This window comes from Dromiciops gliroides, chromosome 6 (genome assembly GCF_019393635.1).
Source record: "Dromiciops gliroides isolate mDroGli1 chromosome 6, mDroGli1.pri, whole genome shotgun sequence".
In the NCBI taxonomy this organism is placed as follows: domain Eukaryota; kingdom Metazoa; phylum Chordata; class Mammalia; order Microbiotheria; family Microbiotheriidae; genus Dromiciops; species Dromiciops gliroides.
In genome coordinates, this window is record NC_057866.1 from 36,400,871 (window position 1) to 36,465,415 (window position 64,545).

General features: G+C 43.3%; 1 protein-coding gene across 3 annotated transcripts; it reads left to right on the forward strand.

Annotated features, from left to right (window-relative positions):
- The first annotated feature begins 30,342 nt into the window (after positions 1–30,342).
- ELF5 (E74 like ETS transcription factor 5) lies at positions 30,343–60,598 on the forward strand. 3 transcript variants are annotated; one of them, XM_043972481.1, is made up of 6 exons: positions 30,343–30,463; positions 43,717–43,950; positions 50,533–50,583; positions 57,954–58,022; positions 59,600–59,795; positions 60,319–60,598. In XM_043972481.1, the coding sequence occupies exons 1-6, from the start codon at positions 30,343–30,345 to the stop codon at positions 60,413–60,415; spliced, it is 768 nt and encodes a 255-aa protein (XP_043828416.1). In that variant the 3' UTR covers positions 60,416–60,598. The 3 variants fall into 3 exon arrangements, with proteins under 3 accessions (XP_043828416.1, XP_043828418.1, XP_043828417.1); XM_043972483.1 differs by lacking the exon at positions 43,717–43,950; XM_043972482.1 differs by lacking the exons at positions 43,717–43,950; positions 50,533–50,583.
- Positions 60,599–64,545: the final 3,947 nt, after the last annotated feature.

The following is a 64,545-nucleotide window of genomic DNA, read 5'->3' on the forward strand; positions in this document are numbered from 1 at the left end:
ATCCAGGGCCAGTGCTCTATCCGCTGCACCACCTAGCTGCCCCAGGATGGTTACTTTTAAAATTAGCAAACAGGGGCACCTAGGTGGTGCAGCGGATAGAGCACTGGCCCTGGATTCAGGAGGACCTGAGTTCAAATCTGACCTCAGACACTTGACACTTACTAGCTGTGTGACCCTGGGCAAGTCACTTAACTCCAATTGCTACACACACACACACACACACACACACACACACACACACACACACACACACACGCACGCACGCACACAAAATTAAAAAAAAAAAAAGAAAGAAAATGGTAAAAATTAGCAAACAGAAGATCCATTTCCTCCCCCTCAATGTAGAAGTAGACAATTTTTGCCTGAGTCAGTTGATCTGGTCCACTTTGGAAAGTTACTCTGGGGCTAAAGAAAGAGGATGATGAAGAAAGAGACATCATTTTGTAAAACAACAAGTCTACTTAATTGGAATAAATAGTATAATTTGGTGGGAAGGACCCCAGAAAGAAAAAAAAAAACCTGGAAACAAAGTGGTTACTCACTGACTAAACTATGTGATATAATAAATAAGGTTTTAGACTTGGAGTCAATAAGACCTGGGTTCAAATTCCACCTTTAGACACTTATCGGCAGTGAGACTTTGGGAAAGTCACTTAACCTGTAAAATGAGATGGTTGGACTTGATGATCCCTAAGGCCTTTCCAGCTCTAAATCTATAATGGTCTGAGCTGTTATTTTAGGATAATCATGGAATATTATTTCACTCTGAGAAACAATAGATATGAAGAACTCAGAGAACCCTGAGAAGACTTGTATGAACTGATGCAGAGGGAAATAAGCATAAACAGAAGAACAACCAACACAATGAGCACAGCAAAGTAAACTAAACCAGCCTTAAAAGGCTAACAAATTATGTTTAATTGTTATGACCAACCATGGTCCAGGAGAACAGATAATGAATTCCAAATCCCAATTTTACATTTGGCAGAGAGGGGGGAGGCTACTGATGCAGACCAGAACGGTGTATGTATGGTCAGCTGTAATAATTATTCCTTTGAAATACTTGGGAATAGATTTTGTTTCCTTGTAAAAATAAGGGCTCAATGGGCAGGATTGTATGGGGAAAGGGCTTTTAAAAGATAAAGGGAGGGGCAGCTAGGTAGTGCAGTAGATAATACACTGGCCCTGGATTTAGGAGGATCTGAGTCTAAATCTGACCTCAAACACTTGACACTAAGCTGTGTGACCCCGGGCAAGTCACTTACCCCTCATTGCCCCCACACACACACACACAAAAGATAAAGGGCACTATTTAAACTTTTTTGCTTGTTGCATAGCAAGTACTTAAAAAATGTTTGCTGATTGCTTCCTTGCTTGCTTAATTTATTTTAAGAGAAGAAAAGAGCATCAGCCTTGCAGTCAGGAAACCCGAGGGAAATGTAAAAACTATTTATCTCACAGGCCTGGCATCAGAACACTCTGTTCACCTTAAGGCACCCTAGAAATGTGAGCTAATGATATAACAGGCACTGTAATATCGTGCCTGAAGCACTAGAGGAAAAATGAAGAAGACCCGGGTTCAACTCTGGTACTTACAAGCTGTATGGCCAAGTCATGCAGCCTCTGAACCTCCTTTTTCTTTGTCTCTAAAATGGAAATGTGCACCACTGGCCTGGACACAGGAAGATTTGTTTTCCTGAGTTTAAATACTGCCTCAGACATTTAATTAGATGACCCCAGGCAAGTCACCTCACCCTGCTGACCTCAGTTTCCTCATCTGTAAAATAAGCTGGAAAAGGGAATGGCAAACCTCTCCAGTATCTCTGCCAAGAAAACCCCTGAATGGGGTCACAGAGTCGGACATGAATGAAAAATGATCAAACAACAACCACCTTATTTATCTCACTGGGTTGTGAAGATCAAACGAAATGATGTAGATAAAACACTTTACCAACTACATAAATATGAGCTATTATTATAAAATGCTTTGCAAACTTTAAAGAACTATCTACATGTCAGATATTATTGCTATTAACAGTCTATTAAGGGGCAGCTAGGTGGCACAGTGGATAGAGCACCAGCCCTGGAGTCAGGAGTAGTTGAGTTCAAATCCAGCCTCAGACACTTAACACTTAACTAGCTGTGTGACCCTGGGCAAGTCACTTAACCCCAATTGCCTCACCAAAAACAAAAAAACAGTCTATTAATATGTATGGTGATCTCCTGTGGGTTCTCAAAGGTGTTTGCCTTTTACTTGGAGTTCTATGCCTCATTATTTCTTTGGAATCAAAGAAATGGAGGTGATAATGGAATGGGATGGGATTCTGTGGAATAGAATAGAAAGCGATCAAGGAAATGAGGCTCTGTCAGCTCCATTCGCTTTCCAGATATATTAAAATATGATACTGAAAGTGGTAAGAGGAGACCAGAAGGTTCCTCTTCTAAAGCAAGATGGAGCCTACCAACACTCCACATAAAATGTCTGCTCCCATCCTTCAGTCCTAGAGAGGGTCAGGTTTTTTTATGCATTTTTTTTTGCGGGACAATGGGGGTTAAGTGACTCACCCAGGGTCACACAGTTAGTAAGTGTTAAGTGTCTGAGGCCAGATTTGAACTCAGGTCCTCCTGAATCCAAGACCGGTGCTCTATCCACTGCGCCACCTAGCTGCCCCCCCCCCCAGAGGGTCAGTTTTAGAAAAGAAGAAGAGCAATTCAATGCATCCTCCCTCTGGGTCTGAAAGGTGGAGGTCCGAATGAGTCTATATTGATGTGGACCAAGAAAATGAATAGTGATTTTTCATTTCTTTGAAGAGCGAGAGTTCATCGATGTGAGTACTTCCTCCACTGATGGAGATCATCATACATAATACAGGAGATGGCCTTTAAGAGTGAATGCTGGGGGGCGGCTAGATGGCGCAGTGGATAGAGCACCAGCCCTGGAGTCAGGAGTACCTGAGTTCAAATCCAATCTCAGATACTTAATACTTACTAGCTGTGTGACCTTGGGCAAGTCACTTAACCCCAATTGCTTCACTAAAAAAAAAAAAAAAGAGTGAATGTCAGGGAGGAGGCGGGAGCAGCTAGGTGGCGTAGTGGATAAAGCTCTGGCCTTGGATTCAGGAGGACCTGAGTTCAAATCCAGCCCCAGACACTTGACACTTAACTAGCTGTGTGACCCTGGGCAAGTCACTTAATCCTCATTGCCCTGCACAAAAAACAACAACAACAACAACAACAACAAAAAACAACAAAAAATAAGCAAACAAACAAACAAAAAAACAAAAGAGTGAATGTGGGGATCAGCTAGGTGGCACAGTGAATTCAGGAGGACCTGAGTTCAAATCCAGTCTCTGACACTTGACACTTACGAGCTGTGTGACCTTGGGCAAGTCGCTTAACCCTCATTGCCCCACAAAAACAACAACAACAAAAAAAAACACACACACACAAAAGAGTGAATGTGGCCAAAAAAATAAAGTATGCCCCTGCAGTCATTTGGATGATGTCCAGCAACAAATTCAGCTGCTCTGGTCTTTTTTGTCCCGGGACCACACACAAGCACATATGTTGAAGTCTGCAGCAGATTTCAATCCTACTCTGGCGCAGAAATATCCCCTGTCATTAACACTAGGAATCTGTAACTGGGGCATTTCCCATTCATGGAGCAATAAGCACCATCCAGGCTCTTAGCGCTATGCTTTGTACGGTACCAGACGTTATAGTTAATGAAATGGGGGATATTGTCCTCGGAGGAACTCAGTGACAAAAAACCTGACCATGTTTCAGATTCCAGTCAAAATCCTTGGGATTATAATTGTTGGTGGGCTTACATTCTATTGGGGGAATACATACATGCAAGCATGAATATATACAGGTCATTGGAAGACTTTTTTTGGGGGGCAGGGCAATAAGGGTTAAGTGACTTGCCCAGGGTCACACAGTGTCAAGTGTTTGAGGCTGGATTTGAACTCAGGTCCTCCTGAATCCAGGACCAGTGCTTTATCCACTGCACCACCCAGCTGCCACCCACTGGAAGACTCTTCATCAGAATCTTTATTGTACATGAGAGGGGACAGGAGTAAACCACTAATGCTATTTCCCGTCTCCACTGATTCTATATGGTCCCAATGAGTTGCTCCCCCTCTTCCCCTCCTTCCCTTTGATAATTGTGGTGGCCATTCTAAGACCCAAGGGGAAAGCGGCCAAGATGAATGAAGAGTGTGGTCATGACAATGGTTCCATGGAGAGTCCTTGGGCTGTTCTGATGGGGAGGCCACTCAGGGCTAGAAAGTGAATCAGGACTCCTGGACAGGGGGTAGAACATGGTGAAAAAAGGAAGTATATAGCAGTAACACCTGCCATGTACTCTCTGCTCCACCTTCTCCTCACCTCTGACCTGTGATTTCAGAAATGTGCATATACACCCTTTATGCCACAATACATAAAACATGGTGGTAATGTTTCTATAAGATGATGTAATTTTCTTAAATATCTTGACTATAGAAATTAGTTTCTTTGTAGGATACTCTACTATTACTACTATTACTACTACTACTACTACACACACACACACACACACACACACACACACACACACACACACACACACACGAAACCTAACTGCTTTTTGTGACTTCCTTTAGTTCTATTAATGGCACCAGCAGAGAGAAAAACAACAGATAGATGGAAATAGAGAATAGAGAAGAAGGGAGAGAGGGGGAGAGACAGACAGAGAGAGAGAGAGAGAGAGAGAGAGAGAGAGAGAGAGAGAATGATAAAGAAAGGGACAAGGGAGGTTAAGAGAAAAGAAAAGGCCATAAGAACATGCCTTAAAAGCAATCACACATTATTTGAATGCCTACAATGTGTCCAGAAGCCCTGGTTCAGTTTGTAAAACAGAATGGGATCCCTGTCATGATAATCCTACCTCAGTCCTTGGACTCTCTGAGTTTGTCAGTTAGTCGATAAACATTCCTTAAGCACCTACTAAGCAAGTGATGATAGTCTGTTCTTACCACACTCTTACTTCATCTTAACTCTCCAAGGGCTTCTTCCCTGGGAAGGAGAGAAGGAAAGGAGGGAAGGAGAAGAAAATGTAATTTTCTTAAATGTCTTCGTTTCTTCATAGCACATTTTACTCCACACACGCATCTGCTTCCTGGGACTTCCTTTAGTTCGATTAATGGTACCACCACCTTCCTGTCAATCAGGCACAAAACCTCAGCATGATCTTTGACCTCTTCCTTTCCCTCCCTCCCCACATCCACTTATGAAATCACTTCTACTATCTGCTTGCTTTATCTCTTTCTATTTCCATTGCTGCGGCTGTGGTTCAGGCTCCAATTCCCTTTTATCCAGACTATTAATCCATCAGTAAACATTAAGTGCCTACTGTGTAGCAGGCCATATGCTAAAGACCAGGGATACAAAAAGAGACAAAAGGCAGTCCCTGCCTTCACGGAGCTTACAGTCCAAGAGGGCAGACAAGAAGCAAACAAATATGTACAAATTTTCTATAGGATATATAAGGAAAAATGTGCAGAATAATAGTTCTGCTATAAAACTCCTTTTTTGAATATGTGAATTTGTTCCAACATGATTAATATATTAGTGAGAGATTAGAGCATGATTGCTTATGCTCTATTTCACCCACAAGAAACACGGAGAACTCAGAACACCTCACCCCTTCACAATAACTCGCAAGCTACACCCCTTCCTATACCTACCTCCACAGCAAACTACAGGCCTTTTTCAAAGTAAAGAACCATATTGATTGCATCTCTTCTGGTTCAGTAGAAGCTGTGAGTGAAGGAGGGCTGGTGCACACATGGCTGGTGCCCCCCAAGGCCACCCTATCACCCTGACCATCAATTTGGCCAGCCTGTCAGGCCCCATGGAAACCAGGGCATGAGCTGAGCAGCAGGAACACTGCAGCCATTTATTGCAGCATTCATGTATTTCTTAACCATTTAACATATATAAAACTCTGCTGCTATTTTATTAGGTTCCTATCTTTTTCTTAATGTGTCACCGATTAAGTTTGTGAGTGTTGTGATCCTAATTCCATTTTTCCCATAAGCCCTGTGTTTTTTATTGTTTGATTTTGTATAACATGGTGATTGTTAGGAATGCACATATCAGCGTGATAGCAGAACTGACAGTATATCACAGTGCCCTCCTCATAGGTTTTCCTACCTCCAATCTCTACATATCCTCCCTGACCTTACCCTCCAATCTTGTGCACATGGTAAGCTAACCACACTTTTCTTGTCCTTTGCTTTTCTTGCCTAAATGTTCTCTTAAATGCCACCTACTGACCCCACCTTCCTCCAGATTTCTAGACTTTGAGTAGATACCAGTGAAATAATGAAGCACACAGCTCTTCATCGGTTATATTTTGCCTTGCCTAGATGACTGGCCCACCTTCTCTCAAGACCATGCATATTTCTGATGGTGGCATCCTTTCAGTTAGTCAATAAAGATGTATAAGCACCTACTATGTGCCAGGCACTATACTAAGTGCTGGGGATACAAAGAAAGACAGTCCCTGACCTTAAGAAGCTCCCAATCTGATGGATGAGACAACTATGTACCAACAAGGTAAATACAGGATAAATAGTAAATAATCAATAGAAGAAAGGCATTAAGGGAGAATGGGAAAGGCTTTCTGTAGAAGGTGAAATTAAGCTGGGCTTTGGAAGAAGCCAGGAAAGCCACATAACCTGCAGAATTCGTTATTAGGAATGGCCCGCAGTTTATTCACACCACATGTATGTATTCACACCACCATGTGTTATTCGCACCTCCTGTCCTCTGGGTAATCCTCAACTTTAATCTTTCAAAGACTCCACTATGGCATGGATGGTGCACCAGGCCTGATCTAGGCCAGTCTGATGATTCTAATTCAGAATTGGGATAAAATAAGACACACTTGTAGACTGTGGAACTATTACAGAAGTTAGCAATATCATGAAAGGAAGCTCAGCAAAAATGCAGCATTGATTCAGCTGATGCTGCACACTCTGTGTTCCCCATGCTGACATGTCAATCAAGCTAAGAGACCTCTCCTGCTCTCTCCCCATTGTAGCCCCTTGGGCTGGCTTTTGTGTTAGGTCATGAGGAAGCTATATTCATGGTCCCAGACTTAGACCCCTCGCCAATTAAGTCTAAAGGACACTTTCGATACATTTTAAGGAAGAACTAGTCTAGCCTACTTTACAGATACTGTTTTCCACCAAACTGATTTGAAGCCATGGGGAAGCCCTGGAAGATTATTGTTATTGTTATTGTTTCAGGTTGCAGCTTGGGGTTATTAACTCACAGGGGCAATTTAACCTCTCTTCCTCTTGCTCAATTCTAGATCCAAATCATTGTCTATGAGCCATGTGCTGATGGTTGAAATCTATCTATGTAACTACATATCATAGTCTGGATAATAATCATTCTTCATCCAGTTGGTGTGTCCTATGTGGATAGTTAGTCTGAATTCTATAGAGTGATTATGGAGCTCATGTAGGGTATTCTCCATTATTCCAGGGCTTGAGGAAATCAGCAAAATGGCATCTGTAAAAAGGAGCATTTCTCTGAAGGATCTCACCTTCTACACAGCATCCTTTGATTTGGAAACTTTGCCGGGTTTCCTCCATGACAGTGGCAAATGTCCCCAGTGACCAATATGCAATTTACTGGATACCTCACTTGATGTTAATAAGGAGGGGGCCACTGAACAAAACTGTCTTTGTTGTTCTATTTTTCAAGGAATCTTGTGTGATTTCAATTTATGCATCGGAATCACTTTTGCTGGAAGAGGCTTTAAGAGGTTATTTTGCTCCTGCTAAACCAATTGTTATTTCATATTCAACAAACAATAGTGACAGGGATCTCTTAACTCTCTACACCTTTCTGTCAATTGTGTAAAATGTAAATACATGTATAAGTAAATGGAAGGTAATCTTAGTAGAGAGAGAACAATAACAAAAAGGGTGAGATTGGAAAAGGCTTCCCAGAACAGGTGTTGGGTAAGCTCACCCTTGAGGGAAGCTACAGATTCCAGGGGTAGAGGAAGGCAGAATATAATTCCAGGTTCAGGAACAGCCTGGGCAAAGGCATGGAGCTAGAGATGGGGATGCCAAGTTTAGAGGATAATTAGTAAGCTGATTTGACTAGAATGTGAACTGAGTGAAATTTCTGGAAAGGCATAATGGAGCCAAATTGTTAAGGGCTTTGAAGACCAAGCAGAGAGGTTTGTTTGTTATCCTAGAGGTAATAGGAAGCCATGGAGGATTTGTGAGCAGAACAGTGTCCTGGTCAGACCTGGGCTTTCAGAAGATTCTTTTGGTGGCTGTGCAAAGGAGGGATTGGTCCTTAGCAACATGTGATCATGTGATCTGATCTCTAATGCATCATTTATTTATTCATCTATCTATCTATCTATCTATCTATCTATCTATCTATCTATCTATCTATCTATCTATCTATCATCTATCTATCTATCTATCTATCTATCTATCTATCTATCTATCTATCTATCTATCTATCTATTTTTGCGGGGCAATGAGGGTCTTGGTCTGCCACAGTTTCCTCATCTGTAAAATGGGGGTAATAATGGTGCCTACCTCCCAGAGTTGTTGTGAGGATCATATAAGGTTATATTTGTAAAACACTTCACATACCTTAAAGTGCTATATGAATGCTCACCACTGTCATTACAATTGTCATTATTATCATTGTTATCTGTTAAACAAACAGGGTTGGGTTAGAAGAACTGAGGGTCCCCTTTCAGCTCCAGATCCTATGAACCACCAGAAGAGAGGGATGTTCTCTCTTTCACTGCAGGGATGTTCCCCCTCAGATGTTGGCATCCTGGAAACCAAAGCCCCCATCATCCCTCCTTAGTTACAGCTCTACAGGAAGTCAAGAAAACAGTGATGGGTGATACATCCCAGTCTACTAAAGCCAGATTCCCATTTAAAAAAGCCATAATTCACAATGTTTTAGTAGAAAATTTTCTTTAAAAGGAAGACAATAAAACAGGACCTTTGAAACAATACTAGTTGTGTGACCATGGATTCAGTCACTCTAACCAGCTGGTGCCCTGGCTACCTCTCTCCCCCATGTAGAATGTAAGCTCTATTGTATGCCTTTGTAACCCCAGCATCAAGTGCTACTCATCGTACACAATAGGGCCGCTTAATCAGTGCTTGTAATTGATGGTTAAACAACAAGCAGCTGATATGCATCATGGAAGGAGTTTCCACCCTGGGATTTCTCTATATAGGCCTGGACCAAAATAAAGGAGGATAAAGGTATGGGAAGGGTGAGTTGGGGGTGGGAGGTGGAGAGACACCATGGTCAAGATGCTACCACAAATTAGGGGATGGTGTGACCAGAGCTACAGTTTAAGCGTATTAATGGGGCCGTGTGTGGAAGATGGACCTAGGGCGTGACTGAGGGGCTAAAAGCGAGAAAACCACTTAGGAAGCCCTTACCATAGTTCAGGAGACAGATAATTGAGGGTCTGAGTGAAGAGGGGTGGAAATGGGATTGGGAGGAAAGGGACAGATTTAAAGGAGACACCAACAGTAACAACACAACCAGCACTTATATAGCTTGGGCAGATTTGCCAAGCACTTTATGTAAGCACTTTATGTATATTATTTTATTTGGTCCTGACATCCCCCCCCCCCCCCCCCCCCCCATAGGCAGGGGCTATTATTATCATTTCCATTTTACAGATGAGAAAACTGAGGCAATCAGAAGTTATAGGACTTGCCCAAACTAGTAAGTGTCCAAGGCTGGATTTGAACTCAGGTCTCCCTGATTCCAGGCCAGGTACTCTCTCCACCGTGCCAACCACCTAGCTGCCACTTGGTGACTAAATGGCCTGGAGCTGGGGGTGGAGTCAAAGATTACTCCAAGGTTTTGAGCCCAGCAGGCCTGGGTAATGGTGGTGCTGTTTAACAGAAATAGGAAAGTTATGAGAAATTGCAGATAAAGGAGGGGGAAATGATGGGTTCAATATGGAGCAACTCAACTTAGAAATATCACATTACTTGTTCCCTGACCTAACAGCAGGGGCAGCTAGGTGGCAACATAGTGCATAAAGTACTGGGCCTGGACTCAGGAAGACTCACTTTTCTGAGTTCAAATCCTGCCTCAGACACTTACTAGCTGTGTGACCCTGGGCAAGTCACTTCACCCTGTTTGCCTCAGTTTCCTCATCTGTAAAATGAGCTGGAGAAAGAAACGGCAAACCACTCCAGTATCTCTGCCAAGAAAATCTCAAATGGGATCATGAAGAGCTGGACATGACTGAAACAATTGAACAACAATAACGACCTAATAGCCCTGAATAATTAGACCTACCCTCTAGGTCTCTGCTGTTTCTCCATTCATTAAATGGAAAGAATTACCCATGTGAGGCACAAAGGTTTTATGTCCTTGGTGTTGAAGATAGAAAATAAAACAGTGCCTGCCCCCATGATGCTTATAGTCTTAAAGGGAAAAGAAGCATAGTCTTGGAGAGTATCCCAGGGCCCTAAGAGGTTAATTGACTTGTCAACAATAACACAGCTAGTGTGTTTTCAAAGGCCTCTGCGTTATTTTCCTCCTTCTAAGAAAATATTCTTCTGCCCACACAATTTTTATTACAACAATCATGGTAGCGCTTTGGGGGAATTCCAGAGTTCTTGGAGGTTCTTGGGTATCCTCAACATGTCAACAGGAAGCAGAGAAGCCCCCTCAGCCAACATGTTGAGTGGACCTACTGTGGCAAACTTACTGGAGTTCATGGGCAAGAGCAACCACACAGGCTAAGCATGGATGGTTGTTATCTGAACCACTGAAGGTAAAAGCCACATCATCTATATGGGACATCGAGGTGGTAGAGTAAAATAGCGTGCTAGACTTGGTGCCTAGAAGACCTGAGTTTAAATCCTCCTTCAGACTCTTACTAGCTGTGTGACCCTGGGCAGTCATTAACCTCTGTTGCCTCAGCTTCCTTATCACAAAATAAGGGAGCAGGTGGACTCAATAGCGTCTTAGTTTCCCTTTTAGCTCAAAAATGCATGAGCATGTGGTCCTCCTACAAAGCCACTTAAATGTGAAATCCTTGATCCAAAAGCCATAAAATAATGTTTGAAACCATAATTATTCTTTTAGCCTAATCAGAAAAGGGGAAAGACTGGGAGAAAACAGGTGGAATGGTTGCTTCCATCAGCACACTTTAATCCAAGGAATAAGCAATTTGCCAAAGTAAGACCAGAGACCAGACCACAAACACCTAGCAGAGGGACACCTGACCTTCCTTCCTTGGTGTCCATGCTGTTTCCCAGATCATCTCCAAAAGGAAGCAAAGATCCTTCCTGCCTCAATCTCCTTTGCTGGACCATCATCCATCTACCACTCTTTCCTAGCCTGGATGTCCCCCAGGGTCTTCTCTCTACATTGTCGTCCCTTTGGTCTTGAGGGTCAAGTATTTATCTATTCAGATGACCTTCAGATCTACCATCCAGCCTGAACTCCAGGCCTGTTCGTCAACCATTTACTGCTGACAGCTCTTTTGAACGTCCCATGGGCGTCTCAGTCTCACATATCCAACAATGGAACTCATTTGTTTTTCCAGAAAAAACTCACCCCCTTCTTGAAACTGATCTGTTTTGTTTGAGGATGCCACCATCCCACCAGCACACTACCTTGCAAGAATCCTTGAGTCTTCCCTCTCCTTCACTAACACACAGGTGGCTGCTAAGTCTTATCCATTTGACCTCCATACCATCTCTTGCCCCTGTCCCTTTAGCCCCACTCACGCTGCCAGGTCCTCATCTCTCTCACTGGACTATTGTGACTACCCCTTCTAATTAATTTCCTTACTTCCAGAGTGTCCCCCTCTCCAAGGACTTTCCTTCCCACCAGAATTCTCTTCCTACGGCACAGTTCTGATCATCTCCCTCACCTTCAGTGGCTCCCCAATCCCCTCTTGAATAAAATACACATTTCTCAGCCTGGGATTAAGGGGCAGCCTGGCCTCTATCTGCCTTCTCTTCAACCTTATTTCACACATTCACACACTTTACACTCCGGCCAGACTGGGTTATTGATTGTTCCTCCAAACTCAATAATCCATTTCCAGCTTCTGTAAATTTACTGGCCATTCCCTATATCGTGCGTGTCTTCCCTTCTCATCTCTGCCTTCAGAATCTCCCCTTCCATTTAGCCCCAAATCAGGGACCATCTTCTCTGAGAAGCCTCCCCTGATCCACATACCAACCCCCAAGTTAATTCTGCCTCCCTCCTCAAAGTACCTTTTCTTTTTCTTTCTTTTTTTTTTTTTTAGTGAGGCAATTGGGGTTAAGTGACTTGTCCAGGGTCACACAGCTAGTGTTAAGTGTCTGAGGCTGGATTTGAATTCAGGTACTCCTGAATCCAGGGCCGGTGCTCTGTCCACTGTGCCACCTAGCTGCCCCAAAGTACCTTTTCTTAGGAGATAAGGAAGAGGTTTGTATTGTTAGAAGCTCTAGAAGGAGCATTTGAAGCAGATGTGGTGGCTACCTGTGTGACCCTGGGTGAGTCACCTAACCTCTCTCAGACTCAATCAGTCAATAAACATTTATTAAGTTCATCTATTATGTACCAGGCACTATGCTAAGGACTGGAGATTTAAAAAAAAAAAGGATAAAAGACAATCTCTTGGGGGCAGATAGGTGGTGCAGGGATAAAGCACCAGCCATGGATTCAGGAGGACCTGAGTTCAAATCCAGCCTCATACACAATACTTACTAGCTGTGTGACCCTGGACAAGTCACTTAACCCTCATTGCCCCACAAAATATAAAACAAAATCATAATCGCTGCTCTCAAGGAGCTCCCCATCTAATGAGGGAGGAAAAAATGCAATGTACCAATAAGCCATAGGCAGGATAAATTGGAAATAAGCAACAAAGGGAAGACACTAGAATAAAGGGGGATTGGAAAAGGCTTCCTGGAGGAGGTGATATTTTTGCTGAGAACTGAAGGAAACCAGAGAAGCCAGAGTGAGGCAGAGAGAAGGAGAGAGAGCATCCCAGGCATAGGCGCGTCTCCCAAAGGCAGAGCCAGCATGGCTGGATCACAGACTATGTGGGAGGGGTGGAAGGTGGAAGAACGTTGGAACAGATGGGGAAGGGCAGGTGACAAAGGCTGTCAAACACCAGTAGATTTGATGCCAGCTCCTGGAGATGGTCGGGAACCATTGGAATTTAGTGAGTTAGGGAGTGATATGATTTTTTTGTCATTGTGTCCTTTCTGTCATGACCCACTCCTTATGACCTCGTTTGAGGTTTTCTTGGCAAAGATACCAGATGGGTTTGCCATTTCCTTCTCCAGCTCATTTTACAGGTAAGGAAGCTGAGGCAAACAGGGTGAAGCAACTTGCCCATGGTCACACTGCTAGGAAGTGTCTGAACAAACAGATTTGAACTCAGTTCTTCCTGACACCTGGCCCAGCATTCTGTTCACTGTACCACCTAGCTGCCCTGTGTTAGACCTATGTTTTAGCCTCAGTTTCCTCATCTGTAAAACAGGGCTAATAATAGCATCAATCTCTAAGGATTGTTCTGAGGATCAAATATAATAAGGAAGGAAATAAGCATTTATCAAGCACCTACTACATGTCCAGTACTATGCTGAGCACTTTACAAATGTCATCTCATTGCAGTCTCACAACAACCCTGGAAGATAGATGCTGTTATCATCCTCATTTGTAAAATGAGGTAAGAGTGATTTGCCTAGGGTCACACAGCTAGTAAGTGTCTGAGGCTGAATTTGAACCCAGTTCTTCCTGACTCCAAGCCCAGTACTCTATCCACTGAAGCCTCTAATGTAGCATGTTGTTGTTCAGTCATTCAGTCGTGTCTAATTCTTCATGAGTCCACTGTCCATAGGGTTTTCTTGGCAAAGATACTGGAGTGGTTTGCCATCTCCATCTGTAGTGGGTTAAGGCAAACAGAAGTTAAGTGACTCACCCAGGGTTATATAGCTTATAAGTGGCTAGGACCAAATTGGAACTCAGATCTTCCCGACTCTGTCCAGCACTTTGTGCGCAATGGCACCCCCTAGCTGCCTCCTAATAGTGTTTAGAGTGTAATAAATGTTAGTACTTTATAAACTGCATTGATATGACAGCCTCCTGAAGTCCAATGGAAACTCCTCTAAGTAGGGACTGTTGTTATTGTTGATGATGGTGGTGGTATGGTGATGATGATGGTGTGATGATTGGTCCGTGTATCCTCAGAGCTTTGCCTATAGTAGACACTTCATAAATGCCAGTAGCATACACTGGGATGGGATGGGCTCCTGCCATACTTCCAGAGGCACTGGAGGCCAGGGAGCCTGTAAGTTAGGGTCCAATGGTCCGTTGCCTCCTCCCCCACCTGGCTGGTGAGGCAGCCACACAAAAACAGGATAAAGGTAAACTTTCTGCAGGTGAGCCCCAGTGGCTCCCCCTCCAAGGAGCCGTGTCATACTGGTCAGACCGTATGTCACCGTCATCAAAGGGGCTGTGCACTGAAACCTGAAAAACCAAACAGACCTGTCTGTAGGTGTTACTTATATCACAGAGCTGCAGGTGCCTCCAGCCCCACTGGCCGTTGCTGCTAGAAGCTGCTTCCCTCGGAGCCCTCCCTTGGGACCTAACTCAGCCCGCTCAGCAGTAGGATTAGCCTCCCTCCTCACGTAAGCACCATTGTCTTTTCTGCTCTGGATTTTCAGAGGGGCTCCAGTGGGGCTGGGGGCTTCTTGAGGCCAGCTTTGTCTATCTGTCACTGCTCCTTCTTGTCTGCCCCCTAGAGAGGCTGTATCCAGTGGAAGGCCTTGAACTCTGATCCAATCAGTCCTCCAGGGAGGCCCACCACTCTAGATGGGTGGTGGGTCCTGAAGCACCCAGGATCACTTGATTGAAACAGGGGGAATGCTTAGGAATCCCTCCCAAAGCTGAATTCCATTCCTTTCCCAAGCTTTTCTTTCCTTTTTTGTTTTAAAGCATAGAGGATGATTTCCATAGACCTTGGTCATTGGGCCAAAGAGAACAAGGTCCCATTAAAAGAGTGGGATACTCACATGCCCACCCACAGTCCCTTTTATTTGTCCTAAAAGGGGCTAGCACAGCACAGGGGGAAATAACCTGGAGTTGAGATAAGAGGACGTGGATTTGATTCCAGCCCCTGCTATTTACCATCTGTGGGACTTTGGGCAAGCTGCTATCCCTCTCTGGGCCGGTTTCCTCATCTATAAAAAGAAAGGGTAGACAAATGACCTCTAAGGTTCCTCTGTCATCCTCCACAAATCCCATCTCCGCCCCCCCCTTCCCCCCCAAAAAGTTGTATTTTGGTTCCCATAAATCTTTTTTAAAGATCTGGTCCATTGAAAAAAAATATATATTTTAAGTTCTCCTTCCTCCTCAACCCACCTCAGATGAAAACATTCCCAGACAGACCCAGGCTTGGGTTTTTCCATGAACTCCAAGTATCCCAGACTCAATGAACTATGTGGGCTTTCAGAACGCCTGTTAGTTGGCCCTCTGCTGGTGCTTGGGGATAGTGCATGCTTCTCTCCAAGCCTCCCCAGGATCCAAACAACTAATCGCTGAATTTTCAAAGTTGAAAGGAGAGTGCTCTGGAGCAGAAGCCAGACCATTTGGGTTTGAATCCCAGCTCTGGTCCTTATGACCTGTGGGTCCTTGGACAAGGTTCTGAGTCTCGATCCCTTCATCTGGGTTCTGTGGATGGATTGGGGGAGGGAGGGTATGTTCCGTGAACTTGGACATGAAAACAATCACATCTTTGTGTCAGCCTAATTGGTTTTCTTTGTAATCCTATGTGTTTTATTTTATGCATTTAAAATCTTCATTCTGAGAAAGTGTCTATAAGTTTCACCTGATAGCCAAAGGACCACATGACACCTTAGGGGTTAAGATCCTTCTGGTAGGGAAGCTAGGTGGTGTAATAGATAGAGCACCAGCCCTGGATTCAGGAGGACCTGAGTTCAAATCTGGCCTCAGACACTTGACACTTACTAGCTGTGTGACCCTGGGCAAGTCACTTAACCCCAATTGCCTCACACACACAAAAAGATCCTTCTGGTAGGTGGTCTCTGACGTCCCTTCCTGCTCTAAATCAATGATGTTATGACACTATGATGATAGGTCTAGAGTTGGAAGAAACCCTCAAAGGCTGTATGATCCAAACCCCTCATTTAACAAATGAGGAAACTGAGGGTCCAGGCACAGTAAATAGTTTACCTAAAGACATAGAGGTAAGCAATCATCAGAGGTAGAATTTGAACCCAGGACTTCTGACTCCAGAGCCAGTATTCTTTCTACTATATTTCAATGATTTTAAAGATCATTAAATCTAGTCCCTTCATATTACGGATGAAGTTAAGGCCATTATTTTTTATTTTAATTATTAAATCATCAATTAATTAATTTTAATTTAAAGAAATTTATTGATGCCTTTTGTTTATTTACTTTTATACCAGAGGCATATACTCCTATACTGCCATATTGTATTTTCCTATGTAGCAAAAGAGGGGAAAAAAGTTTAATGCAAAATCATCTGGCAGTGCATGTCACATTCTGCATCCACAGTCCCCTACATCTCTACTGAGAAGAGGGAGATGTGGTTTTCATCCTCTGTACCAAAGACTGTTCATTACATTTGTCCAGCTGCCTTGTGGTGTTGCTTTCATTTACATGATCAAAGTCATTGTTCCTATTGTATTCCTAGTATTCCTCTCTTCCATCTCCATTGCTTTATTCAAGGCTTCCAGCATTTCTCTGAATTCCTCCTAGTCCTCATTTCTCTTGATGCAATAATATTTCATTATATTCCCATGTCATAGTTATTTCAGTGTTCCTCTTCCATTGATGGGCATCAATTTTGTTTCCAGGTGTATTCTCCCCCCAACACAAAGTGTGCTGCTATGAATATTTTTTTGTATATATAGAACCTTTGTTTCTGCCATTGACCTTCTTGGCATATATGCCCAGCTATGGGATCGCTGGGCCAAAGGGTATGTTGTTGCCATTATTCTTGGAATTTGCTAGAACAGGATACTGTGTTCGAAACTTGGCCCCATGGTCTGGTCCTTTCTTGGCTGATTTACACGCTAGATCTAATGCCCACATTGGGTCCAACCCCCTTGTCTCTTGTTCACAGCTGCATTCACTATGGAGAAGGTACTTACCACCTACCCTGAAGACCAGATAAAGCCAAACTCTTGAATAATAATAAGCAAGAAAATGGGGTTCTGCTTGAAAGCTCTCGATAGTTTCATTTCTGATATAAGAAAACAAAACTATTCGAGAAAGCCTTTGCAGATCCCCCCAGTTATCAGTGGGCCCCCCTTCTCCAATCACTTTTCTCTTGTACAAGTTGTATCTCCTAGACTGTGGGTCCTTTGCCTTTTCTATATCACAGACCTCTTTCTTGGGAAGGCTAGTGAAGCCCTCAGATTTCAGAGAAAATAAAATATGGAAGATTACAAAGGAAAACAGAAGTTAGTGAAAAGAATCACGTAGTTTTTCTTCCAATCCAAGTTCACAGATTCCTTGAAATCTATCCACCAACCTCTTTAGGAGCCTGTGAGCCCCAGGTTAAGAACTTCAACCCTACTAGAATAGAATCTCTTTGAGCATAAGAATTAGTTCTTGTCTCTGCACCCCCAGTGCCTAGGATAGTGTCTTCAAAGTCAGTACATGATAAATGCCTATTAAATTGAACCCACAATCAATCTTTTAAAACAGAGATTCATTTAGGATACTTTCCTCCTCTGGTTTCTTGGAGAGGGAAAAACAGCCACTGGAGCCAGGAGACTGGGGCAATAGGATACAATCTGACACTGAGAATGGAAACAGTGTGGCTCAGTGGAAAGAGCACTTAAGTTTAGAGTGAGAGATTTAAACTCTGCCTGCTACTTATATGACCTTGGACAAGCCATTTACCTGCCTGGGACTTAGTTTCCCCATCTGTAAAATGAGGGAGTTGGACTAGCTGGCCTCTAAGTTTCCTTCCAACTCCTAAAATCCTGTTTAATGCAAACTGCTGGGGACATAGTCCTTATCCTCAAAGAGCTTCCTGTCTAATAGTGGAGAGATGATCCAGTCTCTAAATCTCATACCCAATATTACCTGATAAGTGCAATAGAGAGACACAAAGCAAAGGGTCACATGAGATCCAAGTATCACTATTGCCCCAGAGGACAGAACCAGAGCAATGGGTAGAAGCCACTAAGACATTATTTTATTTTATTTTATTTTTGCAGGGCAGTGAGGGTTAAGCGACTTGCCCGTGGTCACACAGCTAGTCAGTGTCAAGTGTCTGAGGCCATATTTGAACTCAGGTCAGTGTTTTATCCACTGTGTCACCTAGCTGTTCAAGACATTAATTTAGACCTGATGTCAGGGACCCCTGCCTAACAAAGCCTTCTCAAAGTGGAGCTGGTTGCTTTCAGGAGCTGCTGGGCTGCCCTTCCTTGTAGGTCTCCAAGCCAAAGCTGGACAACCACACAAGTTTTTTACACAGGGATTCTTGGTCAGGTATGAATTAGAGTAGGTGGCTTCTGAGGTCCTGTGAGGTTCCATGACACTAACAAGAGAAATCAGGGCAGATTCACAGAGAAGGGGGCTGTCCTTTGTGCTGTTAGCTCTCTCTAGTGAAAAGAGGGGTAGAGGGGGCAGCTAGGTGGCACAGTAGATAAAGCACTGGCCCTGGATTCAGGAGGACCTGAGTTCAAATCCAGCCTCAGACACTTGACACTTACTAGCTGTGTGACCCTGGGCAAGTCACTTAACCCTCATTGCCCTGCCAAAAAAACAACAACAACCCCCCCCAAAAAAAAAGAGGGGTAGAAAGAAGGATCCCAGGATCCAGGTTCAAATCCCAGCTCTGCCAATTTCCACCTGTGTGACCTTGAGCAAGTTACTCTGCATCTGGAGGAAGGAATGTTGTGTGTGATGAGACAGAGGGAAGGCACTTCTGGAGAAGGGATTGGCCTGAGCAAAAGCCCAGGACTTTGGGTGTCTAATATTCCTATGAGAAGAAAACCTATTTTTTCTTCCCACCATGCATTCTAGCTTACTCTGCCATGGATGCCTGGTAACAGCTAGTATTTCTGTAGCTTTGTAATATTTACAAAAAATCTTCCACATAGATCATCTTATTTGCTTCTCACAAGGACCTTGAAAAGATGGAGATATTTTGTGTGTGCCTGTGTGTGTGCATATGTGAGTGTGCGTACCGGACATGGTCAGTGAGGGAGTTTTGCTTGACTAGGCTTTTCTTCCACTCCCCACCCCCAATGGGGAGGTGAAAGTAAGAAAGAAAATAGAAATCTGTTCATGGAAAAGATTTTTTTTTTAATGTTTAACCAAATGAAATACTATCTATCTAAAAACCTCCCCCCCCACCGACTTATACTTGTCCAATTTTGTTCATCTAAATGAAGGAAGTGTTTATATACTTTTTTTTTTTTGCGGGGCAATGAGGGTTAAGTGACTTGCCCAGGGTCACACAGCTGGTAAGTGTCAAGTGCTTGAGGCCAGATTTGAACCCAGGTACTCCTGAATCCAGGGCCGGTGCTTTATCCACTGTGCCACCTAGCTGCCCCTATATACTTTTTTTTTTAAATGATCCTGGGGGCAGCTAGGTGGTGCAGTGGATAAAGCACCGGCCCTGGATTCAGGAGGACCTGAGTTTAAATCCTACCTCATACACTTGATACTTACCAGCTGTGTGACCCTGGACAAGTCACTTAACCCTCATTGCCCCACAAAAAATGATCCTGTGAAGTGGGTACTATTATCATCTTCATATTACAGATCAGGAAACTGAGGCAGACAAAGGTGACATGACTTGCCCAGGGTCACACAGCTAGTAAGAACCTGAAGAGGATTCAAACCCAGGGCTTCCTGAAGACCCTACACCATGCCACCTGAATCACCTCCGCTCCCCCACAGCATTTTCCCACATCATTAACATCCTAGGGTTCCCTTCACTAATGCTACTTCTGGACAGATCCAGCCCAAGCGCCAAAAGTCAGGTAGGTGCATTTTTGAGCACCTGCCCAGGGTGAAGTTGATGATCCCTGGCAGGGTCAAGAAGAAATACTGTTTCTCCAGCCAGGGCTTCCTGGTTTGTTTGCTTGCTTCCTTCCCTTGGGTTCTCTCCCCCAAGATCTCACCTGCCAAGACCATGGCAGCCTTTCGACTTGTATGAGGGGAGGAGTCACAGGACTGGGCCATTTTTTTTTTTTGCAGGGCAATGGGGGTTAAGTGACTTGCCTAGGGTCACACAGCTAGTAAGTGTCAAGTGTCTGAGGCCGAATTTGAACTCAGGTACTCCTGAATCCAGGGCCGGTGCTTTATCCACTGTGCCACCTAGCTGTCCCCCTGGGCCATTTTTTAGAAGCAGCATCTCCAGCTTGGTTGAACCTTCCTTAGGGCACCTGCATTCAAGCAAGCCTGCCCTGAGAAGACTTTGGAAGGAGCCTTAGAGAACACGGGAGACCCATGAGGAAACTTTCTGGGTGTGACTGGGTATCTACACCTGGGCTCTGCTGCTACACAGGAAGAGGCTTAGCTCCCTTGTTAAAATGGCAATGACAGGGACCACAAGAGGGATGGTGGGAAAAATGTCAAATCTGGAGTCAAGGACCTGCATTTGGACGCTGGCTCTGCCACTTACAAACCCATGTGCCCTTGGACAAGTGAATTCACTTCTCTGAACCTGTTTCCAGTTCTACAAAATGATGGGGCTAGATTAGTTGACCTCCAAGGTGCCTTCCAATTCTCAATCTATGAGCCTACGATCCCATGACCAGAAGACCTTCAGAGTTCGTTCTAGCTCCTGGGCACTAGGAGATCCAGCCCCACAGCGATCATTCCTGGCTTCTTTTCTGGTAGCAGGAATTGTACTTTTGAGTCCATTACTGGGCTGAGGACCCTGGAGAGCATCTAGAGTGGGGCAAGCAAGGTGGTGAAGAGCTTTTCTATTTCTACCATGTGAGCATCAGCTGGAGGACCTGCGGTTGTTTAACATGAAGCAGAGAAAACTCAGGGGAAACGTGATGGTTGTCTTTTAGTATTTGAAGGACCACGCATGTAAAAGAGGGATTAGCCAGGTTCTGCTTGGTCCCCGAGGGCAGAACGAAGTGGAAGCCATGGAGAGGAGCCTTTAGACTTGACTCCAGGAAACACTTTTTAAGAATTAGAGTCTCGGGGCAGCTAGGTACCACAGTGGATAGAGCACTGGCCCTGGATTCAGGAGCATCTGAGTTCAAATCCAGCCTCAGACACTTGACACTTACTAGCTGTGTGACCCTGGGCAAGTCACTCAACCCTCATTGCCCCACAAAAAAAAAAAAAAAAGAATTAGAGTCTCCATCAATGGAATGGGTTGCCAGTGAGTTCCCCTCCATTGGAGGTCTTGGAGCAGAGTCTGGATGGCCACTTGTTGGGACTGATCTTTGGCTTTTAAAGCCCTTCGTGACCTATTTAGTCTTCTTACACCTTGCTCTCCTCCACATACATTGTGACCAGTGACATCAGCTTCGTTGCTCTTCCTCCCACACTCTGTCTCCCACCTCATCTCCTCCTCGTGGCTTTTCTGGCTTCCATCAAGCCTCAGCTAAAATTCTAGCTTCTGCAGAAAGCCTTTCCTGTCCCTCCCCCCACTTGATGCTCGCTCCTTCCTTGTGTTGACTCTATGTGATTTTTTCTTGTATGCAGTTTGTTGGCACATTGTCTTCTCCATTAGGCTGGGAGCTTTTTGAGAGCAAGGACTGGTTCTTGCCCTTTTGTTTGTTTTGTTTTGTTTCCCAATGCCTGGCACCTAGCAGGGGCTTTAATAAATACTTGTTGACTGAGTGACCTCTTATACGGGGTATGGGTTGGACTGGATTTCCTCTGAGGTTCCTTCCTACTCAAACATTCTACAATTGGGTGATGCTAAGACTTTCCTATAGGATCGGGACACCGGTAGATGGAGCCCCTGTAGCTAACCCCATATTGATCTGTTAGGTCAGTCGATATGCCCTCAGAGGAGAAGAATGTGGGCAGTTATTTGTGTTTCTGACTGTTGTCAGTGGGACCTATCTGAACTGAGCTGGAGGTGGAGAAAGCCCATTACTGTAACACACACACTCACACACACACACACACACACACACACACACACACACCCCACACCACACCACACCACCACCACCACCACCACCACCAAAGGAGTATGCACAATTGGGAATCTAGGTTTCTAACAGCTGCTAGATTCATTCCCACTGTGGACTAACTGAGATAAGAAGGAAAGGTGAGGAGGGCATCCCGTGTCCTTTCCCTGGCTGAAATTTTGTTCTGTCTTAATTAGAGTTCTGTCTTTTATTTTTATTTTTGTTGGGGGTGGGCAATGAGGGTTAAGTAACTTGCCCAAGGTCACACAGCTAGTAAGTGTCAAGTGTCTGAGGCTGGATTTGAACTCAGGTCTTCCTGAATCCAGGTCCAGTGCTTTATCTACTGTGCCACCTAGCTGACCTAGAGCTCTGTCTTTTAACAGGATCATTCATGCTTACTTGCTGGGTTGTCAACAAAGGGAGAAGAAAAGGTATTTGTGAGGGAGGGGGTGAGCAGGAGAAAGGAGGAATAGAGAGAGTATGAGTATTGTAAGGAGCTTTAGTTGCCTTACGCATTGTGAAGGGATGTAACTAGATTATTTTTAAGGCCCAGAGAAGGAAATTGACTTACCCAAAGATCACAGGATCTTTGGAAGAGACCTCAGAAGCCATCTACTCAATCAATTAAATCAATAAGCATTTATTAATTAGCCCTGCTATGTGCCAGGCTAAGATGGGAGTGGGGTGGGGAGGGCAGGTACAAAGGTTGGGGGGGAAAAATAGTTCCTGCCCGCGGGGAGGTTACATTCTCTCAGCTATGGCAATATCATCATCATCATGAACATTTATTATGTACATACTATGTGCCAGACACTGTGCTAAACACTGTACATACAAAGAATAGCAAAAACACATCCCCCACCCTGCCCTCCAGGAGCTCACATTCCAATGGAAGACAACATGCAAACAAAAGATGAGTAACTAAGAATATACCAAATGTCCAATAAGATTCAGAGAGTTAAGTGTCTTGCCTAAGGTCACATGATTAGTGGTAGAAGCAGGATTAGAATCCAGGTGCCCCAATTCCTGGTCCAGCACATTCCCCACTATATCACTTTGGCTTCTGAATATAAAAACTATAGTCAGTACAGGGAGCTGGGACTTGAGATTCTAAGAGGGTCATTTCAATAATTACCTCTATGGAGGTTGATTCTCAGATCTATTTATCCAACCCTGACCTCTCTCTTGACTTCCAGTCTTGAATTTTCAACTGCCTTTTGGACACCCCTATTTGGATATCCAGTAGTCATCTTATACTCAGCATATCCAAAACAGCACTCATTATCTTTCCCCCCAAACTCTCCCCTCTTTGGAACCCCCCATTACTGTTGGGGGTACCACCATCCTCCCAGTCCCTCAGGCTTACAAGTCATCCTGGACATCTCATTATCTCTCATCCCCTATATTCAAGCTGTCACCAAGGCCTGCTGATTTCACCTTTGCAGCATCTCTCAAATACACCCCCTTCCCTCAGCTGACACTGTCACCACCCTGTTCAAGCCCTCATCCTGCCACACCTGGACTAAGACAATAGTCGCTGGTGGATCTGCTTGCCTCAAGTCTCTCCCCACTCCAATCCATCTTCTGATCCAGCCACTAAAGTGATTTACCTAAAGTACAGGTCTGACCCCCCCTCTTCTACTCAGTAAACTGCAGTGGCTCCCTATTACCTGTGGGATCTGTATTTCTTTTAAAGCCCTTCATAACCTGCCCCCCCCCACACTTCAAGTCTCCTTACACTTTGTACTCTATGACCCAGTGGCACTGGTCCCCTTGCTGTTCTTTCCACAAGATATTCCATCTTCCCATGGAGCCATGCTATCCCCCAGTTATCTCCCTCCTTGACTCCATCTCCTGGCTCTCTTCAAGTCTTAGCTAACATCCCACCTTCCGCAAGAAGTCATGTCTCCCTTAAAGTTAGTGTCCCTGAGATGATCCCCAATTCATCCCTTTTTTCTCTTGGTTGTATTTAGCTGCTGGCATATTGTCCCCTCCCATGAGTTTTTAACTTCCTGGAGAACAGAGATTGTTTTTACTTATTTTTTTTTTTATCCCTAGCACTTACCATAGTGCCTGACACTTAGTAGGCAGGCATATGATAAATATTTGTTGACTTAGCAGTACTCCCAGACAATTATTCCCTGCTCTAAATTGGAAGTCGTATTATTTCTACACTGATGGAATCATAGATCTCAACCTTCCAAAAACCATAGTTTGAGGGGGCAGCTAGATGGCGAAGTAGATAAACCACCGGCCTTGGATTCAGGAGTACCTGAGTTCAAATCCAGCCTCAGATACTTGACACTTACTAGCTGTGTGACCCTGGGCAAGTCACTTAACCCCCATTTCCCTGCAAAACAACAACAACAACAACAAAAAAAACCCACAAAAACACACCATAGTTTGAGAAACAATGGGTCTTAAAATTCAGAAAAATTAAAAAGCCAGAATTCTTAGCAGTTGATTGCTATTTTTTATACCCCATAGAGAAAAATTGCTGATCAGATGAATGTGAGATCAACATGGTGTAGTGGAAAGAATACTGGACTTGAGAGTTAGGAAGACCTGAGTTCAAATCCAGCCTCAGACACTAACCAGCTGTGTGACCCTGGGCAAGTTACTTTACCCTGTTTGCCTCAGTCTCCTCATCCGTAAAACGAGCCAAAGAAGGAAATGGCAAACCATTCCAGTATCTTTGTGAAGAAAACCTGAAACAGAGTCACAAAGAACTGGACGCTACTGAAAATGACCAAACAACAAACAATAACAATGGCACATATTAGGTGCTAAATAAATGGTTGATACTGCCCCCCCTCCCTATCCCTAAATCATCATTATCACTAACAACTCACACTAGGTGAATTTGATCCAAGAATTCTGCTCTGCTCTAGAATCACAGAGACAAAGGCACAGAGCTAGAAAAGGTTTCTAATCTTTTCTAATCAACCCCTACCTAGAACACAAAACCCCTCAATAAGAAGAGGTCCATATATGGTTCTGTGGGCTGGGTACTGACTCCAATTGTGCCTCTGACAATTGAAACTGTTGGCTGAAATGAGTCACTCCTGTCAAATGAGGGGATTGCAATATATGTCCCCACTGGCCCTAAGAGCTCCAAATGCAAGATCCCATGATTCCCCTGTAAGGGGTGTCTTGTTGTTAGCTCATCCTTCCATTTCTGCCTTTGTGGTAACTCGTCTGTTTTTCTCATTTAGTCCCACCAGCCCTTGGACCTAATGGTCCAGAGAGAACGAGAGCATGTTTTCCCTAGAGCTCTTTAGACATGTTTTTCTACAGTCTAGTGGAGGGGGACCTTGCTTCAGGCCCACAGGCACTTTCCCCCACCTCAGCCACCAACCATGTGTAGAAAACCAAAAATCCCATGGGAAAATCTCAGGCCAACCTTAGCCAGTCCATTCTCCTCTTTGCAATGATCTGCAGAGAGAGATTCATGACCATGATAACATTCTGGGTGCATTAACCCTTTCACTACTCCTAAGGTCAGGTTTGTCCACATGGTTTGGGTTGTGTCTGGTTGGAATATCAGGATGCAAAAAGAATTTGGCTTTCATGTGAGCAGCAATGCTCACATCAGAGGCTCTTCCCTGAAAGCCTGCACACCACAGAGTAAGACTATTTTCAGCCTACAGGACTGGCCTTGGCATAGGTAAGAACCAGGTTCAAGCCCCACCTTGGACACAGGCTAGCTATATAACCATATGCAAGTTGCTGAAACTCCTCATACCCCAAGTCATTAGTTCGTTGAAACTCTGAGTTCCAGTTGAGTTGCCCATCTTTATCAGTGGAAGGAGAAGCCATATAGAGAGGTACCTATATAGATGAAATCACGGGTCCAGGCTGTCCCCAAAAGAAAAGACATAATGAGTTCACTGAGCCAATTCTTTAGTATGATCTAATAATGGTCAAGGTCATGGTACATTTACAAACTCTATCATATGGATAAATACAGGACACCCCTGTCCAGGCCTGAAAGAAACAGGCAGCTAGAGGGTACAGTGGTTAGAACCAGCCTCAGACATTTACTAGCTGTGTGACCCTGGGCAAGTCTGTAAACCTCTGTCTGTCTCAATTTCCTCTTCTGTCAAATAGGGATAATAATAGCTCCTACCTCTCATGATTGTTATGAAGATAAAATGAGTTAATATTTTTAAAGTATTTTGCAAACCTCATATAAATTGTAGCTATTGTAAATTGTATATGTTATATACAATTGTAGCTATTATTATTATTAAATAGCCATTGGGTCCAAGAGAAGTATAGGCCTAATTTTTTTATCCCTTTTTTATAGTCACAAAATTGTGTGTCACTAGGGCTACTGAGTTAGGTCTATTTTCTGAGTATGGGGGACAGGGGAGGTATTGGCTGTGGATGGAAGACCGTGAGGGCAGTGTATGTCAGTGAGACTGTATGGTTGAGCATTTACAGGGGTATTAGAAACTCCTAATGGCTCCTTATCTTTCAAACTTCAAGGCTCTCTGATCTTTCCCCATGGGGACCCCTTTCACCAGTTTGGATCAGAACCCTTTATTAAATATTTACTGAGAGCCAGACACTGCTACACACCAGGAATACAAAGAAAGGCAAAAATGCAATCCCTTCCACTCGAAGACCTTAGATTCATATCAAGGAGACAATAGTGCAAATAATTATACGTAGACATACCAAAAAAAAAAAATAATAAAGTGTGAATGGAAGGTGATCTTGTTTTTAATATTGTTAATTCCAACTTCTCTCCCCTCCTACTCCCTCCCCCACCCATTGAGAAGGCAAGAAATATGATACCCATTACAGCTATGAAGTCATGCAAAACCTATTTCCACATTAGCCTTATTGCAAAAAAAGTTAAAGCCATAAAGTAGAAAAAATATGCCAAAGGTAATTTTAGAAGGAAGATACTGGAAAGGGGAAAGATGCAGGAGGGTATCGCATTGGAGACAGTCGAAATATCCGTCATCCTGCGGTCAACCAGTTGATGAATTTCTCCAAACATAGCCAGGCCAGTCCACGGGTGAAGATCCATTAGATAGAACCCATATTCAAGATTTTCCCAGCTTGGTAGGACCTTTCAGAAATTCAGTTAATAAATGCTTGTTAACCTAACTTAATTTTGAAAACCTAAGGTCTACTGATTGGGGAATGGTTGAATTACTATAGGACATCAGTGTGATGGAGTAACATTATATAGTAAGAAATGCTGGGGAGAGGAAGCACTGGTGTAGTGAAGAAAGCTTGCCTCAGAGTCAGGAAGACCCGAGTTCAAATCTCATCTCTGACATACACTAGCTCAGCCCTTAGAGACTATGTCTTCTTGTTGGTCAGTTGTATCTAACTCTTCATAACTCCAATCTGGGGCTTTCTTGGCAAAGATACTGGAATGGTATGCCATTTCCTTCTCCAGCTCATTTAAACAATGAGGAACTGAGGCAAACCGAATTAAGTGACTTGTCCAGGGTCACACAGCTAGTTAGTAGCTGAGAGGTCAGATTTGAACTCACAAAGATGAATCTTTCTGACTCCAGGGCTGGTTCTCTATCCACTGCACCAGCTAGATAGACTGTATAATCCTGGGTAAATGACTTAATATCTCAGTGCTGCCAGGCAAGACTCTCGGGATCTAATTTATAAAACAGGTGCCCAGCTGTATTGGGAGAGGGAGCTCCTCGTGCAGAGCTCCCTACACCAACGAAATCACAGTTCTGGTTGGGGGTGGGGGGGATATAGAGGAGGAATTCAGAGAAATATGGGAAGATTTGCAAAAAAGGTGGGGGAGGGGAGGCATACACAGCAATTGCAATAATGTAAATGAGGGGGGAAAAATCACTGGAAGGAAGTTGGACTCTGAGTAATTGAAAAACCACGAATGGCTCCAGAGAAAATACAATGAAGCAAAGTACATCTAGTTCCACTTGGCATGGAGGTGGGGAACTACTAGGGCAGAATGTCACATACATTGTTGGGTAAAGTCGCTGTATTGAGTGTTTTTGTTTAACTGTTTTTCTCTGTTGCTAGGAAAGTTTTGATCTCAGGAGGTCAGGAGGAAGATAGGGATATTTCCAGAAATTACAGTAATATGAAAATAAAAGGAATCAATGAAACATTTTTCATTTTTATTTTCATTTATTTATTTGTTTGATTATTTATTTTAAAAGGAAAAAAAAGCAAAGAACACCCAAGTTTGCTTTCACACCATACATGGCAAGGCAACAGAAGGTTTTAATAGAGTTGTGGTTCCTTTTATACTAACCAGAGAGTACAAACTCCTGTGCTAGGCATTCAAGACCCTCTGCATTCTGGCACCACCCTCCCTCCGAAGCCTTACTTCATTTTCCTCCCTCTGCCTCTCTATACTCCATCTCAGCTGGAGGGCTCTCTGTCTCCTGTGTACATTCAGTGTTTTGCTGGCTGTGTGAATGTGCTCCTGTCTCCTTTCTCTATCTCTTGTTTGTCCCACCTGCCTCCTTTCTATATCTCCTATTTCCCTTCCCCTCTCCCATCTGTGGGTCACATTCTCTGTGTCTGGAAGGGACTACCATGCTATCTCTATTAAATTCTCTCCCTTCCTCCAAGACCCAACTTATGTACCTCATTCTCCATGAAGCCTTCCCATACTCCCCCTGAAGCTGAGCATATTCTCTCTCCTCAGATTTCTCATAGTGCCTGCATTGATCTCTCCTTGCTTATTCAGTTATCCTTTGTGTCATCATTATCTGTGCATGTGTCTTAGAATCACAAATTTGGGGCTGGAAAGGACCTTAGAAGCTAAATCCAACCCCTTCCCATTTTACAGATGGGGAAACTGAGGCCCCAGGTCACAAATGTCTGAAACAAGATTTGAACCCAGGTCTTCATAACTCTAAGATTAGGGTCCCATCTGCCATACCATGCTGCCTCTCTATTAGATTATGAGTGTATTGAGAAAAAGGTCTGTGTTGTACATATCCTTGCATCCATCCCCTGCCTTTGGAATATTCCTTTGCACACAACAGGCACCTAATGTTTGTTGTTGAGTGTCCTGCTCTTCATTTTCCCCTGTTGAAATCCTACTCATCCTTCAAGGTCCAGCTCAAAAAGCTCCCTCTTCCTAGGAGCCTTCTTTCATCCCCAAGATGGAAATATTTCCTTCTTCAGTCCTGATATAATTCCTTCTTTCTACTCTCTTGTGCCCTTCTATTTTGTATTAGAATTATTTAGGTATTAGAATGCAAGGTCCTTGACACCAGGATTGTACATCATTCAACTCTGTATTCCCCACAGTGCTCTGCAGAAAGAATTCACACTATGTATGTTGGTTGTTGTACTAGAATGAGGGTAGGGATCATTGTTTTTATCTCCGTATTTGCAATGCCTCGCACATAGTAGTCGTCAAATAGATAAATACTCATCGATTTATTGTTGTGACTAGAGCATCAGATTGGGAACTAAAGGGTCTGAGTGCCAGTCTTTTGCTGACTCTCGACTCAATAGTCTTGGACCAAAAACCATCCCTGTGCTTCAGTCTGAGCTTACCTAAGATCTGAGCATTTTTAGATGCCTCAATTGGGGACTGGGGAGGAAGTGGTAGATTGGTGGAGATGTAGTATGAAGATTAACAGTATATATGGGGGCAGCTAGGTAGCTCAGTAGATAAAGCACCAGTCCTGGATTCTGGAGCACCTGAGTTCAAATCCAACCTCAGACATTTGACACTTACTAGCAGTGTGACCCTGGGCAAGTCACTTAACCCTCATTGCTCCGCAAAAAAAAAAAAACCAAAACAGTATATATAATAAGACAATATATCAGGTAGAGGGTTAGCCTTGGAATCTGAAAGACTGGCTATGTGATCCTAGGCTAGCCTTGAAACCTCTTAGTGCCCTCAAGCATCTCTCAAAAGCTGTGAATTCAAAGGCAGGTCCCAATCTGCAACAGTGGAGACTTTCCATTATAGGAGTTCCTTCCTATGCTGATGAAATCATAGGTCAAGACTCCAAAATTTTAAAAAGCCGAACAGCCCAAGAGGGCACAAGATAAAGTGTCAAGGATTATCCTATTAGTGGGATTATGCGCAGTGAGCAGTTTCCAGATGCCTTGCTTCCCTGGTCATGTTGTTCCCCAGCTCACACGCATGTCTTCCTCTTTCAGAGTGATGTTGGACTCAGTAACCCACAGCACCTTCTTACCCAACACATCCTTCTGTGACCCCCTAATGTCGTGGACAGACTTGTTTGGGACTGAAGAGTATTACCCTGGCTTTGAACATCAAACAGGTATGTTAAAGCGGTGGGGAGGGGTTTCATGTCAAACCTGGGGTTTGGCAGACTTGAAATTAACCTTGATTACTTTCTTGGCTGATCAATGTCACTGGGAGGCTTCTGCCCTCCAAGCAATAGGAGGGAGTGTCTCCACATAATCAGAGCAGAGAGCCAGGAGAAATCATAGCATCATAGATGTTGACTTAGGAGAGATCATAAAGGTCCTCTAGTCCAATCACCATTTTTTTTTTTTTTTGCGGGGCAATGGGGGTTAAGTGACTTGCCCAGGGTCACACAGCTAGTAAGTGTTAAGTGTCTGAGGCTGGATTTGAACTCAGGTACTCCTGAATCCAGGGCCAGCGCTTTAACCACTGCGCCATCTAGCTGCCCCTCAATCACCATTTTTTTTGAAGAGACAAAATGCTTTCAATTTGTGAAAGAAGTCCTTTTACTTGTTTGTTTGTTTTTACAGGGCAATGGGGGTTAAGTGACTTGCCCAGGGTCACACACCTAGTAAGGGTCAAGTGTCTGAGGTCAGATTTGAACTCAGGTCCTCCTGAATTCAGGGCCAGTGCTTTATCCACTGCGCCACCTAGCTGCCTAAGAAGTCCTTTTAAATAAAACTGTAGCATCTCTTATCAGCAAGTAGTTCTAGCAATGGTTGAGAACCTCTGCTTTTCCATACCCTTGCATACTTTGCTATTTGTTTCTTTTTATTACTCTTCACTTGCCACTACTAGGCCTCCAGGTAGTTGGGGAATTTCTATATAGTTGAACCCTCAAGATGTTGAAAAATGATTGTGGTCCCTATTTTTCGCTTTCACTTTCTCCTAAAAATACTGGGGAGTAGGGGCAGCTAGGTGGCACAGTGGATAAAGCACTGGCCCTGAATTCAGGAGGACCTGAGTTCAAATCTGGCCTCAGACACTTGACCCTTACTAGGTGTGTGACCCTGGGTAAGTCACTTAACTCTCATTGCCCCACAAAAAAAATACTGGGGTGTACACCTGCCAAAACAAACCCAGGAACTATAAAAGCAAAATTATTTTTTGAAAGCTTTTTATACAAATAAAATCAGAGTTAAATAATTGGAGAGATAGTTCATGGGTAGGTAGGGCTAATATAATAAAAATGACAATTTTATCCAATCCCACCATTTTACAAATTAAGGAAAGAGAAGCCATGGGGGCAGCTAGGTGACACAGTGGATAAAGCACTGGCCCTGGATTCAGGAGTACCTGAGTTCAAATCCGACCTCAGACACATGACACTTACTAGCTGTGTGACTCTGGGCAAGTCACTTAACCCTCATTGCCCTGCAAAACAAACAAACAAAGAAACAAACAACAACAACAACAACAACAAAACGGTAAGGAGAGAGAAGTCCAAAAAGGATAAATGATTCTCTGGGGATTGAACTGAGGTCCTCTTTCTCCAAATCCAACATACTTTCCACTATACCCCTGTTTCTTTTTTTTTTCCCCAATCTTAATAGTATCTTATTTTTTCCAGTTACATGTAAAGATAGTTTTCAACATACCTTATGTTTCTTAAGTTATAATGCTTAATATTTCTGACTTGCTGAGAAGTAAGGGGAGGAAGAGAACAAGCATCTATTACATGCCTACTATGTGCCAGTTGCTATATTAAGTGTTTTTATGAATATTATTTGATCCTCACAACAACATTGGGAGGTAGGTGCCATTATTACCCCCATTTGGGGGGCAGCTATGTGGCGCAGTGAATAAAACACCAGCCCTGGATTCAGGAGGAGCTGAGTTCAAATCTGACCTCAGACACCTGATATTTACTAGCTGTGTGACCCTGGGCAAGGCACTTAATCCTCCTTGCCCCGCCCCCCCCCCCAAAAAAAGAGTATTATTACCCCCATATTAAAGTTGAAGAAACTGAGGTAGACAGAGGTTAAGTGATTTACCTAGAATCACATAGCTAGTAAGTATCTGAAATAGGATTTGAACACAAGTCATCCTGACTGCAGACCCAGTGCTCTGTCTATGGCGCCACCTAGTGGCTAACAGGTTTAGAGTGTACCACTTGTTTTATGCCACTGTGATGTGAGCATAAGAACTCTCACTAGCTTTCCAGGACTAAGCCTTCTGAGGGTTGTATTTCTTTTTTTTTTTTTTTTAGTGAGGCAATTGGGGTTAAGTGACTTGCCTATGATCACACAGCTAGTAAGTGTTAAGTGTCTGAGGCCAGATTTGAACTCAGGTCCTCCTGACTCCAGGGCCGGTACTCTATCCACTGGGCCATCTAGCTGCCCCGGTTGTATTTCTTTAAAGTCCAGGTGATTTTAATTTTCTCTACCAAGCTGACAGGATTTTTTGTAGCTGCAGTGGATAATGATGCAAGAACTAAGCTAGTCCTGAGACTATCAGAACCATAATCCCCTACAACCCTGTACATGTAGAGGCAATGGGGTAAGAAAGTAATTGATAGTCATTTAGCTCTCCGTGCTCTGCTGCCACGGAATCAGTCGAGCCAGATGAGCCTTTGGTGAACTAGCAAGAGAACCATATTCTCAGTGACGAGAAACCTATCAACATCTATTAAACATAAGGGACCCAAGCACCCTCTGGCAAATGGTCTTTTCCAAATATCTGATGCCAGATCTACGCACGTGATCATAGATTTAAAAGCAGAAGAAACTTCCCAGGCTACATAGGCCAACCTCCTAATTTTATATCTGAAGAATCTGAGGCCTACGAAGAGTAACATGACTTACCCAAGAGCATACATAGAGTAAAGGGGAGAACTGACATTTGAACCCAGGACCTATGACTCCAAATGCTAGTCTTTTTTCCACTGTACCATGTTGTCTCTTCAATAAATGCCATGGGCTATTATTCTGGATGGTCTTTATATGGGACAGCTGGAAAAATTCCTCATCACCTTGCCTTAAAATGCTGGGAAGATGTGTCCAGAATTGAGTATGTCAGGAAAGCCAATTAGCAGTCAGTCCTGCTGATGAGTGGTAGTCTAGGTGAGAGAGATAAGTTTTGTATGAATGGAGAGGAGACAAATGCTAGAGATGATTGTGAAGGTAGAAACCACCAGATTTGACAATGGATTGAATATATGAGGTAAGTGAGAGTGAGGAGTCAAGAATGACACCAGGGTCATGGATCTCTTTCTGGAGGTGATCAGTGAATTCTTTCAATTTCTATTTTAGCTTCTACTTCTAGAATTTCAGGGCAATTTTCTCTGAGAATATCTTGGAAGATGATGTCTAAGCTCTTTCCTTGATCATGGTTTTCAGGTAGACCAATAATTTTCAAATTATCTTTCCTGGACCTATTTTCCAGGTCAGCAGTTTTTCCCAGAAGACATTTCACATTGCCCTCTATTTTTTTATTCATTTGGATTTGCTTTATTGTGTCTTGGTTTCTCAGAAAATCACTGGCTGCCATTTGTTCAATCCTAATTCTTAGGCAATTATTTTCATCAGAAATCTTTTCCATTTGGCTTTTCAAGCTATTGACTTTTTTCTCATGTCTTTCCTGCATCACCCTCATTTCTCTTTCCATTTTTCCTCTGCCTCTCTAACTTTATCTTCAAAGTCCTTTTTGAACACCTCTATGGCCTGAGACCAATTCATATTTTTCTTGGAAGCTTTAGATATAGGGGCCCTGATGTTGACATCTTCCTCTGAGGGTGCACCTCGGTCTTCCTTGTTACTTGAAGAAACTTTCTATGGTCCTCACTTTTCTCTGTCTGCTCATCTTGCATTTCTTTTACTTGACTTTTAGCTCCTTAAAGTGGGGCACTGTTTCCAGGCTGCAGTATCCCAAGCTTAAAAAGTCCCAGGTGATATGATTTAAGGAGGATCAGGTTCTTCACTCGCCTGGCCTGTTCCCTGGTCTGTAGATGACCCCAGACCAACTTGCTAATCAACCAGCTTTGTGTGTTGTGGTTGTTAGATCCAACGAGCCTGTGTCTCTCCCCGACCTGGGCCACTGCTACTCAAGCCTACCTCCTGGTTCTCAGTCGGGGTGTAGAATCTAAGTTCTGCCTTAGCACCAGCATAGACCCCTGTAGTCTCCCCCCTGCCCAGGGCTCAGCCCACTCACCAGACTGTGGGCTTAGTTCTAGACAACACTGGTGCTTCAGCTGATTCAGAGGCTCTGGGGGTCTCCTTCTCTGGTGAGGCCTTCCTGGGACTGGATCTGTGTCAGGGTGACTGTGGGATTGGGCTCGACTCCTGTATCAGCAAAGCAGCTCCCTCCTTCTAACCTTCCAAGCCATTCTTGGTTAGAAGATGATTTCAGCACATTCTTCTGTGGGTTTTGCTGCTCCGGGCATTTTCCTATGGCATTATTTGGATGTTTTTTGGAGCAATTGTGTCATGAGTTCGAGAGCTCACTGTCTTTCCTCCACCATCTTGGCTCCCTAGATTGCATCTTCTAGGGCTTCAGGAGAACTATTATTTCCTTTGGCATAATTAACCATTCAATTCAACAAGTTGGGACTAAATGATTTCATTAGACACAGTTCTAAAATTTCATTCTGGGTTGAGGTACAGTGGATAAAACACAGGCTCTAGAGTCAAAGGTTCTGAGTTAAAATTCCACTTCTCATCACCACATGTGTGACCTTGGGCAAGTCATTTATTCTGCTTGAGCCTCAGTTTCTTTATCTGTAAAATGAACGAGAAGGGCTTAGTTGGTTTCTAAATCCACAATCCCATGATGATGGGAGAGGCTTAATTCATTCACCCAGGTTCATCAAGGTGCCCTCAGAGTATCCTGTCTCACCTGGAGAGTCACCAACCAATTAAGGAGAAGTAAAGCTTCCATGATTGTCTCTCTCTACACTAGTGCTCCCTAGGGAAGGACCATACTTGACTTTCTATCTGGATCCTTGGAACTTTGATGGAGAGCCTCTGGGGAACATACCTTGATGAGGAAGGGAGGTGATTCTTGGTGAATGCTGGTTCTTGAAGTTTCCTCTTGACACTGAGTAAGCCTCTTTGGTTTTTTACTGCAGGTATGTCTGCAGCTGCTTTATGCTCCCAGTTTTCCCATCTGTAAAATTACCCCAATCTATAAAATTACATTTTACTAACTCCTCCTAACCCTCTAGGCCTCTCCCATTTCACAGTGGGGAGAAATTGGCTGGGAGATGTATTTAAGATGTGAAAAAAGGCAGTATCTTAGCTGGATTCAAACTCCCAAGTTGCCCAACATCTCACCTTAACTTGAGCTTACAAACCTTCAGTTCTCAGAGGTTAGCAAGATGTTGAAGAGTGTTCCCTGGGGACTTATTTCCTTCATCCTTCATCTTAATAGAAGTCTTTGTATGGGGATTTAAGGTTTGCAAAGAGGTTTTTTGTTTGTTTGTTTTTCACAGGTTATCTCATTCTATCCTAACATTAACCCTGGGAGGTCGGTGCTATTATCATCCCCCATATTAGAGTTGAGAAATCGGAAGCAAACAGAGGTTAAGTGACTTGCTCAAGGTAATAGTAATAGTCACTAACATTTATTACCAGATTCTATGTAGCAGGCACAGTGATAAATACTAGAGATTCAAAAAGAGGCAAAAGAAAGACCCTGTCCACAAGGCACTCATGAACTTATGGGAAGACAATAAACAAACAAATATGCATTGTACGAACAAGCTACCTGTAGGTTAAATTATTAAAAGAAAGAAGGCACTAAAAAAAAAGAAAGAAAACAAAACATTCTGGGGCAGCTAGGTGGTGCATTTGGTAAAGCACTGGCCTTGGATTCAGGAAGACCCGAGTTCAAATCCAGCCTCAGACACTTGACACTTACTATCTGTGTGACCCTGCAAAAGAAAGAAAGAAAGGAAGGAAGGAAGGAAGGAAGGAAGGAAGGAAGGAAGGAAGGAAGGAAGGAAGGAAGGAAGGAAGGAAGGAAGGAAGGAAGGAAGGAAGGAAGGAAGGAAGGAAGGAAGGAAGAAAGGAAGGAAGAAAGGAAGGAAGGAAGGAAGAAAGAAAGAAAGAAAGAAAAAAGAGAGAAGGCACTAGGATGAAGAGGAGTTGGGAAAGGCTTCCTGGAGAAGGTGGGATTTTAGTTGATACTTAAGGGAAAACAGGGAAGCCAGTAGGCAGAGATGAGGAAGGATAGCATTCCAGTCATGAGAGTCAGGATTTGAAATTAGGTCTTCCTGACTCCAGGTCCAGCATTCTATCCATTGTACCACTTAGCTGCCTATAGGGAAGAAGAGAACTATTACATATGTGAAGATTGGTTTACCAAGTCCCACTCTTTTTTTTTTTTTAAGTGAGGCAATTGGGGTTAAGCGACTTGCCCAGGGTCGCACAGCTAGTAAGTGTCAAGTGTCTGAGGCCGGATTTGAACTCAGGCACTCCTGACTCCAGGGCCAGTGCTCTATCCATTGTGCCACCTGGCTGCCCCTCCTTGATGTAATTTGGCAAGGAATTCCTTGGCATTCTCTGTCTGGTGAGATCCGAGGTATTCTGGGCTGTGCTGGACTATAGGACTTTCCATGGAAAATGGCTCCTTGGTCTTCATCAGACACACTCTTTATGCACTGTTGAGGCCAAATCCTTTTCCAATGAGCCTGCCAACTTCTCCCTTCTTTCCACTTGTGTTTCTTCAATTTCTGCCGGTTTTAATTTTTTTCCACTCAAGCTAAACCATTCCACAAACTTGGATGGAAAGGAGAGAATAGTCTTGTGGATGGGGTGAGACCAGTTCTGTGAGGAAACCTGGAAGCAATTTATCATTTCGTTGGGGAGTTTTTCCTACTCGTAAAACTATTCCTTTCACTTACAAAGCTTTAATTCATTGGACCATCCACTGCATTATTCTCTTACCTATAGTCTTAAGCACTGCCCCAGGCAGAATTGTTTCCCAACTCCTTATGCTAATAAATCATTTTAATTACAGGTGCAAAAGTGTCCAGCCTAAGTCTTCCCCTGACCCAGAAAGTCTGCTTCCCAATTTCGACTTCTTTAAATTACTTTGTTCTGGTTATTTCTTCCCCCAAGGCTTGAGTATCTTATGGAAGAAAGCCCCTTTCTCTGAAACCTGATTTGGCCAAGATCCTACAACACCATCACCACCAATCACATAGTTTCCCCTCTCAGCACTATATACAACAGAGGGAAAGGGAAGTCGTATTTCCACTCTTAATGGGGGGAAAAATCACTTTTATTGGGAGGGTATTTCAAGATGTGATTCATGAGCAAGAATCCTGTTAGGAACATTTCGGTTCATTCTGTGACCCTGAGACCCTAATCACTCTTCCTGAGCTCCTGATCCCCTTCACTTGCATGTCAAGCAGCTGTAGGGGATCATAAAGAAACAGGCCCCCAAAGGGTCAGCCCCTGAGTGTCACACCTTTCCTGAACTACCAGAGCACTTAGCATGGTACCTGGAACTTAGCTGGTGCTCTATAAATGCTTACCTTTTTTTCCCTATCGGGAAGCCATACGGTCTAATTGATCCAAAACACAAAAATTCTATTTAGCACCTCTGAAGGTGGTGTGTTATAGCCCACGTTTGTATATATAGACACACATATATATGTCCACACAACACACATGCACAGAGTTTTGCCCTGTTATTTTCAGTCCTGTGACTGAATGTGTGATGTCATGACCCCATTTGGAGTTTTCTTAGCAAAGATACTGGAGTGGTTTATCATTTCCTTCTCCAACATGCACATATGTGTATACATACATGTGGATTATATATACATGTATTTATATATGTGCAGCATATCAATATGCATTTATACAAATATGTTTTATTTATATATTATGTGTTTTATATTTAATATATACATCTATGTGTATATTCTACATGTATATATATATATATATATATATACAAAGATTACAATGTAATGCAATGCAACACAATGCAATGCTATGTGATACAATGCAATGCAATACAATGCGATACAATACATATAAAAATAAGAGTGCCAGGCCTGGAGTCTGGCTTGGGCAAGTCACTTCACCCTGTTTGCCTCAGTTTCCTCATCTGTAAAAGGAGCAGGAGAAGGAAATGGCAAACCACTTTAGTGTCCTGGCCAAGTTCACCAACCAAAGTGACCCTAGGTGCTGCCACAAAGGGCTGAAATGGGGTTGGAGAGAGAGGAGGTCAGGAAGAAAAGGGAGTAGCTACTCATAGACAGACATGGATTCTGGAGAAGAGGCAAGGGGGCAAAAGGGTTTCTCTTAGAACCTTCCTAGGCACAGCCACTATATACAAACATCCCTTAAACATCCTGAGTCATGAAGCAGATAGATCACTGGGCCTAAGACCTGAGTTCAAATCCAGCCTCAGACACTTCATAGCTGTGTGACCCTGGGCAAGTCACTTAACCTCTGTCTGCCTCAGTTTCCTCAACTGTAAAATAGAGATAATAATAGCACCTACCTCCCAGGACTGAGGTGAGGATCAAATGAGATAATATTTATGAAATACTTACTTACAAAAGTGCTTGGCACATAGTAGGCACTTTATGAATTCTTGTTCCCTTCCCCCTCCTCAAGTCCTGAACATCTGGACCACGTCTCCTTACTGACTAATAGCAAAGTTAAAAATATCACAGACACCAGAGTCTCATAAGCCATAGAGATCCAAGGGACCTATGATTTGTCTCTTAGGATGCCAGGTCCTATCACCTAATCCAATCCTCCCATTTTCTAGAAGAAGAAGGTGAAGTCTCGTAGATGTTAAGTGACTAGCACAAGATCATACAATTGGTAAGTAGCAGAACAAGCTGTGGGCCAACTCCATGGTCCATCAAGCCCAGAGAACAAGTCTGGCTGTCTCCCAACCCCACCCCAACTCTGGCCCCTGAGAGTGGGGATGGGTCCCAAACGGCCAATTCTCCCTCCACAGTCCTTTCAGACTATGCCACCTATGGGGGGCAGCTAGGTGGTGTAGTGGATAGAGCATCCACCCTGGATTCAGGAGGACCTGAGTTCAAATCTGGCCTCAGACACTTGACACTTACTAGCTGTGTGACCCTGGACAAGTCACTTAACCCTCATTGCACCTCAAAAAAAAAGTCACTAGCTTCTCTCAGTTCAAGTCTGGCCTCAGACTTGTGTCATGCTGAGCAAATCACTTAACCTCTGTCTGCCTCAGTTTCCTTCTAGGGCAGCAGTGAGGATCAAAGGAGATAATTATGTAAAGTGGCTTGTTATCCCTTAAAGTAGAATAGAAATCTTGCAATAATTTTCCAGATTCCTAAATTTTGCCAATCTGTCATGCTGGTCCCTCTTGGTTCCCCCCACTTAGGGAGGATCAGTGATCGCCTTGTACTACATAAACAGAAATCCACAAAGGGTTCTGAATCTTGTTGGCATTATGATGTCTTGGGGCAATATGGTGAAGCCCATAGATCCCTTCTCAGAAAAATGCTTTTAAAAGCATAAAATAGAGTACACAGGGTTACAAAGAAATCCAATTATATTAAAATGTAGTTATCAAAAAAGATTCACAGGGGGGCAGCTAGGTGGCACAGTGGATAAAGCATTGGCTTTGGATTCAGGAGTACCTGAGTTCAAATCCAGCCTCAGATACTTGACAGTTACTAGCTGTGTGATCCTGGGCAAGTCATTTAACCCTCATTGCTCCTCCAAAAAAAAAAAAAAAACCCTAAAACAAAAACAAACAAACAAAGATTCACAGTGCCCAGATTAAGAATCTCTGAAATAAAAGGTTGTAGATTGTATTAAACATTTTCTCTTCTGGTGGGTTGGGTTGTTTTTTGTTGGGCTGTGTTGTGTTTTGTTTTGTTTTGCTTTTTGAGTGACTGTTCCTGGCATCTGTTGTGGGGTTTGTTGTTGTTGTTTTTTTTTTCCTCCTGCTTCTAAAAGCATGTCATGATTTGGCTCTCTGACTCCTTCCAAGAGAAGTGAGATTATATACAAGGCAGGCTCTGTGGGGAAGGGTTCAAAGGCTTGAGTTGTGGAAGAAGTCTTCTGTGTGCCAGCAACACCTTCAGAGTTGGTGTCAGTGCCCACTCCCCACCCAGGCGTTTCTCTGAATCAGTGAAGTCCTCCTGGCTTCCAGAAATAATCTGATCCTCTTAAAAAGCCAAAGCAAACAGACAACGGGGAGGTAGGGAGGGAGACTCGGCAGGAATTGTTCCATGAAAAAAGAAGAAACCTTGGCTCTCTTACTGCCAACCACGTTGATATTTATCACAGCCAGGGCGAAGTTTCAGGAGCAACTCCTGAAAAAGTTCAAGGTTAATAAACGTGGCTTTGCCAGGATACCAGGAAAGACAGAGGGCCCCTTACTTAGGTTACCCTCAGGTAGAAATGAAGAGAAGAAACAGCACATGGAGCTCTGGGGTGCTGTTGTCTCAAGAGGGCCCCTCCGAAGAGAAGAAACACTGAGGAGCCTGGTGGGCAGACTCCAGAGTCCCAGGAACTTCCCTGCTGAGCCTCCATGGCTAACCCATCTGACTTTACCAACTGTACTTCATTGTTTTCTTTGATGAAGTCAAGTTATAATACCCACTCTTGGCTCTCTCCATGGGGGTGTCACCAAGATCTGAATGAATGGATAAAAAGGCATTGATTAAGCACTTATACTATGCCAAGCATTGTGCTCAGCACTGGGGATATATATATATATATATGTATATATATATATATATATATATATTTTTTTTTTTTTTTGCGGGGCAATGAGGGTTAAGTGACTTGCCCAGGGTCACAACAGCTAGTAAGTGTCAAGTGTCTGAGGACGAATTTGAACTCAGGTCCTCCTGAACCCAGGGCCAGTGCTTTATCCACTGTGCCACCTAGCTGCCCCGGGGATATTTTTAAAAAAGGAAAATAAGAACTACCCTCAAGGAGCTAACATTCTAGTACTGTCAGTCAATTAAAACACCTTTCCAAGAGCAATGTCATTACTGATTTAGTTATGACATATATTTGATATATGAACCACAACTGATGAAAAGAGGTCACTATGTGCCAGGTACTCTGCTAAGAGCTAGGATTCCAAGCAAAGCCAAGCAAAACTAAATTTTAAAAAAAGTATGGTCTCTACTCTCACATCCTAATGGAGAAGATAACATATATACATAGATAGATGTATGTGCTTGTAGGTTCTTGTTCAGTCATTTCAGTCATGTCTGATTCTCAATGACCCCATTTGGGGTTTTCTTGGCAGAAATACTGAAGTAGTTTGCCATTTCCTTCTCCAGCTCATTTTACAGATGAGGAAACTGAGGCAAACAGGATGAAGTGACTTGCCCAGAGACACATAGCTAGTAAACATCTGAGGTCAGATTTGAACTCAGGAAAATGAGTCTTCCTGATTCCCAGCCCAGCACTTTATGCACTATGGCGCCACCTGGCTGCCCATTCAAGATATACACAAAGCATCCTTTAAGGCTGACAAAGCCCAAGTGCTGTTACTAATCTCATTTCACAGGTGAGGAAAAGGAGGTCAAGAAAAGTTAAGTGATTTGCCCTGCAAGTCATAAATCTAAGTGTCCGAGGTAGGATTCAAACTCAGGTTTTCCTGACGACAAAGTCCAACACTAAAGCCCAACACTATATCCACTGTGTCACCCAGGTGCCCTAACCATGCCTGTTGTCTGACAACTATGATAAGTTCACAGAGGCTCAGTCACCAAATGATGAGCTGTTTATTTTAGTTGTTTTTCTTTGTGACCCAACTTGGCATTTTCTTGGCAGAGATACTGGAGTGGTTTGCCTTTTCCTTCTTCAGCTCATTTTACAGATAAGGAGACTGAGGCAAACAGGGTGAAGTGACTTCCCAAGGATGACACACAGCTAGTAAGTGTCTGAGCCTGGATTTGAATTCAGGATGAGTCTTCCTGATTTCAAGCTCAGTGTTCTATCCACTGTACCACCTAGCCACTCCCAAAAGATAAGCAAAGTCTAGATATTTTGATGGTTAAGAAAGAAGGATAGACTCTAAGCAGTCTGAACTAATACAATGCATTGGACTCTTCCTACAGCCATTTGCTGAGCATTCTATCCCTTCTTTTTCCTGCATCCCCTGCATGCCCTGGGCCTCCCATCCTTGCTGATTTTCCAGTCTTCTTTCTTCCTTGGGGCATCACGAGTGTGTTGGCAACTTGGCTTCTGCCTTTGATCAAGCCCTGGAGGCTTCCAGCCTCCCTATCCCAGAATTCATTAAGCCTCTGTCAGTACATAGGGTTCCAAATAAAGAGAAATTGGCTCAAGTGGGAAAAGTCCCTTGAAACAAAGACAAAGGTCCCCTCTTGACCTATCCACCCCTTTCCCCCCACTGTTCCCACTTCTTTCTAAGATACATCTGCTATGGTGAGATAGGGTCTGTTAGGAAAAATCCAGCACACCAGAGAATGACTGTGTCGTAAAGGAAGGCATAAATTGGCAAGAGAGGCTTGAGAAGAGTTTGCCAACATTAAGTCATCTCCCAGAATAGACCCTGAGAACATCTAAGGCAAAATAAAGTACCTTTTTTTCTTCTTTTATTTTATCCCCCTAAAGTAGTCACTCTTTACTTTACACTAGAACTGAACCTCAGGATTCTGAGCCCATGGAGGGATTCCATTGCCCACAAATTGGTTCCCCTGACTTCGCTTCCATCCTGAAGACCAGAGTTATAACTAGGGCTGGGCAATCTGTGTATTGGCCCAAGGCACTAAAATTTAAAGGAAGGAATCTTAGAGTATTAAATTACAGAGCTTAGCACATCATTAGCCAGAATAATGAAATAAAATAGGAAGATACCAGATGACACAAACTTTCTTCCTTCAGGTGAGCTCTCTCTACCCAGGAGGAGATAACTTATAAAGTCCCAGGGTCTTTGCCTACACTCTCCTTTTACCTGGCTTAACTGAATTTATACTTAAACAACTTGGTTTGAGGGAGCTTTTCTTGCTGCTTGTCCCTAATGGACATATTTTATAAAGTGAAAAAGAAAATGTTTTGAGGTGTGAAAGAAAGCTGTTTAGAGTTTTACTCAGGACACAATCCTTAAGAAATATTTCTTTGATATGATGGTGTCTTCCCATTGGACTTTGGTTTCATGCCAGCCACTCCTCTCTTGTTTCCTGACTAACTTCAAAGGCTGTTTTTGGTCCTAAGCTGCACAACTGAGCAACTCATGGTGAAGGGTCTGGGAAGGCAGGAGGGAAATGGGAATTTTAGCTTATTCTGCTACCAGGACAAGCTGGTAGAGAATAGCCCTTTCCAGGTGACCATCAGGAAGAGCTGTCCTCTGAATCGCTCAGCAATCCTCTATCCCTCTTCTGCCCTCTAGCCTGTGACTCCTACTGGACATCTGTCCCCCCTGAGTACTGGACGAAGCGCCACGTCTGGGAGTGGCTCCAGTTCTGCTGTGACCAGTACAAGTTGGATGCCAATTCCATTTCTTTCTGCCATTTCAACATAAGCGGACTCCAGCTGTGCAGCATGAGCCAGGAGGAGTTTGTGGATGCGGCTGGAATCTGCGGAGAGTATCTATACTTCATTCTCCAGAACATCCGCACACAAGGTCAGTGTTTAGGGGTGTGAGGCTACAACTGGCTCGCTGCGTGACCTTGGGCGAGTTACTTCATGTCTCTTGGCCTCAGTCTCCTTGTTTGTAAAATGAAGGTGTTGAGCTATATGGACTCTGAGACCCTTTTCCCTCTGGGTCCATGATCCTTTAATTAATAATAATAATAATAACAATAATAATAATACATGTCCAACCTGCGGTGGAGCCTTCCAAGCTTGTTTGATCAGCCGCAGGTGGATACCCCATACATGACCACGACATCTTGAGGTCATTTTGGTCCTTTTCAGTTATAAAATGACAGTGAAGATCCATGGTTCCATGGTTAATTATTTTTTTTCTTTTTGGGTTTTTTTTTTGGCAGGGCAATGAGGGTTAAGTGACTTGCCCAAGGTCACACAGCTAGTGTCAAGTGTTTGAGGCTGGATTTGAACTCAGGTCTTCCTGAATCCAGGGCCAGTGCTTTATCCACTGTGCCACCTAGCTGCCCAATTAATTATTATTTTTTTTTAAGTGAGGTAATTGGGGTTATGTGACTTGCCCAGGGTCACACAGCTAGTAAGTGTTAAGTGTCCGAGGCCGGATTTGAACTCAGGTACTCCTGAATCCAGGGCCGGTGCTTTATCCACTGCGCCACCTAGCCGCCCCCCAATTAATTATTAATAATAATAACTTATATAACACTTTAAGGTACACATAGCACTTTATAAATATTTGATCCTCACCATAACCCTGGGAGGAAGGTACTATTATTAACCCCATTTTACAGATGAGGAAACTGAGTCTGAAAGAGGTTACTCAGGGTCACACAGCTAGTAAGTATCTGAGGCAGGACTTCAATTCAGGGCATTCTGACTCCAGGTCAACCCAGACTCTAGTTTTCCTAACCTGAGTAACTCTAAGGACAGCTGGATGGTACAAGTAGGTAAGGGTGCTGAACCTAGAATCAGGAAGATGAGTTCAAAACTGGTCTCAGACACTTATTAGCTGTATGATTTGGGACAAGTCACTTAACCTCCATATGATTCAGTTTCCCCATCTGGAAAATGGGAATTAATAACAAATACACACTTCCCAGGGTTGTTGTAAAGATAAAATGAGAAGGGGGCAGCTAGGTGGCGCAGTGGATAAAGCATAGGCCCTGGATTCAGGAGGACCTGAGTTCAAATCCAGCCTCAGACACTTGACACTTACTAGCTGTGTGACCCTGGGCAAGTCACTTAACCCTCATTGCCCCGCAAAAACAAACGAAACAAAGATAAAATGAGATATTTGTAAAGTGTTTTGTGTACCTTAAAGCATTTTATAAATGCTAGTTATTTTTAATATTAAGTATATCATCCTGAGTCTGGAGTGGTTTCCAGAAGCAGAGGAATGGGCCAAATGACCTCTTGAAGTTCTAGCCCATCAGAATTCCAATACAGAAAAAACTCAAATCATAAAAATCTTTTGACGGTGCTCCACTTTTAGGAAAAGTGGGCAAATCACAAGAAAATAAGCATGAAAACCCCAATAATAGGTCTAGGGGATTTCCTGGAGACCGGATGCAGCTCGATCATTTTCTTCATCTTTAGTGACAGGATTGGACAATGAGAATTCATAACAGCCTTTTGAGATCAGCAGTTTTCAAAGAAAGATTCGCGGGTGCACAGCAGATCTTTGATAAAAACAATTCACAACAACAAAGCTGGAACTAAATGGGTTTCTCCTATCTCCATTAACCAGAACATTCAATAAATCAGAACCCTGTTCTTAATTGAGGTTTCATCATGGTTCCCTCCCGATGTGTTCAACTGCCAAGATGCCAGCAGGTGGCGCCGAGAGCTCGACTAAAACTATTAAACAACTAGAATGGACATTCCCAAGCTCAATCAAACACCATACATTTATTAAGCACCTTCTTATTATCTACCAGCATCTACACTAAGTGCTTAGTTGATTATATATTTAGAGCTGTCAGGGATCTTGAGCATCCTCAAGTCTAAATCTTCCATTTTACAAATGAGGAAACTGAGGCTTTTCAACATTTAAGTGAGTCACATAGCTAGTGAAGTCTCAGAGATGGGACCTTAACCTACATCTTCCCGGCTCCCAGTTACCAGAGATAATGATGACCATGGAAGGATAGGTTTGGATCTAGAAGGGAGCTCAGAGGCCACGTAACCCAACCATTCCCATTTTTACAGATGAAGAACCGAGGCATAGAGAGATGACGTGAACCTTCCTGAGCCCACGCAAGTAGTAAGGGGCAGAGCTAGAAATCAAACCCAGCCTCTAATAGCAAATCCAACACCCTTTCCTCTGTGTAATGATTCACATTTACAGAGTACTTCATTATTCCCAGAGTCCTTCTCCTCCATCAACCTTGTGAGGTAGGTAGCGTGAGAAAGATCACCCCCTTTTTACAGATGAGGACACTGAGGTTAAGACAGACCATGTGACCTGCCCAGATATAATTAAACATGCACTCTTTGGCCATCTACCACAAATGCTGCAAAGGGGATTCCTCTCCTGGGTGGGGTACTGGACAGATGGTTTCTGACATACCTTCCAACTCTGAAGTTCCCTAATTGCTTACTTAATGCCAAGTTGATTGAAAGGAATTTTCAATCCTGACTCTGTTTACTTACTATTTAGGTCAGAGGCATCAAACACTTGGTGTGTAGCCTGAATCGGATTAAGATGTCACTGGGAGGGCAGCTAGGTGGCGCAGTGCATAGAGCACTAGCCCTGGAGTCAGGAGGACCTGAGTTCAAATGTGGTCTCAGACACTTAACACTTACTAGCTGTGTGATCCTGGGCAAGTCACTTAACCCCAAATGCCTCACTAAAAAACAAACAAACAAACAAACAAAAAAGATGTTACTGGGAAATGTTTAACAAAATAAATAAAAATACAATATGGGGGAAGAGGAGAGAAAGTCACGTACAGTAGGATTCCTAATGAAGATGGATATAAAAGCATCCCCGAATTTTAAAAGTGAATGGGACAGCAGAGGTCATTTAGTCTATTGAGAACCTGAAAAAAATGTTCCCTCTCTGACATTTTGGACAAATGCCGTCCAACCTTTGCTCAAAGGCTTCCAGTGAGTGGGAACCCAAGCCCTCCAAAGGGGCACTGTTGGTGAGCTCAAATTGTTAGGGATTTTTTTTCCTGGCATCAAACCTAAACTTACCCCTTGGTCCCCTTAGTTCTTTTTTTTTTTTCTTCTTTTTTTTTGAAGGGCAATGAGGGTTAAATGACTTGTCCAGGGTCACACAGCTAGTAAGTGTCAAGTGTCTGAGGCTGGATTTGAACTCAGGTCCTCCTGAATCCAGGGCCAGTGCTTTATCCACTGTGCCACCTAGCTGCCCCCCCCCACCTTAAAAAATTTTTTTTTAGTCACCTTAGTTCTGCCCTCTGGGTCAAAACAGGGAAAGTCTAATCCCTTTTCCAGGTGACAGACCTTTGTCACTCCCCACCTTAGCACCCTTCACTTATCTTCCCTAAGCTAAATACAACAGTTCCTTTGAATGTGGATAACTACATGGCATGACCCCAAAGTCCTCCACCTTCTCTCCATCTCCCCGATTGCCCTCTACCAGATGATGTCCAATCGGCCAGTGCCCTTCTTAAAATGGAACATCTGAAACTGAACTTGATATTGTAGATGTGGTCTGGTCAAGGCAGGAGATGCCAACATCCTTCTTAATTGGATTAGATCCTGGGACCATGTTTCTGGAAGGGACTAGAGGATCTCTCTGGGCCCTCCTACCCCTAAGTCCCACAGTCCAAGATTCACCTGAAGTCAGTTTAGCTTCCTGTGGCCTGAAGGTACCAAGAAAGGCCCCAGGTTCTAAGTCCTAAGACTTAAACATCAAAGTATCTCAAATTAACTTTTTAAATAATAATTTTAAATAATTTCAATAAAATAATTTTAAAATGATAATAGGATTTATATAGAACTTTAACTTTTGTAAAGCATTTAACATATATTATCTTATTCAATCCTTTCAACAACCTTGGGAGGAAGGGGCTATGATTACTCCCATTTTACAGATAAGGAAACTGAGGCACAGAGAAACTTGCCCAAGGTCACACAGGATTCAAATTCAGGTCTTCCTGATTCCATGCCCAGCACTCTATTGAGCTGCCACTCAATAGTTACATAATAGGGTCCCTTTTTTTTGCCAATTTTACATTCCATTCAATTCCACCATCACTCATTAAGAACCTACTGTGTGCAGAAGTACAGTACTAGCAGCTGGGGTTACAAAAATAAAATTAAAATAGCCCCTGCCTTCAAAGAGCTTATATTCTACTGGATGTATGACAGAAATATTTATAACATTTGTACAAATAGAAAGTGTTTTGTTTGGTGAACAACCAACATTACAAAATGCCTTATTTTTTTTTCATCTCGTTGCATATTGCTTTCTACTTTTTAAAGCACTCTCACATCTCATCTCTCATTTCCCCATACTTTCCCAACATCTTCAGGAGCTACTGAGTTCAAGTACAATCATAGAGGCAGTTCAGCATAATGTTTGGAGTCAGGAAATCCTGACATTTACTAAGTGTGTGACCTTGGACAAATCACTGAATTTTTATGTGATTCCAGCAACTCCCTAGGACTCTCCCTGGTAAGTCACAGACTTTGGTGGAGGCACTTCCCACACTGAGTCCCTTGTACCTTAGCTGATGAAATTTGTTTTATTAGCTACGTTTGACAGATGAGGCATTTGAGACCCACAGAAGAGGTTGTGTGTGTTGTCCAGGCTCACACAGCTCAGCAAAGAAATCCAGGTTTTCCTGGGATCATATTTTTGGAGATGGAAGCGATCTTGGGGGTCATCCAGTCAGTTGTGTCAAACCTAAATAGAAACTGGGTCTCTGCAGACTACATATTGACTCAGAAAACCACAAATTGATATTATCTGTGTTGTATGGCATTTTTATTTATTTTGTTAAATATTTCCCAATTACATTTTAATCTGGTATAGGAGTTTTGCTGCAAGAGTCCCATGGCTCTTAGTTTGACACCTCTGGTTCTAGTCCAACCTCCTTATTTTTCAGATGGGGAAAGTGAGGCCGAGTTAAGTAACTTGCCCAAGGTCACACAGTTGGGGAGTGTAAGTAAGGGTAGGGTTTTAACTCAGATCTTCTCATTCCAACTCCATGTTTTTTCCATTGTGTCATGATCCTGGACCAGGTCTCTCTCTCTCTCTCTCTCTCTCTTTTTTTTTTTTTGGTGAGGCAATTGGGGTTAAGTAACTTGCCCAGGGTCACACAGCTAGTAAGTGTTAAGTGTCTGAGGTGGGATTTGAACTCAGGTCCTCCTGACTCCAGGGCCGGTGCTCTATCCACTGCTACCCCCAGGTCTCTTTTTAATACAAGGCATCTCAAAAGTCTTTGGGGACTTTAAGACTTTTGGGACACCCTGTACTTGACTCTCCATTGGCAATTTGTTTGACAGAGACAGCTTGAAAATATTCCTGTCTGCCTATCACATTTTCCTTGTACTTTGATACTCAGAATTGCATAAAAGCAAATGTTGCTGGTTTATCAGACAAAGTCTAGATGGAATAAATGATTAGTCTTCAGCTAATGAAATCTAATTATATAATATCTGTAATAATCACATTCCCCGCCATCTTGTAAGCTAACATTTTCCTAGGTTATAGAGTTTAGAGCTGAAAGGGAAAATAAGAAATTCCTAGTACAAGTGCCTCACTTTACAGATTGGGAAACTGAGGCCAAGAGAGGGGAAGAGACTTGTTTTCTGATCTTACATATAGTAAGTAGCAGGGCTGGAATTAGAACCCAAGTTTTCTGCTTTCCAATCCAGTATGTCTTGCTACCACTAATATTTGTACCACTTGCCTTCAGCTTGGTACAGTATTAAAAGTGGCTTTAAGGATAGAAGGAAACTTAGATATCATTTTATATCTGGGTAAACTGAGATGCAGCAAACAGAAGTGATCCATGACTAAGTAATGATTAATCTGGGTCTATGACTCCAGCCTCCAGACTCCTGGGCGGATCTATTCAGCTCAAATCAATTGAACCAACATTTACAAAGCACCAATAACTTCATGCTGAGCCTGTACTTGGATCTTTATGTAGCCATGGCTTGAGGAACATTTTTTAGCAGTCTTTGAAAATGAGTATATTGTCTCACCTGTCTAGAGAAGGGAGTAGTGAGTAGTGTGCTGGACCTAGAACCGGGAAGCCCATTACTGACATTGATCCTTGCTCGGTGGCCAGGAGTAGACATTTAATTTCTCTGAGCCTCAGGAAACTCTCTACCAAGACACACCTACCAAGTTATAGAGAGGTTGCCATCTGCTCTGGTGAAAGGAATTACCACCCAGAAAATCACAGATATTTGGCTTGTCACATATATAGAATGGTTTAAAAATGGACCTATTAGGACCAAGTGACTTCCTCTAGCTGATATAAAAGTGTCCCATCAGTGGAGACGTCTATTCTTGATCCCTTCTACCCCTCTCCTTCATGACCCCAGAGCTCTTGACAAATCAAGCCTGAATTGTTTGTTTTTTCTTGTGGTTCTGTGTTGTTTGTTTTTTATCCCCTAGGCTATTCCTTTTTTAATGATGTTGATGAAACCAAGGCCTCAATCAAAGACTGTAAGTAAACATGCTTTAAACTGCCTAGATCTAAGCTAAAGGGGATGTGATAAATGTGGGCATGAAAAAGGGGGGGGTAAGGAGGAGAAGGGAAGATTTGTTCTATGGTTAACTGAAACTTAAACAGAAATTCTCTTTTCTTTTTTTCAACCCTGCTTGCCAAAGATCTAAAAGATGCCCAAATTTACTTCCTTGCCTTAATGAATGCAGTCTTCTTAATTTATGTATAATACCCAAAGGTTATTCAGGACTTCAGAACCCACATTCTAAATACCACTCAGGAATTAGAGCTCATCCCAAAATAGAATGGGCTGCCTTGGCAGTTGGAGAGAGAGAGGGAATCTCTCTAAAGATTGTCAATTAAGTCAGTGGAGGACCATTTGGGATAGTTGTTATAGAGGGCATGCTGGGCACATCCAGGACAGGATTAAAGTAGATGACCCCTCAAACTCTAAGCGTCTGGGATAACAGGAAGGCAGGAAGGCAGGAAGGCAGGAAGGCAGGAAGGCAGGAAGGCAGGAAGGCAGGAAGGCAGGAAGGAAGGAAGGAAGGAAGGAAGGAAGGAAGGAAGGAAGGAAGGAAGGAAGGAAGGAAGGAAAGAAAGGAGGCAGGGAGGGAGGGAAGAAGGAAGGAAGGAAGAGAAAATTCTTATCATAACGTGTACAGTTGGCTAAAACAAATTCCCACACTGGCCATCTCTAAAAATGTGTCTCTCTCTATTTGAAATCTATCACCTCTCAGGCAGGAGATCAGTGATGTGTTTCATCTTCGGTCTCTGCAGTGTTGCCTTATCCCATTTCACTGATCAGAGTTTCTTAAGCATTTCAAAGTTGTTTTTCTCACAATATGTCACTGTATAATGTGCCACTCTACATCAGTTCACAGAGGTAGTACCAGTGTCCTCTAAATTGCCTATTTTATTATTTCTTATGGCCCAGTAATATTATATTACATTCATTTAAACCACTTCCCAACAAAAGGAAACTCCCTTAGTTTCCAATTTGGGACAGTTCTGAAAAGAGCTGTTATAAATGTGTTTATACATATAGGTCCTTTTTCCTCTTACTTTGATCTCTTTGGAATCTAGGCCTTATTGCTATAATTAGGTCAGAGGACATAGACAGGTTAATGACTTTTAGGGTGTCATTTCAAATTGCTTTCCACAATGGTTGGGCCAATTCATAGCTCTCCCAATAATACATTGCCATGCCTCTTTTCTCTTAGCCCACTTTGCAGTTTACAGTGTTCTATCGAAACAGTACTGCCACAATGCCAACAACCATAACAATAACATTACAATATGGCACTCAAGAAAGCTAATACAGTGTTAGGACTGCATTAAGAAAAGTGTGGTGTTTTAGATTGGCGGGGGGGGGGGGGGGTAACTCTTATTAGGCTGTGCCTAGAATATTTAGTTCATTTCCTAAGGGCACATTTTAAGGAGGAGACTGGTAAACTAGAGATTATCAAGCTAGAAGGCAACCAGGATGGTGAAAGGCATTGGGTTCATGCCATCTGAGGATGTGTGAAAGGAAATGGGGATGCTTAGCTCAAAGAAAACCCAGAGCATGATGGGATAGCTGCCTACAAATATTTTAAAGGACATTATATGAAAGATGGATTAGACATGTTTAGACTGGAAGGAAGAAAGGAAGGGAAGGAGGGAGGAATTGCTGTGCTCCCCCTCCCCCTCAAAAATGTCATGTTATGGCCAGTCTTCCAGAGATCTGCTTCCTTCTCTTAGTTTAATTGGGTCTCAAGTGACTGGTAGACTTAGAAGTGTTTCCAGCTTGGCAGGACCTGCTAGAAACTGGACTCTGCTAGAATAGCTTTCAGGACCTGCATGTCATGATACAGTTTCAGATAAGGATGGAATAGCAGGAGAAGTAATAGGAGAAGAAGGAATCGTGGTAGTAACCCCTTTCTTTTTGGCCAGTCTTGTGATTTCATCTGTTTGGGAACTCCCCAAAAGAATACAGATCAGTGACGCAGACCCAGACTCCTATTTGCATAGACAGGGCTTCTAGACCTACCTTGGTGTTGAGAGCCCTGGATTTAAAATTTGTGGTCAGTCATGGACAGAGCCCTGGGATACTGGGCCAGGACATTTACCCTCAACCCATTGAGAAGCCTGAACTTACCCTTTTAGTAGGTCTCAGTTTCCTCACCTGTAAAATGGTCATATCAGTGTCTGCCTCCCTGCCTCTAGGAATGAGCTGGTAACTAGCCAGATGTTTTCTCAAGTACTCTGGAAGTACATGCTATTTACATACCTAGATGCCACATATTAAGACCAATGTTTGCATGTCCCCACAGATTCGCAGAATGTTAGAACTGGAAGGGACCTTAGAGATCACCTAGTCCAAGCTCCTTATTTTACAGATGAAGAGACTGAAGTTCAGAGAGGTAACGTACGTTATTCAAACTGAAGTAGCCAGTGTTCGGCCAACTGAGCACTGGAGCCCAGGAGCTAGAATCCACACAGCACCTGAGCCCACAGTGTCCAGCTCCGTGAGATGGCCTTATTCTTTCCACTACTCTGTGCTTCCTCATTTTTGCTCTTTCCCCTCCTCCTTCTCTTCAATCAAGTGTTCATTCATTGGTTACTTCTTGTAAGAAAGACACTGGGCTGTGGGGATCAAGGTAAGAGAAAGCCCATAGATGGGAAACAGTCTTGGTCCTCAAGCAGATGGAAACTAGTAGGGGAGATTAGTTAGATAGTTACATGATAGATCAATAGAGCAATTGATAGATGGTTGACAATATAGAGAAATGATAGATATATGGGTAGAGGGATGGATAGATAGGTAAAAATGATAGACAGACAAGGAAGGAGGGAGGGAGGGGGAGAGAAAGAAGGGGGGAGGGGGAGAAGAGAAAGCACAAGCATTTCTTAAGCACTTTACTATGTACTAACCCTAGAAACTAGGTGCTAAAGGCTACAAATACAAGTAAGTGACAGTGCCTGCCCTCAGGGAGCTTATATTCTATGGAGGGAAACAACACGGATACATGAGTGTGTATACAATATATCAAAATTAATAACAATAATATCTTTGGAGGCAGCTAGGTGGTGAAGTGGATAGAACACTTGACCTTGAGCAGTCCCTGCAAGAATCTGCCTTGGGACCAAGAGGAATGTCTGATCTACCTGTAGGGCAGGACGTGGGGGTTTCACCTCAGAGGCATGTGTATTGCTCAATAAAACCTTGGAAATCAGGGACAAAAAAGAAAAAAAAATAGAAGACAAGGCGATGACGCTGAAGATCTGAGACATGAGGCTGCAGCCAGAGAATCCCCAATGATTCCTTCTGTCCTCAGGTGGTCAAGTAAGCAGGACCTGGCTGAATAGCAATGAAGGAAGCAACCCCCTCTCCTCTCTACTATGAGGGGGCTTTGGGCACAGAATAAGGCTATGCTAAACGAACCGATGGCAGTATCTTCTTCGTCTGTTTCTTCCTCAGAGAGCTAGGGATATTGTAAGAAATGGGGCTGGACTGGGTTCAACTCCCCACTCCAACACTTACCTAGCTGCGGCAATCTAAACCCATGACCCCGTCCCTAAAAGCCTCAGTTTCCTCATCTGTTAAATTGGGATGAGAATCCTTGCATTGCCTAAAATTAAGCAGAGTGATTGAGTATTAAATACTGGATCTGGAGTCAGGAATATCTGACTTCAAATCCCACCCTTGGTGCCTACTAGCAGACATTGGCCAGATCACTCGACCTCTGTGCCTCAGGGCCCTCATTTCTAAAACAGTCAACAATCCATAAGCAGAAGCTTATAGTCTAAAGGAGAGACAACTTGAAAACACCTGTGTACAAACAAGAGAGAGCCAGGCTACAGAACAGAGATCATGATAATACCTTATGGGTTCTGTAAGAGGTAGAATGAGATAATACGTGTAAAGTACTTTCAGCACCTTAAAATGCTATCAAATTGCTCCCTACTATCTTTACCTCCCTCATGGGGTTGTTGGGAAGAAAGCATTTCGCCAACCCCAAAACACTATAGACAAGGAAGTTGTTGCAATAATTGTCTTTGTTGGCAGATCCCTGCTTTGGGCATGCATTGTGTGTTAGCGCATGTGTGTATACATACATAGGTGGTGCAGAGGACAGAGTAAGTAGCAGGCCTAGAGTCAGGAAGACTCATCTTCCTAAGTTCAAATCCAGCCTCAGACACTCATTAGCTGTGTGACCCTGGGTAAGTCAATTCACCCTATTTGCTTTAGTTTCCACATTTGTAAAAATGAGCTGGAGAAGGAAATGGCAAACCCTTCCAGTATCACTGCCAAGAAAACCCCAAATGGAGTCACAGAAAACTAGACATGACTGGAAAATGCCCCAACAACACATATATGTAGGCATATATGTGTATGTATGTTGTATGTATAGATATAGACATAGACAGATACACACACACACACACACACACACACACACACAAGGCATCCAAGTGACCCAGTGGATAAAGTCCCAGGCCTGGAATCAGGAAGACCTAATTTCACTCAGATATGTTCCAGCTGTGTGACCCTAGGCAAGTCACTTAAGCGCTGGTTGCCTCAGTTTCCCCAACTGAAATAGAGATCATAATAGCACTTACCTCCCAGAGGTTTTGTGAGTATCTAATGAGATAATATCTGTAAAGCACTTAGCATAGCACCTGGCACATTGTAGGTATTTAATAAATGCTTATTGCTTCATTTATATATGCACATACATGTGTATATACATGTGCATGTATATGTATATGTGAATATGTGTGTGTATATGTGTATATATCTTCATCTTTGAGAAAATAATGGAAATATTTGAAGTTTTTAAAAACTTGTTTCCCTAATAGCAATTCAGCCAAACTTATCATCTGTCTAGAGGTTGATCATTCACCATTGTTTATCTTTACGGTTGAGGTATTTTTCTCCCTTATTAAGAGATCAAACAACAGATAGTTGGGCACATGGCCTGGCTCTGGCTTGGAGAGGTGTGACTTTGGATCAGGCAAAGGGGTAGGACTTTGGATCCGAGGACTGCCAGGGACTGGGCACTTTCCCTCCGTGACCATCACCTGCTTTCACCTAAACCTGGGTAGCCAAAGCTCTGTTCTAGGACCTGTTCTCTTCTCTCTCTACATTTTATTCCCTGGACAACTTTGTCAGCCCACAGGGGTTTGATGACCACTCCTCAGCAAAGGGCACCCACATCCTTATACTTCTAATACTTGATGCTTCCTAATGGGATGTGGGAGATCCCTACAGTAATGCAGACCATGGTCCATCCCTCCTGGCTCATAGCTATGGGCCATGTTGGGAAGCACCTTGGGACAGTGGAAAAAGCACCTGCTCCTGATACATACAACTCTATGCCCCTCAGCATATCATCCAACTTTCTTATATTACGGACTTACTATATTCCTTACTATATGTACTATTCAATTTGATTTTTCTAAATTACATGTAAAAACAATTTTAATATTCTTTTAAGCTTTTCTTTTCTTTTTTAGTGAGGCAATTGGGATTAAGTGACTTGCCCAGGGTCACACAGCTAGTAAGTGTTAAGGGTCTGAGGCCAGATTTGAACTCAGGTCCTCCTGACTCCAGGGCCAGGGCTCTATCCACTGCGCCACCTAGCTGCCCCTTTAATATTCTTTTAAAAAATCTTCAGTTCTAAACTCTCTCCCTCTTTTCCTTCCCTCCTCCCTCCTTGAGAAGATAAACCATTTGCTATAGATTATACATGTGCCATCAATCTTACTATATGTACTAAGAGACTGAAAGAAACAGTCCCTGTCCTCAGTGAGTTTACATTCTAATGGGGGGACAAGATGCATATTATTATGCACAGACAAGATACATATGAGGTAAATGCCAAGGGTCCTCATCTGTAGAATAGGCAGGGTAGGGGGAGAAGGTTGTACCCAAGGAGCTCTGAACTTCCTTACAGGCCAGACCACAGAGGGTCTACTAAAAGGATCTGGAGTTCTTTCCTGCTTTCTCTTGAAATCATCATAACAATAATAATAATGATCATAGTTAACATTCACATAGTACTCACTATGTGCTAAGCACTTTACAATTATGATCTCATTTGATCTTCACAACAACCCTGGGAGGCAGGTATTATTGTTATCCCCATTTCAGTTAGGGAAACTGAGGCAAACAGAAATTAAGTGACTTGCCCAGGGTTACACAACTAGTAAGGGTCTAAGATTGGGTTTGAACCCCAGGCCCAGTGGTCTATCTGTTGTACCACCCACCTTCCCAATCATGAAAATCCCGACGTAGTACAAAGGTATGGTGTGTCCCTCTGTCAACAATGGCTCTCACCTTACAACTAAACCATCTTCTTTTATATATATTTATATTATTTTATGTATGTGTTTATATATAAAATATGTATATATACACACATGTATGCACATATATGTGCATATTTATTTTCGCATCTTTTATTCCATTTCTCCCTCATAATTTTGTACTTGTTAGCTCTAAAGCAATAATACAGAAATGTGAGTCATTAGTATTGTTTCAGCCCATAACTAACCTAACCTGTAGTCTGTATGTCTGTTAGCTGAAGACCAGACGATTCAATTCAGCCATTGGAGTTTATAGAGGGCTGGCATGGTCAGACCTGCATTTTACTTGCTGAATGGAGGATGGATGGGGTGGGGAGAGACATTAGGCAGGCAGACCCACCCGCAGCTATTGTGACGGACCAGGCTTGGGCGATGAGGGCGGCACCAGGTGTTTGGTAGTGTCAGAGGAGAGAAGGGGGTGTATTGGAGAGATGTTGCAAAGGTGAAATCACTATGACAGCAGATTAGATATTGGGGGGGGGGGGAAGATAGTGACGAATTGAGGAATCCATGCCTTGAGATCAGCTCTATTATTATTGTTTAGAAGAGTTATTAAGCTTCTCCTGCTGTGATGGGTGGCCTCCTCAGAGGCTGCAAGTTTCTCAAGGGCTGTGTCTTCTTTGTAGCCCCTGCCCCACAGTCCCTAGTGAAGTACTTGGCCCAACCAAGGACCAGCAGTAAACTACAGAAATTATTTTTTCTCTTTTTTTTTTTTTTACTAGGCCTCAGAAATTCTCCAGGGCCTTAGTAGGAAAGTTTCAAGCCTCTAAGAAACAAAAACAAACCTCCCCCAATGCCCTCCTCTTTCATCCTTTTCTCTGCTCCTCCCTCCTTTGGTCCTTGGTCCCAACCTCCTTTGGACCACAGTGAGGCAACAGTGGGTTAAGCAGACATGGACAGGGCTTAGCTCTTTTCCTCATCTGTAATCTATTGGATGAGGAAAGAATGAACCCAGTGATCCCTGAGGCCTTTCCTCTCCAGTGTTTCCTAAGGCACCTCTTGGCTTCTGTTTCAGCTGCTGACTCATCGTGTTTGAAAGTTGGAAGCATGAAAAATCAGGAGAGTCACAGCCACAGCAGATCAAGTAAGTGTCCTTAGACTTCCCCAGCAGTGAAAGCTCTGTAAGGAAGGTGAAGAGCCTTCGATACACTAGGCTCCTCTCCAGCCTCATAGGAATCCAAACATTCACAGATGTTCCATTTAGGTTCAGCACAAGGGAAAACCTTGTCATGAGGGGAGGTCTCCCAAAGGGGTCTGGGGGATAGTGAGCCTCCTCTCTTACTGGAGCTCTTCCAGCACAGGCTGAAGGACCTGAATGGGGTGGATGAGGTAGCCCCCAAGGTCCCTTCCAAATCTAAATCTATGATCCTGAGATGAGTGACTTATCCATAGTCACACAGTTGGTAAGTAAATCCAAGGGGGCAGCTAGGTGGCGCAGTGGATAAAGCACTGGTCCTGGAGTCATGAGGACTTGAATTCAAATTTGACCTCAGACACTTACTAGCTGTGTGACCCTGGGCAAGTTACTTAACCCCCTTTGCCTTAAGCATCTGGGGCCATCTCCGGTAGCCCTGATTTCAATCTTGCCACTGGACCCACATGGCTCTGGAGGAGAGAGTAAGGTTGGTGATCTCACACAGCCCTCCCTCACTTAAATCCACTTCATGACATCACCTGCTGTCACGGTCCTCTTTGATAACAAAGAACAAACAACAACAACAATTCCAAGTCATCTTTCTTCAAATCCAGTCTGTTTTCTAGGGTCTAAGGTGCTGGCTCCCTAAAGTTGTACTGGTTACAGAGAATGTTGAAGGTCAAATCTTTGTAAAGGGGGATTCCCCAATCAAATTAAAAAGCCCACCTCTTCCCTTTCTCCAGTGTGACTATACATGTCTTTGGCACATAAATGTCATCCAGGAATTGTGTAAGAAAAGACGGGCTGGTATTATGGTGAGAAACAAAAAGTCGACAGAGCATGCAGCTATCTATCAGTCAGTCAACAAGCATTTATTAGGCACCTACAGGTGCTATGTCAAGAGCCTAGGATACAAAGAAAGGCAAACACACAGTCTCTACCCTCAAGGAGCTCACCTCCTAATGGGGGAGACAACATGCAAATAACTGTGTACCTACACACCACATAGAGTGTAAATAGAAAATCTCAGAAGGATCAGAAAAGGTTTTCCTTAGAAAGGGTAGGATTAGAGCAGAGCCTCAGAGGAGGTTGGGAAATCCCAGAGGGAAACATGAGAGAGATGATTCACATTAGGGGGAAGCACTGGGCTTGAGGAGCAGTGGAAAGGTCATCTTTGAGGGTGCTGGGGAGCAGTAAGATAGTGTCCTGAGGGGCCAGGGTCTGAAAGTCTTGACAAACAGAAAAGGAACCACTGGAGTTTACTGAGCAGGGGGTGACATGGTCGGACCTGGGCTTTAGGAAGATCACCTCAGCAGCGGATGTCGAGGATGGACTGGAGGGAGTGGTGAGAGACATCAAGGAAGGCCCTGGGGTCAGACTTATGGGAAGTCATGGACAAGCATGGCACAGGATGGGAAAGGCTGGATGCATGGGGCCCTTGGGATGGACCTCCCGGATGAACCGGCTCGAGTTATCTGCTGGGGTATTGAGGATCTAACTTTTTATGCCTTTCTTCTCTCCCAAAGGCCTCCAGAGTTCTCACCTGTGGGAGTTTGTGAGAGACCTCCTCCTGTCCCCTGAAGAGAACTGTGGCATTTTGGAATGGGAGGATCGGGATCAGGGTATTTTTCGGGTGGTGAAATCAGAAGCCCTGGCCAAGATGTGGGGACAAAGGAAGAAAAATGATAGGATGACCTATGAAAAGCTGAGCAGAGCCCTGAGGTAAGTTAATATCCTGCCCCATGGCTCGCCTCTGGGCACGGTTACATAAGGCTGGCAGGCCGCCTTGCCTGCACGTTAATGACTTTGTTTTCCTGGCATTTTCACTTGGGAATGGAAAAGTCATCAGACCCAGACTGTGGCTCTTTTGGCCACAGGTAGATTAGGGGCTTGTGAAAGGCCACTCCTTGCTTCTCATTCTTGGCAGCATTTAGGGAAGGGGTTTCTTTGAATGGAGACCATCTTGTACACACACACACACACACACACACACACACACACACACACGCACACACACAGACACACACACACACACATACATGTTTTTGAGCAGTTCCATCACACAGGAATCTGGGAAAGTTTTCTGTGTAAGGTGAGTACAGGGTAGAAAACAGCGATGAAATCTACAAGTCACCCCATCAGAGAGGAGGCCCTGACCCTGGGAATGTTGACCAACTGGTAGTAGGCTATTTTTTCCTCTGGTGTGACTCTCTCCCCTGTTACCCTTCCGGTTTTGTTTTTTCAGATACTACTACAAAACAGGAATTTTGGAACGGGTGGACAGAAGGTTAGTGTACAAATTTGGGAAAAATGCACACGGTTGGCAGGAAGACAAGCTATGACCGGCCTCGCTCATCCGTCTCATTTTATGGATTTTTTCTCCCTTCAAAAATCGTCTTGTGACAGACATCTGAAAGTCTTTTTTTTTCCCAAACCTGGTGAAATTTCTCCATATCACAGTTTCCATCTGGATTGATGAGTTGCTGACTGTTTTGAGGGGTAGCCACAAGGCTATTGAAATCTAATTTGAGGGGGAGGGATGATTTGGGGAAGGATAAATTTATTTTGCAAGAATTGACTCCTGTTGCTCAATCAAACATCATTTTTAACTTGTCAAGACTCTTGAGAGCAGCAAAGACAACCTGAATCTCTGGGTCAGAGCCACAACTAGGGTGGGGGTAGCCAGGGTTGTTACCCAGGATGCTGAAATTTCAAGGGGGCTAAAAGTGCTTACCTGGATACCTTCACAAGTTGGCCATACCCCAAGTGAGCTCCTCCCCATTCAGCCTCAATAGCGGCCTCATTCTAAAATAAGTTTGTTCCCTGGGCATCCGTGCCCCATTCCCCAGCCACCCTCATCACCCCATCTTCTTTTTTTTTCCCCCACCAGGCAATGATGGTTAAGTGACTTGCCCAGTCACACAGCTAGTGTCAAGTGTCTGAGGCTGGATTTGAACTCAGGTCCTCCTGAATCCAGGGCCGGTGCTTTATCTACTATGCCACCTAGCTGCCCCCATCATCCCCATCACCTCCATCTTCTTAGCAATGACCCAAGTCCTTTAGCAAAGTACACTCCCTCCCTCCCTCCTGGCAGCTGTACCCCAAGGGAGCACTTTTCTCCACTCCACCCCACCCCAAGATAAAAATTCCTAGTTAGATTTAGTCCCCGGCCACTCACTTACCACTCCTCTACTGTAGGTTTTACTGTTAGCTCCTGTGCACATCCCAAGGAATAAAGTGCTAGGAGTCTAGTTCCCTTGCAATGAACAACAGGTGAGTGTGATTTAGTCTAAATTGCTCGTGATTGAAGCCAGTTGGGGAGCGCTGTGCTAAGTCGGCATGACTCAAGGCACAAGACCTGACCGCTTCTCAACTGTGAGATGTCGGCCAAGTCTCACTTCCCTGAACCTCAATTTTCTCATCTGTAAAATGTGCATTATGAGACATTGCCTGCCTACCTCACAGGGTTATTGTGAGGACCACCAATGGGTTCATTCAGATAAAGTACTTTGTCACCTCACAGAGCTATGTGAACATCAGCTATTGCTATCATGTCAGATTCCACGGATAATTTTCCTATTTGAATTTTTTTTTTAACAAAAATCCATCTTTAGCCATGAATGCAGGACACAAAACTGAAGTTAGCATAGATGGTCAATCATCTTTCCAGTCATCGAGTAAACCTTTAAGCATCTTTCTAAACATATTAGACCTTTACAATTTGCTCTATGAATATTTGTTCCTGAGATTTCCCCTTCTCCTCCCCAGTTTTGATGAAGAGTAGAACTAGGATATGCAAGGGGTTTAATGAACTGAAAAACATTTCATTCCCTTCCTCCCCCTACCAAATATCACTGCTTGCTCCTACCACAATCAACTGGGAGACTCTCTCTCTCTCTATGGATGTTTTTGTGGGAAAAACATCAAACCCTTACATAACTGGAAATGTCCATCAATTAGAAGGCAATCAAAGTGTGAACCAGTTTTATTCTGTTTCACTACCTGATTCACCACCCCCACCCTCTCAGAAGTCCAGATTACCCTAACAAAAATAGTGAAAGTGAAGGAATACTGTTCTCACCAAACTTCAGTGAGGTCTAGTCTGCACTGACAGTTTTTTTTATACTCATCACCACCATCTGTGACCCACCACTAAATGGTTTGTACTGCATCTTCCAGTTTCCGAGCCAGAAGGAGGGAGGCATCTCAGAGCTGGGATGCATGTCAAAAACCACAGTGGTCAAAGGGTTAACCTCAAAAATTAATATGTTTAAAAGAAAAATGTGAATAACTGTAAAATAATCTATTTTTGGATTCATGTTTTTTTTCCAGGTGGATACAGTTTATAAACAATGTGAATAAAATATTTAATGTGAAAAATGTTTCTGTGAGTTACTCTCAAAAGCCAAATGCCAGTTTTATGATGAATTATGAAAACTTTTCAAGGGCTATAGTTTAATATGGTTGTTTTGTGCTTAAATACTCAATTTCACAGCTGTTAGGGATTTTCCTTCTTTTTCTTTTATCTCAACCTGAGATTTCATCAATGTTCAGAGCTCCAAGTGAAGAACTGCATCTAGCTGTTCTCTAACTCAGAGTCCTAGAGAATTAAAGATTTCATAGGGAACATGAAATGAGAGGAAAAGGGCATCAGCACCACTTGTTCTAGCCACCTTTACTTTTTTTTTCAAATTAAGGAAAAGGGAAAAGCTCAGTCTTATGGAATGAATGGGTGAGACCACAGTCAGTGGTTCACAGCATGTCAGGTTTGGGAAGAACCCCAAAGTCTCAGATCTATCCAATTCGACTTACATCTAAACAATAATCCCCTAGATAGGCCTTAGCACAGGATACCTGGTAGGTATTGAATAAATGCATTTTGACTGACTGACTACAATGGAGTCACCAAATGACCCTTTAGTCTTTGCTTGAAGACCTTCAGTGAAGAGAAACCTCACCAACTCTCAAAGCAACCTCCTCCACCTGGAGATAGCTCTAATTGTTGGGAAGTTCTGGAGACACGTGGGGAACCTAACACCCCCCCCCCACCCAGGCATGCCTCAGTTGCCTCATATGTAAAATTAGGGGGCTGGACTAGATGACCTGTGAGGTTCCTTTCAGCTCTAGGTATATGATCCTATCACCTCTTTTGGCTCAGTGACCCCGTCTGAAAAATGAAGGGACCAGGCTCAGGGGTCCTTAGGTGTTTTTGTGTCATAGACCTCCCCCTTCATTGACAGTCTGAGGAAGACTGTGTAGCAATTCTCACAGCAATGTCTTTAGATGGACCAGATAAAATGCAAAGGCTTACAAAGGAAACCAATCATGTTATAGAACTGCTGTAACATGATTGGTTTCTTTTGTAAGCTATGAATTTTATATATCATATTTAGTTATATTTTATAGTATATTATATAATAGCATTATATAATAGTATTATGTAACATATACTATTACAATGTAATACTATATGTAATGTGCAATATGTTTCATATGTACTCTATCATGTATTATATATTATTAAATATATTTTATTATATATTATGATACATAGTATATTATATATCACATAGTTTACACACACACATATATAAAAATTCATGGACTTTGGGTTAAGAACTTCTGGAATCAAGGTCCCTTTGGACTCTCCATTTATGACCCAATGAACCATTGCTTCCTCCCACTTTAAGGTTTACAAAGCACTTTACAGGACTTATTCCATTTGATCCTCACAATACCCCCAGGAGGTGAGCATTGCTGTTATACCCATTTCAGAGATGCGAGGGTCAGAGAGGTGAGATAACTTGCACAGGGTCCCAACAGCCAGTCAGTGTCCAGGCAGGTGTCAACCCAGTTCCTCAGGACTCCAAACCCAGAACTCTATCTGCTTGGCCATACAACAGGGCTATCACCTCCTTATTTCTGGATGCAAATACTGGATTGAGCAGAGCAGGGGAAGATGGGAGAAAGGATTGAGCCGAAAGAAAGAAAAACTGTTGGGTTGTTTTAGGGAAAGGGGTTTAAGTGGAAAAGATCACAGGCTCAGGAGAAAGAATTTAAGAGAATAAATAACTAGTCTAGTCACCTTGTCTTACTGATGAGGAACATGAGTGGTGAGATATCTATAAAGCACTTAATACAGTACCTGGTACACAGCAGGCACTTGATAAATGCTTGTTCCTTTTCTCCTTGACATGATTTGTACCATTGCTTAGCCTTTTCCCCAAAAATGATTTGGTCTCATGCCTCTAAGAGTCAAATGGGAAGAGTCACTTAACCTCTTTTTGCCTCAATAGCACCTACTTCACAGGATTGTTGTGAGGATCAAATGAGATAATGTTTGTAAAGCACTTAGCATAGCACTTGGCACATAGTACGTTTCCTTCCTTCCATCCTTCCTTCCGTCCGTCCTTCCGTCCGTCCTTCCTTCCTCTTCCCTCTAAGACTTCATTGGGCTAGATGTCCTTAGTTC

Bases quoted from the DNA above. Each gene is read 5' to 3' on its own strand.
- ELF5 (XM_043972481.1), top strand. From the start codon at position 30,343: ATGTTGGACTCAGTAACCCACAGCACCTTCTTACCCAACACATCCTTC. The intron at 50,584-57,953 runs GTAAGTAAACAT...CTTCTGTTTCAG, and splicing joins CAAGGCCTCAATCAAAGACT to CTGCTGACTCATCGTGTTTG. The intron at 59,796-60,318 runs GTAAGTTAATAT...TTGTTTTTTCAG, and splicing joins AAGCTGAGCAGAGCCCTGAG to ATACTACTACAAAACAGGAA.